Below are 72,089 nucleotides of genomic sequence, written 5' to 3' on the forward strand. Positions count from 1 at the left end.
TAATCTGATTGGACCGAGGTTTCAACTTATCACCACAAGAGCTTGTTGATTTTTATCAATCTTGCTTTTGGAGCAGTGATCTGCTAAGGCTTGGCTGGCCTTTGGCCATGTCTAGTGTTTTGGACCGAAGCTTTCTTTGAAAGCTTGGCTGGCTGTGAAGCCATGTCTAATTCCTGGACCGGAGTCTTAGACTAGCATTGCACTGATTCCTGGGATTCTCATTAAGAATTTTGATACCTTTTTCCACTTAATTTTCGAAAAACACAAAAAAATAAAAAAAAAAATCATAAAAACCAAAAATATTTGATGTTTCTTGCTTAAGTCTAGTGTCTCATCTTAAGTTTGGTGTCAATAGCATGCATTCATTCATGTGTCTTAAGGGTCTTCAAGTAATTCTTGATGATTTCTTACTCTGATCTTTGAATTCTTTTGGCTTGAGTGTTTATGTGTCTCATATAGTGTCAATAGTATACAAACTGCTAAGTTTGGTGTCTTGCATGCATTGTTATTTGATTCTTGTTGCATTTTGATTATTAAAAATCCAAAAATATTTTTAATTTGTGTCTTTTCAAGTCAATAATACAAAGAATTGAAGATTCAGAACATGCTGCAGAGGAATTATACAGAAAAAGCTGAGCATTCAAAAATGCCCAGTGAAGAAGACAGACTGGCGTTTAAACGCCAGCCAGGGCACCTGGTTGGGCGTTTAACGCCCAAAGAGGTAGCATTTTGGGCGTTAAACGCCAGAATGTATACCATTCTGGGCGTTTAACGCCAGGATGGTGCTAAGGGGAAGATTTTGTTTTCAAATCAATTTTTTTCAAGTTTTCAAAGCTTTTCAAAATCAAATCTTTTTCAAATCATATCTTTTCAATCAAATGTTTTCAAAATCAATTTCTTACCTTTTTCAAGGATACTTACTAACAATTAATGATTTGATTGAACATTTTTTGCCTTTTCTGTTGAGGAAGGTTTTATGTTTGAATCATATCTTTTCTTGTTAGGCAAGTCACTAATTTTCAAATCAAATCTTTTAAAATTGTTTTCAAAACATATCTTTTAAAATTGTTTTCAAATCATATCTTCTCAATCACATTTTTTTAAACCAATCATATCTTCTTAACCTCATCTTTTTCAAAATAGTTTTCAATCAAATCTTTTTGATTTCTAATTTCAAAATCTTTTTCAAAAATCACTTGATTTCTTTTCCACTTTCAATTTTCGAAAATTATCAATCAACTTTTAAAATGTTTTTAACATCTTTCTAATTAATTTTCGAAAATCCTCTTCCCTCTTTCCCACATCCTTCTATTTATGGAGTACTACTCCTCCTTAATGCACAATTCGAACCCTATCTCATCAAGTTCGAATTCTTCTACCTTCTTTCTTCTATTTTTCTTTTCCTCTGACACTTCAAGGAATCTCTATACTGTGACATAGAGGATTCCACATTTCCTTTTTCTCTTCTCTTTCATATGAGCAGGAGCAGAGACAAAGGCATTCTTGTTGAAGCTGACCCTGAACCTGAGAGAACCTTGAAGCGAAAGCTAAGAGAAGCCAAGGCACAACTCTCTTTAGAGGACCTGACCAAATTCTTCAAAGGAGAAGAACACACGGCAGCCGAAAACAACAATAATGCCAACAATGCAAGGAAGGTGCTGGGTGACTTCACTGCACCTACTCCTGATTTCTATGGGAGAAGCATCTCTATCCCTGCCATTGGAGCAAACAACTTTGAGCTTAAGCCTCAATTAGTTTCTCTAATGCAACAGAATTGCAAGTTCCATGGACTTCCAATGGAAGATCCTCATCAGTTCTTAGCTGAATTCTTGCAAATCTGTGACACAGTCAAGACTAATGGGGTTGACCCTGAGGTCTATAGACTGATGCTATTCCCTTTTGCTGTAAGAGACAGAGCTAGAATATGGTTTAATTCTCAACCTAAAGAAAGCCTGGACTCTTGGGAAAAGCTAGTCAATGCCTTCTTGGCAAAGTTCTTTCCACCACAAAGATGGAGTAAGCTTAGAGTGGAGGTCCAAACCTTCAGACAGAAGGATGGAGAATCCCTCTATGAAGCTTGGGAAAGATACAAACAATTAATCAGAAGATGTCCCTCAGACATGCTTTCTGAATGGAGCATCATAGGTATTTTCTATGATGGTCTCTCTGAACTATCCAAGATGTCTTTGGATAGCTCTGTTGGAGGATCTCTTCATCTGAAGAAGATGCCTACAGAGGCTCAGGAACTAATTGAAATGGTTGCAAATAACCAATTCATGTACACTTCTGAAAGGAATCCTGTGAACAATGGGACTAGTCAGAAGAAAGGAGTTCTTGAGATTGACACTCTGAATGCCATACTGGCTCGGAATAAGATATTGACTCAACAAGTCAATTTGATTTCTCAAAGTCTGTCTGGGATGCAAAATGCACCTGGCAGTACTAAGGAAGCTTCATCTGAGGAAGAAGCTTATGATCCTGAGAACCCTTCAATGGAAGAGGTGAATTACCTAGGAGAACCCTATGGAAACACCTATAATTCTTCATGGAGAAATCACCCAAATTTCTCATGGAAGAATCAAGAGAGACCTCAACAAGGTTTCAATAGCAATAATGGTGGAAGAAACAGGCTTGGCAATAACAAGCCTTTTCCATCATCTTCTCAGCAACAGACAGAGAGTTCTAAGCAGAATACCTCTGACTTAGCAACAATGGTCTCTGATCTAATCAAAACCACTCAAAGTTTCATGAATGAAACAAGGTCATCCATCAGAAATTTGGAAGGACAAGTGGGACAGCTGAGCAAGAAAATTATTGAACTCCCTCCTAGTACTCTCCAAGTAATACAGAAGAAAATCCAAAAGGAGAGTGCAAAGCCATAAACATGGCCGAACATGGAGAGGAAAGAGAGGAGGTGGACGCCACTGAGGAAGACCTCAATGGGCGTGCACCAATCTCCTCTGAGTTCCCCAATGAGGAACCATGGGAATCCGTGGCTCAAAATGAGACCATAGAGATTCCATTGGACTTGCTTCTGCCTTTCATGAGCTCTGATGAGTATTCTTCCTCTGAAGAGGATGAGTATGTCACTGAAGAGCAAGTTGCTAAATATCTTGGAGCAATCATGAAGCTAAATGACAAGCTATTTGGAAATGAGACTTGGGAAGATGAACCTCCCTTGCTCACCAAAGAACTGGATGACTTGTCTAGGCAGAAACTGCCTCAAAAGAGGCAGGATCCTGGGAAGTTTTCTATACCTTGCACCATAGGCACCATGACCTTCAAGAAGGCCTTGTGTGACTTAGGGTCAAGTGTAAACCTCATGCCCCTCTCTGTAATGGAGAAATTAGGGATCTCTGAGGTACAAGCTGCAAGAATCTCATTGGAGATGGCAGACAACTCAAGAAAACAAGCTCATGGACTTGTAAAGAATGTTTTGGTAAAAGTTGAAGACCATTACATCCCTACTGATTTCATAGTCCTAGAGACTGGGAAGTGCATGGATGAATCCATCATCCTTGGTAGACCCTTCCTAGCCACAGCAAAGGCTGTGATTGATGTTGATAGAGGAGAGTTGATCATTCAAGTGAATGAAGAATCCTTGGTGTTTAAGGCCCAAGGACATCCCTCTATCATCATGGAGAGGAAGCATGAAGAGCTTCTCTCAAAACAGAGCCAAGCAGAGCCCCCACAGTCAAACTCTAAGTTTGGTGTTGGGAGGCCACAACCAAACTCTAAGTTTGGTGTTGAACCCCCACATTCAAACTCTAAGTTTGGTGTTGGGAGGTTCCAACACGGTTCTGAGTATTTCTGAGGCTCCATGGGAGTCCTCTGTCAAGCTAATGACATTAAAGAAGCGCTTGTTGGGAGGCAACCCAATGTTTTATAGTTAACTATTTTTCTTTTGTTATTCTATCTTTTTTGTAGGTTGATGATCATAAGAAGTCACAAAAACAATGAAAAAAGCAAAAACAGAATGAAAAACAGGAAGAAAAATAGCACACCCTGGAGGAAGATGCTGCTGGCGTTTAAACGCCAGTAAGCCTAGCAGTTGGGCGTTTAACGCCCAGTCTGGCACCATTCTGGGCGTTTAACGCCAGAAAGGGGCACCAGACTGGCGTTAAACGCCAGAAAAGGGCTAGAACCTGGCGTTAAACGCCAGGAATGGGCACCAGCCCGGCGTTTAACGCCAGAAATGCCTCAAAACGTGATTTTGAGTGCCAATTGGTGCATGGATGACTTTTCCTTGACACCACAGGATCTGTGGACCCCACAGGACCCCACCACCATTCTCTCTCTTCTTCCCCCATTCACCAATCACCTCAACACCTCTTCCCCAAAAACCCTTCACCTATCAAATCCCATCTTTCTCTTCACCACTCACATCCATCCTTCATAAAACCCCACCAACCTCACCCTTCAAATTCAAACCACTTTCCCTCCCAAACCCACCCATAATGGCCGAACCATTACCCCCTCTCTCTCTCCTATATATACCCTTCTTCAACCCTTCATTTTCACACAACCTACACACCACTTTTCCCCCTCTTTGGCCGAACACACCACCATCTCCCTCTTCTTCATTTCTTCTTCTTCTACTCTCTTCTTTCTTCTTTTGCTCGAGGACGAGCAAACATTTTAAGTTTGGTGTGGTAAAAGCATTGCTTTTTCATAACCATTATGGCATCCAAGGCCGGAGAAACCTCTAGAAAGAGGAAAGGGAAGGCAAAAGCTTCCACCTCCGAGTCATGGGAGATGGATAGATTCCTCTCAAGGGTGCATCAAGTCCACTTCTATGAAGTTGTGGCCTTGAAGAAGGTGATCCCCGAGGTCCCCTTTTCACTCAAAAAGGGTGAATATCCGGAGATCCGACATGAGATCCGAAGAAGAGGTTGGGAAGTTCTTACCAACCCCATTCAACAAGTCGGAATCTTGATGGTTCAAGAGTTCTATGCCAATGCATGGATCACCAAGAACCATGACCAAAGTGTGAACCCGAATCCAAAGAATCATCTCACTATGGTTCGGGGGAAATACTTGGATTTTAGTCCGGAAAGTGTGAGGGTGGCGTTCAACTTGCCTATGATGCAAGGAGATGAGCATCCTTATACAAGAAGGGTCAACTTTGATCAAAGGTTGGACCAAGTCCTCACAATCATATGTGAAGAGGGCGCACAATGGAAGCAAGATTCAAGAGGAAAGCCGGTTCAATTGAGAAGGCATGACCTCAAGCCCGTGGCTAGAGGATGGTTAGAGTTCATACAACGCTCAATCATTCCCACTAGCAACCGGTCCGAAGTTACCATAGACCGGGCTATCATGATCCATAGCATCATGATTGGAGAAGAAGTGGAAGTTCATGAGGTTATAGCCCAAGAACTCTACAAGGTGGCGGATAAGTCCTCTACCTTAGCAAGGTTAGCCTTTCCTCACCTCATTTGTCACCTCTGTTATTCAGTTGGAGTTGACATAGAGGGAGACATCACCATTGATGAGGATAAGCCCATTACCAAGAAAAGGATGGAGCACACAAGAGACCCCTCTCATCATGAGATCCCTGAGATTCCTCAAGGGATGCACTTTCCTCCACAAAACTATTGGGAGCAACTGAACACCTCCCTAGGAGAATTGAGTTCCAACATGGGACAACTAAGGGTGGAGCATCAAGAACACTCCATCATCCTTCATGAAATTAGAGAAGACCAAAGAATCATGAGGGAGGAGCAACAAAGACAAGGAAGAGACATTGAGGAGCTCAAGCACTCCATAGGACCTTCAAGAGGAAGGAAGAGCCGCCATCACTAAGGTGGACCCGTTCCTTGATTTCCTTGTTTTTATTCTTCTGTTTTTCGAATTTTAAGTGCTTATGTTTGTCCATGTTTGTGTCTTATGATCATTAGTGTCTTAGTGTCTATGCCTTAAAGTTATGAATGTCCTATGAATCCATCACCTTTCTTGAATAAAAACGTGCTTAATTGAAAAGGAAAGAAGTGCATGAATTCTGAATTTTATAATAGTTTAATTATTTTGATGTGGTGGCATTACTTCTGTTCTCTGAATGTATGCTTAAACAGTGCATATGTCTTTTGAATTTGTGGTTCATGAATGTTGGCTCTTGAAAGAATGATGAAAAAGGAGACATGTTACTGAGGATCTGAAAAATCATTAAAAATGATTCTTGAAGCAAGAAAAAGCAGTGAATACAAAAAAAAAGGGGAGCAAACGAAAAAAAAAAAAAACCGAAAAAAAAAGAAAGAAAAAAAAAGAATAAGAGTTGTGATCCAAGGCAAATAAGAGTGTGCTTAAGAACCTTGGACACCTCTAATTGGGGACTTTAGCAAAGCTGAGTCACAATCTGAAAAGGTTCACCCAATTATGTGTCTGTGGCATGTATGTATCCGGTGGTAATACTGGAAGACAGAGTGCTTTGGGCCACGGCCAAGACTCAACAAAGTAGCTGTGTTCAAGAATCATCATACTTAACTGGGAGAATCATTAACACTATCTGGATTCTAAGTTCCTAAAGAAGTCAATCATTCTGAATTTCAAAGGATAGAGTGAGATGCCAAAACTATTCAGAGGCAAAAAGTAAAAGCCCCGCTCATCTAATTAATACTGATCTTCATAGATGTTTTTGGAGTTCATTGCATATTCTCTTCTTTTTATCTTATTTGATCTTCAGTTGCTTGGGGACAAGCAACAATTTAAGTTTGGTGTTGTGATGAGCGGATAATTTGTATACTTTTTGGCATTGTTTTTAGTATGTTTTTGGTATGATCTAGTTAGTTTTTAGTATATTTTTATTAGTTTTTAGTTAAAATTCACTTTTCTGGACTTTACTATGAGTTTGTGTGTTTTTCTGTGATTTCAGGTATTTTCTGGCTGAAATTGAGGGTCCTGAGCAAAAATCTGATCCAGAGACTGAAAAGGACTGCAGATGCTGTTGGATTCTGACCTCCCTGCACTCGAAGTGGATTTTCTGGAGCTACAAAAGCCCAATTGGCGCGCTCTTAACGGCGTTGGAAAGTAGACATCCTGGGCTTTCCAGCAATATATAATAGTCCATACTTTGCCCAAGATTTGATGGCCCAAACCGGCGTTCAAAGTCACCTCAAGAAATCCCAGCGTTAAACGCTGGAACTGGCACCCAAATGGGAGTTAAACGCCCAAACTGGCACCAAAGCTGGCGTTTAACTCCAAGAAGAGTCTCTGCACGAAAAATGCTTCATTGCTCAGCCCAAGCACACACCAAGTGGGCCCGGAAGTGGATTTTTATGTCATTTACTCATTTCTGTACACCTTAGGCTACTAGTTTCTATAAGTAGGACCTTTTACTATTGTATTAGGAGCTACGGATCTTTGGAACCTTTTTCTTGAGATCTTTTGATCACTTTGGGAGGCTGGCCATTCGGCCATGCCTAGACCTTGTTCTTATGTATTTTCAACGGTGGAGTTTCTACACACCATAGATTAAGGTGTGGAGCTCTGCTGTACCTCGAGTATTAATGCAATTACTATTGTTCTTCTATTCAATTCCGCTTGTTCTTTGTCCAAGATATCACTTGTTCTTCAACTTGATGAAGGTGATGATTGACGCCCATCACCATTCTCACTCATGAACAAGGTGACTGACAACCATTCTTGTTCTACAAGCATCTGAGGCTTAGTGAATATCTCTTGGATTCCTGATAACACGATGCATGGTTGATCGCCTGACAACCGAGTGCTCGCCTGACAAACGAGCCAGCCATTCCGTGAGATCAGAGTCTTCATGGTATAGGCAAGAACTGATGGCAGCATTCAAGAGAATCCGGAAGGTCTAACCTTGTCTGTGGTATTCTGAGTAGGATTCAATGACTGAATGACTGTGACGTGCTTCAAACTCCTGAAGGCGGGGCGTTAGTGACAGACGCCAAAAGAATCACTGGATTCTATTCCGGTCTGATTGAGAACCGACAGATGAATTCCGCTATGCTGTGACCAGAGCATATGCAATTGTTTTCAATGAGAGGATGGGAGGTAGCTGCTGACAACAGTGAAACCCTACACAAGCTTGCCATGGAAAGGAGTAAGAAGGATTGGATGAAGGCAGTAGGAAAGCAGAGAGACGGAAGGGAAGGCATCTTCATGCGCTTATCTGAAGTTCCTACCAATGAATTACATAAGTATCTCTATCTTTACCTTTGTGTTATTTTCGTTCATCACCATATCCATTTGAGTTTGCCTGACTAAGATTTACAAGATGACCATAGCTTGCTTCAATAGCAACAATCTCCGTGGGATCGACCCTTACTCACGTAAGGTATTACTTGGACGACCCAGTGCACTTGCTGGTTAGTTGTGCGAAGTTGTGTAATGCCATGGTATTGAGCTACCACGTTTCTGGAGCCATTGCCGAGGATTATGAGAGTTGTGAAAAAGTATTGTTCACAATTTCGCGCACCAGTACCCCAGCACCATCCTTAGATTATGCATGAAAGCCAAGGTTGTCTTTGAAGACAACAATCCAACTTGGGTAGGTCTTAGGAGATCACTTACACTCCAACGCATAACCCATGTGACTCCAGCTCAATAGCAGAAAAGACCCCATCTAAAGAAGAGGGCATCAAAAGAAGCACAAGAGGAAGAACCTATCCAAGAAGAAATCCAACCAACAGAACAGCATCAAGAAGGGTATTATGACCCAACCAACATCAATTTGGGTCACATTCGAGGAGCCATTGACGATTTATCAAGAATATACATGGAAGGACAAGAACAACAGTTGCAATTTCAATCTCAGAGAATGGATCGTCAAGAGGAAATGCTAACAAATTGGATGAATCAACAAAGAGAATAGCAGAAACAGCTAATGAAGCAGCAACAAGAGCACTACTCTCAGCTCACTCAAGCCATTAGTCAAGTGTCTGAAAGGCAAGAAAGCCAAGATAAACGCCTCCAGGAACTCAATCAATGCCAGATGACTCAGATGAAAGCATTCAATGAATTCAGTGTGCTCAATGAAGGAAGGCAACTGCATCGAGAAGAATTCAGCGTCAACACTCAGGCAAGGTTAAACTATATGACTGAGCATATGCATCACTTGCACCCCGACATCCCAAGTTATGAGAAAGTTCGCAAGAACTTAACAAAACAAGAAGAGGGGAAGGTGAAACAGCAAAAGGAAGCATTGAAGAAGAAAATGGAGGATGCCGGTTTCTGGAAAAAGCTGATGGGGAAGCGCAAGGGGAATGGAGACTCAAGTAATCAAGGAGAATCCCAAGGGAGCAGAAGAACATGAGCATACCAATAAGTGAAAGGTGGTGAAGTTCCTTCTTAGTTTACCTTTTTCAAAGCTTTAAATAAGAAAAATCATGTATGAAATAGAGCATGCTTCCATGGTAGTTTAGTACTTTCAATTATGCATTTAAGTTTTATTGCTTAGGCTACATGTGCTAGCTTAATGTCTTAAGTGTTCACTTTCACCTTTCTTACTTGTATGCTTGTCTCTTTAAGTTAATCAAAAAGAAAATGTTATGAAAAGAACAAGAGTGGAGTTATTTTATGAAGTGCATTCTGAATGTTTGTGGTAGGTTGATTAGTAAGCTAAGTTGGTTCACCAAAGAAGGAAAGAAAGCAACTATCTATCCTAAGTCCTTTGTTTGAGACACACCCTTTGAAACTAGCTAAACAATAAGATCCCAATAAGAAAAGAGAAAGAGCAATAAAATTGAAAAAGAAAGAAACACAATAAAAAACAATGCTAGGCATCAAGGGTTTCAAAATTGAGGCATGTGTCTGTGGTGTTTATGTACAAAGTATATACTTGGATGAAAGCTCTTAGGGGTGCATTATCACTTGGTAACTTGGATTAACTAATCCGGGATTATCAGCTGAAAGTCCACTATCAAGAGTAACCTTTGCTACAAAACACTTAGTAACCCAAAGAGGTGCTGGACACCAAGGTCTCAAGAAAGGAAAAATAACAAACCATATGCCTGTGGTGTGTATGTATGAGGAAAAGAGACTTGAGGGAGTAGGTCCTTAGGGTTGTCTTAACACCTAGCACCTTAAAACCAACTGGTTTGGGAGTATTGGCTGAAAGCTTATCATAAAGAGTCGCCCTCTTACAAAGCACTTAGCAAAAAGAAAAATAACTTTGAAAAAGAAGGAAGGATCAATAAGAAAGAAGTCTCAAAGGATGCAATCAAGAAAGTGACTAAGGATTTGATAAAGGCTTGAAACCTAAAGGGAAAGAACCTAAGTTGCTATGCATGAAACCCTATAAACCAGGAATGCTACTTCTATTTTATCTTCTTGTTATTTCATTTCATTCTTCTTATGCTTCAGTACTTGCTTAGGGACAAGCAAGCTTTAAGTTTGGTGTTGTGATGCAAGAGCATCTAGGCCAGTTTCACTGACCTTTTCTTTACTATTTTAGGGTAGTTTCATGCATTTTCTTAGTGAATAAGGCAGGTTTTGGATGAAATTACACTTACACCTTGATTTAAGCAACTTTTGTGAACTTTGCATAATTTCATGAGTATTTTGCTAGAATTCCATGATAAATTGATGATGCATAATCTCATGACTTTGGCTAGAGCTTTGATGCACTTTAATTGCTTGTTTTCAGGGCAAAGGAAGCAAGGAAGAACCACGTTAGTATTTACGTTAACCTAGTTAACGTGAACACTAACGTGGAATGGTAAAGCTTGCAACGTTAATGAGAAAAGTGATCACCAATAATGCCTGCGAAGCTATCCAAAGCTCACGTTACTTGCCGCGTTAACTAAGTTAACGTGGTAGTTAACGTAGAAGAAAAAGGAACTCCAACGTTAAGAGAAAACATGAACACCACTAACGTTGGAGAACTTGGCAATGATCCACATTAAGAGTCACGTTAACTTAGTTAATGTGAACTCTAACGTGGAAGAGAAAAACAAAAGCCAACGTTAGTGACACTCACTTTTGTCACTAACGTTGGACCAACTAGCATTGCCTACGTTAACTTTCACGTTAAGACTATTAACGTGAAAGTTAACGTGGAGTTGAGATCAAAGAGTCAACGTTAGTGACACTCACTTTTGTCACTAACGTTGGAAGATGGCATCACTACTACATTAAGAGCCATGTTAACTTAGTTAACGTGAGTTCCAACGTAGAGAATGTCGCATTTGGAGCGTTAGTGACAAAGGTAAGTGTCACTAATGCTCTCGAAGGTGGATCACACCTACGTTAAGAGTCACGTTAGCTATACTAACGTGGACTCTAACGTGGGAACAAAGGGGCACTAAGCAACGTTAATGGGAAAAGTGATTCCCATTAACGCTCGCGAAGGGGTACAAGCCAACGTTATTGGGAAAAGTGAGTCCCAATAACATTGGCCAAAATTTGAGAAAGCAACGTTAGTGGTCACGTTAAGACCACTAACGTTGGATTTAACGTGGATATATGAAGGTGGAACGTTAGTGGAAAAAGTGAATGCCACTAACGTTCTCGAACCCACAATGGCAATCAACGTTAAATATTACTAAATACCCAAAGCCTAATTCATATTTCTCTGCAAGTTGGGCCCACTAAAGATGAGAACTGCTTCAACTCAAGATCCAAAGCCCACATCTAAGACTTGAAGAACTCACTAGAAGATCAAGAAGAGTAGTATATATAGGAGTAGTTTTGAACTATAGAGAAGCTTGGCACTTTTGGGAACTACTCTCTATAGATTTACTTTTCTGTACTTTTAGCATGGATTCTTCTTTTCTGCCATTTTTCATTTCTAGAGCTATGAACAACTAAACCCATATCATTAGGTTAGGGAGCTCTATTGTAATTTGATGGATCAATTATAGTTTTCATTCTTCTTCTTCTTTCTTTTCTCTTGATCTTACTAGAAAGCTTTCGATCTTAATTCTATTGGTTAGTTGTCTTGGAAAAGAAACTCTCCATAATTGGATCTTCTTTGAGCCTTGGAAAAGGGATGAGGAGATCATTCTAGAAATGTTTTCTCATGTTGGACCAAATTGGGGTCTGGGCGGATATAGTGACATGTAATCCTCCCAACACTTTGATTTGGAAATACATGTGGTATAATCAGTGACCACACTTCATCTCTTCCCATGAGCAATTAAATCAAGGAATTGGGCAATTGTTCAAGCTTAGAGAGATTGGATTGCCAAGGAATTGGGATTCAATCACTTAAGATTGCCAAGGAGATCAACGAATGCAATGATTGAGGAAGAGATGAGAATGAACTTGATCCGGAGAATGCAACATCTCCTAAACCCAATGATTTCCCCATTTCTGATCTTACCCATTCTCTTTACTTTCTGCCATTTATTTTCATGCTCATTATCCCAAATCCCCATTTAAGATTCTGTACTTTAATTTCTGTTATTTACTTTCCAGTCATTTAAATTTCTGCATCTCAATCTAAATTCTATTTAGCTCGACTAGCACATTCTTCTAACTAAAGTTGCTTGACCAATCAATCCTTGTGGGATTCGACCTCACTCTATTGTGAGTTTTACTTGACGACAATTCGGTATACTTGCTGAAGGGAAATTTGTTGAGAGACAAGTTTTCATGCATCACTAATCATATAATAAATCAAGCTATAGCTTGGAAGGCCTAACTACAGCTACTAAATCATTATACTCACTTCACCTAATTATATAATCTTTCTAAACATTATTAAAGATATATGTCTATATTTATTATAAATTCGTACTATAGACCCTTCTATATGATGTTAACTTCTATCATATCTTCACAAGAAAGAATAACATTATAGCCTGCAAATTTTTTCAAATAACATGTTCTAAAATATTTTCATTTTTGTTTACTCAATTTAAAATTGTTTATGCCTCTTTTTAAAAATAACAGAGATGATTATCTTTAATTTAGTTTTTTTCCGCTATTTCTTGTTTAAAAATGTGCAAGTTCCTCCTTGCCCAACTTCTAATTCCATCTGAAAAATAAATATTATTGTTGCTGCCTTTACGTGGTTTCCAGCTTATTTATTTTTGTTATTGTTTTTGCTCTTTTGTAAAGCAGTGGTGAAGATTGAGGTAAAATAAGGCCGGAGGATAATAAATAGTAACCAATGTATTTTGCTTTCCTTTGTTATTTAACAGTTTTTTGTTTATTGGTAACTAATCAAATTTTAACTTGGTGAATTATCTTCCACATACATGCATGAATCAATGCTATTCATGCTTTTGTAAATAAAATCATACTTGAAAAATAGAGTACAATCTTTATATCAGGTCTCAGAATATTTTGTTTATTTAGATATTTTTTATTTTGCCTTTGATTTAGCTCGTTAGCTTTCTACACTATGTTATGAAAATATGCTATTGACTGTTAAAAACTACTCCTGGTAGTTTTTTAATTTGGGAGGGTTTTTCTTTTATTATTTTTCATGTGCAGAGTTAAATTGAATGAAAAACAAAAGATTATCACTAAATTTATAGAGAATACATGACATAGTCACAAGTATTATCAAAGTTGCAGTGACATCCATTTACACTATTAACCAATTATCTAAGGTATGCATTTTTTTTAATATAAAGGCCAAGTTTATATCAACAAATTACCTCTCTTTATACTACAGGAGGCACCACCTTTCCAGAACCGAGATTACACTTGGTAAGTTGCTTATAGAACCCTCTTTTTTATTTTATGCATTGTTTAAGTTATTTGGTTAAAGTAAAAATGCATGAGAAGAGAACATGCCTGTAATTTCTATGTTTAAACATATATCAATGTCTAAGTTGTGTGGATTGTGAACTCTGGGTGTGTGCGTGTGTGTGTGTGCTTGCTAATAATGTAAGCCTAAAAGTGTGTTGTGAAGCATTTCAATAACGTGAACTTGTCTTGTATTGCTTTTGAATTTGTGATGCTATCATAATTAAATGATTTTCTGTTGTGTATTATTGATGGATACATTATGGATTATGGATTAGTGCTTTCCAATTCTTCTTGTTACTACTCCGCCGGTTCCCTTTCTGATTTGGTGTATAAGGGTCTTTGAATAATATTTTATTTTTCTGTAAATTTTGTTTTCACTTTTTTCTAGTTTTTCAATTAGTCTATTCGTTGTTAATAGATTGTAATAATGTTGAGAAACTCATAGCATGAACCACTCAAGAGTTTAGGAAGAAAGGTGATTATTATCAAAATTTGCTTTAAGTATATACATGGATAGTGTTAATGTTTCTGAACCTATTCTGCAGCTAGCAAGACAACCATGGAGTTCTCAAAGGGAGGATGACTCTGGCAATCTTGATGACTCAAATGATTTTTAGACGAGTATGCGTAGGGTTATTTACTTTTCTTTGAATATTTTGTATTATTAGTGAATTGTAATTTAAAGAAATATAAGTTTGAGTTTAATTATTTATCTTGTTTTGAGTCTTTATGTTAGAGGATTATTTATTATTTTGATAAGTTTGTAAACTCATTATCTAATATTTAGTATAAATTTTATTTTTATATTTAAAAGTTTATTTGTGTTAATTGTCTACTATTTTTCAAATAAAAAAATAATTCAAAAAAACATAACTATTAAAATCGATGCTAACGTCGCTTTTTAAATTTAAAATAGACAAAAGAAAACAAAATATAGACAACGAATTTGTCAGTATTTTAATAATTAAATCGACGGCTTCTTTGTCGATTTTATTAAGCAGGTAAAATTTTTAAACTCATATTATATACGAAAAGATTGTCGATTTTATTATAATTTTGAAAAATTGACAAGCCTAAGAGCGACCACACCAGCCCTCAATTTTGCTATCGATTTTTAATATTATCGACAGCTTAGCTGTCGATTTGGCCGTCGATTTTAACAATATTTCTTATAGTGGTAGTAGATTGACCATATTCAATCATTCATGTTGTGTATACAATTACATAGTATTAGGAGATTATATTCAAACCATAAATAAATCAAATCAATATATAGGCTATAAAATAAACACGATTCGATAAGGTGAATAAATTTTTATTAGGCCATTAGCAAAAAATATAATATTCTAAAGACAACCAATACATTCAAGCACAAGTGTTAAAAAGGTAGAAATAGGATTACTACCAATAATGCAGATAATATATATCACAATGTTAAATACAAACATATATATTAATAAATTCCACAACATTAGTCTATCATAAGTAATTGTTAGATTTAACTCAAGACATTACAGATATTGATGATATACTTAGTCAAAAAGATTTTTATGTTGTTTGCCAAACTTTTTGAAGAGTGTGTAATATTTATCATTGGTTTATTATTTTGATTTTTAAGTTCAAATCATTATAGCACAAGGTCTAATACACATGAAAGCATACGAAATAGACTTTGGTTGTTCAGAACTTGAAGGTTCGTGGAGTTTAGGGTTATCATAAGGTTTATTTAAAAGGTTTTATTTAATTAGATTAGTCATTGATTTTGTTAATATTGTTTAAATCAGACTGAATTATATAACTAATCCCTAAAAAGCCTCAAATCATGCAGGTAAAAAGACATTCCAAAGGGTTAATAGACACGTTAATTCTGGTGAACAAACAAATACGGGTATATGTACATGGCAATTTATTTTCTTAAACGAACATTTGATCGAGGATTAAAAAGCAGATAACATAATGATATCTAACCTGTGTTTTTTTGGATTTTGCAGAGTATATGCACATGGGATATGCAATGTATAAATGTGAACATTGTACTGCTCTCTTTTGGTGCAATGAGAAGTTAAATAAGAATTAAAACACAACGGATCCTAAGTTCACTTCATGTTGTAAAGGAGGAAAGGTGTAACTTCCACACCTACCAGAAGCCCCTAAAGTGTTGTATGAGCTGTTGTTCAATAATACTCCGAAGAGCAAGTATTTTCAAAATAACATCAGATCATACAACATGTTCCAGTTCACATCGATGGGTGCAAAAATAAATCGTGGTTTAAATACTTCTAGAGGTCAACCTGCATTTACCCTTTTTGGGAAGAACTATCATTTAATGAGAAGTCTCATACCGCCAAAAGAAAATGTGACAAAATTTGCCCAAATGTATGTTTTTGATACACAAAATGAGATCAATAATCACTTGGTTGCTATCCAGTAAGTAGTAGGTGTATGCTTTTATGTTATACCATAAAAACCTTTCAGAATATAGAACAAGTTTTGTTAAGAGTATATTGCTATATTTAAATTATCACATATGCTGCTTTCATTGCTTTGTAGGGGTGAACATAAAAAATAAATACATGAAGATATTGTTAGAGACTTAAAGAAAATACTGGATGAGAACAATGTATTGGTGAAGGCATTTTTCATGGTTAGAGATTCGGTCACCAAAAATTAAAATACCACACTTAAACTCAGAATTAATGGGCAAAAGAGGAAAAGATCGTAGAAGATACAACTTGCCTTCAATGGATAAGGTTGGCACATTAGTTGTGGATGACTTTGATATAAATAAGACTGATAGGGATATTGTGGTCAAGACTTAAAGTGAAAGATTACAAAAGATCAACCATCTCAACCCAGCTTACTTGGGATTACAATATCCTTTGATATTTCTTTTTGGAGAGGATAGATATAAAAAAGATATACCTCTCAATAAACGTAATCGAAATGGAGGGAAATGGCGCCAAGAGGTGTCAATGAGAGAATTCTTTGCATTTAGGATACAAGAAAGGTTAGCTGATGGTTCTCCATTGTTATTTTCAAGGCGACACTTTTAGCAATTTTTGGTTTAAGGGTATTCGATAATTTGAATCGTCTCGGTTAAACTATATAAGGATTGACCAAAGGAATAAAGGAAGCAGTTTTGAGTAGGGAAACAACACTGTCATTGCACGGCAAACATTCTGTATTGCCTTTATCATTTACAAAAGGGCCAAGGTACATGATTCAAAACTATCAGGATGCAATGACAATTTGTAAGGCGGTGGGTTATCCAGACCTCTTTATTACATTCACATGCAATCCTAAATAGCCTTAGGTGGAAGACTTCCTTAAGAATAGAGAATTAAATGCAGAAGATAGCCCTGATATAGTTTGCAGAGCATTCAAGGATAAACTGGATATATTGATAAAAAGACATCTGAACAAACAAAATTGTTGGCAAAGTTTGTATAGGTATTGTTGATATCCAAAAGTACAAGGTATTTAATTATACAAGTTTTGAAACAAATAATTACATGTTTCATTTATAACACCCCGATTCACCACAGAGTTATTCTCAGAAATTCTGTGATGAAAATTTCAATAAATATTTGAGAATCATCTCATCATAAAATAATAAGGCAGATTTAGACTTGATAAGTGAAAAGAATAGATATATCGTGAGAGATAAAAGCGTGTCCTAAGCTAAAAACCGTATCGATAACGATGAATTTGACCGTCGAGTTAAATTCATCTATTGAATCTTTGCTACTAGATATTCTTAATTTTATCTTAGTAGAATATTCTAAATTTTATTCAGAGTCGAGATACTCTCTGCGTTTAATATCTCAGTTGCCGGTTGTTTAAACTGATACGGTTTGAAAACGGTAATCTTACGATTTGGTTATTGAACAGTTTCCTTTCCTTTATCTGGAAATTTAGACAACTCTTAAAGGAAGATATCTTCAATCTAAATCCATGAAGACACTAGAAAGATTATCTAGAAGAAAAATAAAGAACCAAAATACCTACCTTAATTAAAATCTAACCGAACTTAAACCGAACCGATTTTTCTTAACCAAACCACTCTCTAGATTAAGCCATATAATCACAATTAAACCACACTCTCTCTCTTCTCTTCTTGCTGGCTGAACCTCCTCCATATATTAGCCAAGGGTGCTGAATCATTAGTGAACAATTAATGAAGGAAGCATGTAATCAAACATGTGTTCACTTCCTTACATTGGTGTCACCAAACCATCCCTTAATCCACTACCCATTGCCCTTTAAATAGCCTTGTTAGAGTTTAGTTTTTGAGCCTTAACAAGAGAGAAAAGAAAGAGAGAAATGAATTGAGAAAAGAAAAGGGAATGAGTGTGGGTGAGTGGTGCGCGAAATTGTGATCACTACAACTTCGCACAACTAACCAGCAAGTGCACTGGGTCGTCCAAGTAATACCTTACGTGAGTAAGGGTCGATCCCACGGAGATTGTTGGTATGAAGCAAGCTATGGTCACCTTGTAAATCTCAGTCAGGCAGACTCAATTAGATATGGTGATGAACGCATAAACATAAAGATAAAGATAGAGATACTTATGTATATCATTGGTGTAAGAGCTTCAGACAAGCGTATGAAGATGCCTTCCCTTCCGTCTCTCTGCTTTCCTACTGTCTTCATCCAATCCTTCTTACTCCTTTCCATGGCAAGCTCGTGTAGGGTTTCACCGTTGTCAATGGCTACCTCCCATCCTCGCAGTGAAAGCTAATGCACGCACTCTGTCACGATACTGCCAATCACCGGTTTGGTTCCCTCCCCTACCGGAATAGAATCCCTCTTTTGCGTCTGTCACTAACGCCCAGTAGGTTACAGGTTTGAAGCACGTCACAGTCATTCAATCATTGAATCCTACTCAGAATACCACAGACAAGGTTTAGACCTTCCGGATTCTCTTGAATGCCGCCATCAGGTCCTGCCTATACCACGAAGATTCCGATTAAAGAATCCAAGAGATATTCACTAAGCCTCAGATGCTTGTAGAACAAGAGTGGTTGTCAGTCACCTTGTTCATGGGTGAGAATGATGATGGGCGTCAATCATCACCTTCATCAAGTTGAAGAACAAGTGATATCTTGGACAAAGAACAAGCTGAGTTGAATGGAAGAACAATAGTAATTGCATTAATACTCGAGGTACAGCAGAGCTCCACACCTTAATCTATGGTGTGTAGAAACTCCACCGTTGAAAATACATAAGAACAAAAGTGATCATTGGTTTCGGCCCCCAGAGAGGGAACCAGAAGAACCAAGATCTGATCTAAGAACTAGATGTCCAAAGATGAAAATACAATAGTAAAAGGTCCTATATATAGAGAACTAGTAGCCTAGGGTGTACAGAGATGAGTAAATGACATAAAAATCCACTTCCGGGCCCACTTGGTGTGTGCTTGGGCTGAGCAATGAAGAAATTTCGTGTAGAGACTCTTCTTGGAGTTAAACGCCAGCTTTTATGCCAGTTTGGGCGTTTAACTCCCATTTAGGTGCCAGTTCCGGCGTTTAACGCTGGAATTTCTGTAGGTGACTTTGAACGCCGGTTTGGGCCATCAAATCTTGAGAAAATATGGACTATCATATATTGCTGGAAAGCCCAGGATGTCTACTTTCCATCGCCGTTGAGAGCGCGCCAATTGGGCTTCTGTAGCTCCAGAAAATCCACTTCGAGTGCAGGGAGGTCAGAATCCAACAGCATCTGCAGTCCTTTTCAGTCTCTGGATCAGATTTTTGCTCAGGTCCCTCAATTTCAGCCAGAAAATACCTGAAATCACAGAAAAACACACAAACTCATAGTAAAGTCCAGAAAAGTGAATTTTAACTAAAAACTAATAAAAATATAATAAAAACTCAACTAAAACTACTAAAAACATACTAAAAACAATGCCAAAAGCGTACAATTTATCCGCTCATCACAACACCAAACTTAAATTGTTGCTTGTCCTCAAGCAACTGAAAATCAAATAAGATAAAAAGAAGAGAATATACTATAGACTCCAAATTATCAATGAAACATAGCTCCAAATTAGATGAGCGGGACTAGTAGCTTTTTGCCTCCGAACAGTTTTGGCATCTCACTTTATCCTTTGAAATTCAGAATGATTGGCTTCTTTAGGAACTCAGAATCCAGATAGTGTTATTGATTCTCCTAGTTAAGTATGATGATTCTTGAACACAGCTACTTATTGAGTCTTGGCCGTGGCCCAAAGCACTCTGTCTTCCAGTATTACCACCGGATACATACATGCCACAGACACATAATTGGGTGAACCTTTTCAGATTGTGACTCAGCTTTGCTAAAGTCCCCAATTAGAGGTGTCCAGGGTTCTTAAGCACACTCTTATTGCCTTGGATCACAACTTTATTTCTTTCTTTTTCTTTCTTTTTCTCTTTCTCCCTTTTTTTTCGTTTTTCTCCTTCTTTTTCTCTTTTTTTTTTTTGTATTCACTACTTTTTCTTGCTTCAAGAATCATTTTTATGATTTTTCAGATCCTCAATAACATGTCTCCTTTTTCATCATTCTTTCAAGAGCCAACAATTTTAACATTCATGAACAACAAATTCAAAAGACATATGCACTGTTCAAGCATACATTCAGAGAACAAAAGTGTTGCCACCACATCAAACTAATTAAGCTAGTTTTAAAGATGAATTTGAAATCCTGTACTTCTTGTTCTTTTGTAATAAAAACAGTTTTCTTTTAAGAAAGGTGATGGATTCATATTCATAGCTTTAAGGCATAGACACTAAGACACTAATGATCATAAGACACAAACATGGATAAACATAAAGCACTAAAATTCAAAAAACAGAAAAATAAAGAACAAGGATATTAAAGAACGGGTCCACCTTAGTGATGGCGGCTCTTTCTTTCTCTTGAAGATCCTATGGAGTGCTTGAGCTCCTCAATGTCTCTTCCTTGTCTTTGTTGCTCCTCTCTCATGATCCTTTGATCTTCTCCAATTTCATGGAGGAGGATGGCATGTTCTTGGTGCTCCACCCTTAGTTGTCCCATGTTGGAACTTAATTTTCCTAGGGAGGTGTTAATTTGCTCCCAGTAGTCTTGTGGAGGAAAGTGCATCCCTTGAGGTATCTCAGGGATTTCTTGATGAGAGGGGTCTCTTGTTTGCTCCATCTTCTTCTTAGTGATGGGCTTGAGGTTATGCCTTCTCAGTTGAACCGGCTTTGGATGCCATAAATGGTTATGGAAAAACAAAAAGCAATGCTTTTACCACACCAAACTTAAAAGGTTTGCTCGTCCTCGAGCAAAAGAAGAAAGAAGAGAGTAGAAGAAGAAGAAATGGAGGAGAGGGAGATGGCCTTGTGGTTAGGCCAAAAGGGGAAGAAGTAGTGGTTTGAATTCGGATGGTGAGGTAAGTGGGGTTTTATGGAGGTGAATGGTGAAGAGAGAGATGGGATTTGATAGGTGAGGGGTTTGTGGGGATCCTGTGGGGTCCACAGATCCTTAGGTGTCAAGGAAAAGTCATCCCTGCACCAAATGGCATCAAAATCCACGTTTTGAGCCATTTCTGGCGTTAAACGCCGGGCTGGTGCCCATTCCTGGCGTTTAACGCCAGGTTGTTGCCCTTTACTGGCGTTTAACGCCAGTCTGGTGCCCCTTTCTGGCGTTAAACGCCCAGAATGGTGCCAGACTGGGCGTTAAACGCCCAACAGCTAGCATTACTGGCGTTTGAACGCCAGCTTCTTCTCCTCCAGGGTGTGCTGTTTTTCTTCCTGTTTTTCATTCTGTTTTTGCTTTTTTCATTGTTTTTGTGACTTCTTATGATCATCAACCTACAAAAAAGATAAAATAACAAAAGAAAATAGTTAACTATAAAACATTGGGTTGCCTCCCAACAAGCGCTTCTTTAATGTCATTAGCTTGACAGAGAACTCTCATGGAGCCTCAGAAATACTCAGAACCGTGTTGGAACCCCCCAACACCAAACTTAGAGTTTGAATGTGGGGGTTCAACACCAAACTTAGAGTTTGGTTGTGGCCTCCCAACACCAAACTTAGAGTTTGACTGTGGGGGCTCTGCTTGGCTCTGTTTTGAGAGAAGCTCTTCACGCTTCCTCTCTATGATGATAGAGGGATGTCCTTGGGCCTTAAACACCAAGGATTTTTCATTCACTTGAATGATCAACTCTCCTCTATCAACATCAATCACAGCCTTTGCTGTGGCTAGGAAGGGTCTGCCAAGGATGATGGATTCATCCATGCACTTCCCAGTCTCTAGGACAATGAAATCAGTAGGAATGTAATGGTCTTCAATCTTCACCAAAACATTCTCTACAAGTCCATGAGCTTGTTTTCTTGAATTGTCTGCCATCTCTAATGAGATTCTTGCAGCTTGTACCTCAAAGATCCCTAATTTCTCCATTACAGAGAGGGGCATGAGGTTTACACTTGACCCTAAGTCACACAAGGCCTTCTTGAAGGTCATGGTGCCTATGGTGCAAGGTATAGAAAACTTCCCAGGATCCTGCCTCTTTTGAGGCAGTTTCTGCCTAGACAAGTCATCCAGTTCTTTGGTGAGCAAAGGTGGTTCATCCTCCCAAGTCTCATTTCCAAATAACTTGTCATTTAGCTTCATGATTGCTCCAAGGTATTTAGCAACTTGCTCTTCAGTGACATATTCATCCTCTTCAGAGGAAGAATACTCATCAGAGCTCATGAATGGCAGAAGTAATTCCAATGGAATCTCTATGGTCTCATTTTGAGCCTCAGATTCCCATGGTTCCTCATTTGGGGAACTCAGAGGAGATTGGTGCACGCCCATTGAGGTCTTCCTCAGTGGCGTCCACCTCCTCTCTTTCCTCTCCATATTCGGCCATGGTTATGGCTTTGCACTCTCCTTTTGGATTTTCTTCTGTATTGCTTGGGAGAGTACTAGGAGGGAGTTCAGTAACTTTCTTGCTCAGCTATCCCACTTGTCCTTCCAAATTTCTGATGGAGGACCTTGTTTCATTCATGAAACTTTGAGTGGTTTTGATTAGATCAGAGACCATTGTTGCTAAGTCAGAGGTATTCTGCTTAGGACTCTCTGTCTGTTGCTGAGAAGATGATGGAAAAGGCTTACTATTGCTAAACCTGTTTTTTCCACTATTATTATTATTAAAACCTTGTTGAGGTCTCTCTTGATTCTTCCATGAGAAATTTGGGTGATTTCTCCATGAAGAATTATAGGTGTTTCCATAGGGTTCTCCTAGGTAATTCACCTCTTCCATTGAAGGGTTCTCAGGATCATAAGCTTCTTCCTCAGATGAAGCATCCTTAGTACTGTTTGGTGCATTTTGCATTCCAGACAGACTTTGAGAAATCAAATTGACTTGTTGAGTCAATATCTTGTTCTGAGCCAATATGGCATTCAGAGTGTCAATCTCAAGAACTCCTTTCTTCTGACTAGTCCCATTGTTCACAGGATTCCTTTCAGAAGTGTACATGAATTGGTTATTTGCAACCATTTCAATCAATTCTTGAGCTTCTGCAGGCGTCTTCTTCAGATGAAGAGATCCTCCAGCAGAGCTATCCAAAGACATCTTGGATAGTTCAGAGAGACCATCATAGAAAATACCTATGATGCTCCATTCAGAAAGCATGTCTGAAGGACATCTTCTGATTAATTGTTTGTATCTTTCCCAAGCTTCATAGAGGGATTCTCCATCCTTCTGTCTGAAGGTTTGGACTTCCACTCTAAGCTTACTCTATCTTTGTGGTGGAAAGAACTTTGCCAAGAAGGCATTGACTAGCTTTTCCCAAGAGTCCAGGCTTTCTTTAGGTTGAGAATCCAACCATATTCTAGCTCTGTCTCTTACAGCAAAAGGGAATAGCATCAGTCTGTAGACCTCAGGGTCTACCCCATTAGTCTTGACTGTGTCACAGATTTGCAAGAATTCAGCTAAGAACTGATGAGGATCTTCCATTGGAAGTCCATAGAACTTGCAATTCTGTTGCATTAGAGAAACTAATTGAGGCTTAAGCTCAAAGTTGTTTGCTCCAATGGCAGGGATAGAGATGCTTCTCCCATAGAAATTAGGAGTAGGTGTAGTGAAGTCACCCAGCACCTTCCTTGCATTGTTGGCATTGTTGTTGTTTTCGGCTGCCATGTGTTCTTCTTCTTTGAAGAATTCGGTCAGGTCCTTTAAAGAGAGTTGTGCCTTGGCTGCTCTTAGCTTTCTCTTCAAGGTCCTTTCAGGTTCAGGGTCAGCTTTAACAAGAATGCCTTTGTCTCTGCTCCTGCTCATAAGAAAGAGAAGGGAACAAGAAAATGTGGAATCCTCTATGTCACAGTATAGAGATTCCTTGAAGTGTCAGAGGAAAAGAAAAATAGAAGAAGGAGGTAGAAGAATTCGAACTTGATTAGATCGAGTTCGAATTGTGCATTAAGAAGGAGTAGTACTCCATTAATAGAAGGATGTGAGAAGGAGGGAAGAGGATTTTCGAAAATTCAATTAAGAAGATTTTGAAAACATTTTGAAAAACACTTAATTGATTTTCGAAAATAAAAGTAAGAAAGAAATCAAGTGATTTTTGAAAAAGGAATTGAAATTAGAAGTCAAAAAGATTTGATTAAAAACTATTTTGAAAAAGATGTGGTTAAGAAAATATGATTGGTTTTAAAAAGATGTGATTGAGAAGATATGATTTAAAAACAATTTTAAAAAGATTTGATTTGAAAACAATTTTAAAAAGATATGATTTAAAAATTAATGACTTGCCTAACAAGAAAAGATATGAATCAAACATAAAACCTTCCTTAACAGAAAAGGCAAAAAATGTTCAATCAAATCTTTAATTGTTAGTAAGTATCTTTGAAAAAGGAAAGAAATTGATTTTGAAAACATTTGATTGAAAAGATATGATTTGAAAAAGATTTGATTTTGAAAAACTTTGAAAACTTGAAAAAATTTGATTTTGAAAACAAAATCTTCCCCCTAGCACCATCCTGGCGTTAAACGCCCAGAATGGTATACATTCTGGCGTTTAACGCCCAAAATGCTACCTCTTTGGGCGTTAAACGCCCAACCAGGTACCCTGGCTGGCGTTTAAACGCCAGTCTGCCTTCTTCACTGGGCATTTTTGAATGCTCAGCTTTTTCTGTATAATTCCTCTGCAGCATGTTCTGAATCTTCAATTCTTTGTATCATTGACTTGAAAAGACACAAATTAAAATATTTTTGGATTTTTTTTTAATAATAAGGAATAATCAAAATGCAACTAAAATCAAATAACAATGCATGCAAGACACCAAACTTAGCAGTTTGTATATATGAGAAACAACAAAACACTCAAGTCAATAGAATTCAAAGATCAAAACAAGGAAATCATCAAGAACAACTTGAAGATTAATGAAGACACATGCATGAATGCAATAAGAACAGAAACATGCAATTGACACTAAACTTAAGATGAGACTCTGGACTCAAACAAGACATATTTTTGGATTTTATGATTTTGTAATTTTTTTTGTGCTTTTTCGAAAATTAAGTGAAAAGGAAAATAAAGGTATCAAAATTCTTAATGAGAATTCCAGGAATCATGCAATGTTAGTCTAAAGCTTTAGTCTAAAGGAATTAGACATGGCCGGCTAAGCTTCAGCAGGACATTGCATTCAAGAGCTAAATTGATGAGGATCAATCAGCTTTGGTGATGATAAGAACATCACCTTGAAACACTAGAATTCACTCTTAAGAACTCTGAAGAAAAATAAATACCTAATCTAAGCAACAAGATGAACCGTCAGTTGTCCATACACAGAACAATCCCCGGCAACGGCGCCAAAAACTTGGTGCGCGAAATTGTGATCACTACAACTTCGCACAACTAACCAGCAAGTGCACTGGGTCGTCCAAGTAATACCTTACGTGAGTAAGGGTCGATCCCACGGAGATTGTTGGTATGAAGCAAGCTATGGTCACCTTGTAAATCTCAGTCAGGCAGACTCAATTAGATATGGTGATGAACGCATAAACATAAAGATAAAGATAGAGATACTTATGTATATCATTGGTGTAAGAGCTTCAGACAAGCGTATGAAGATGCCTTCCCTTCCGTCTCTCTGCTTTCCTACTGTCTTCATCCAATCCTTCTTACTCCTTTCCATGGCAAGCTCGTGTAGGGTTTCACCGTTGTCAATGGCTACCTCCCATCCTCGCAGTGAAAGCTAATGCACGCACTCTGTCACAGTACTGCCAATCACCGGTTTGGTTCCCTCCCCTACCGGAATAGAATCCCTCTTTTGCGTCTGTCACTAACGCCTAGTAGGTTACAGGTTTGAAGCACGTCACAGTCATTCAATCATTGAATCCTACTCAGAATACCACAGACAAGGTTTAGACCTTCCAGATTCTCTTGAATGCCGCCATCAGGTCCTGCCTATACCACGAAGATTCCGATTAAAGAATCCAAGAGATATTCACTAAGCCTCAGATGCTTGTAGAACAAGAGTGGTTGTCAGTCACCTTGTTCATGGGTGAGAATGATGATGGGCGTCAATCATCACCTTCATCAAGTTGAAGAACAAGTGATATCTTGGACAAAGAACAAGCGGAGTTGAATGGAAGAACAATAGTAATTGCATTAATACTCGAGGTACAGCAGAGCTCCACACCTTAATCTATGGTGTGTAGAAACTCCACCGTTGAAAATACATAAGAACAAAAGTGATCATTGGTTTCGGCCCCCAGAGAGGGAACCAGAAGAACCAAGATCTGATCTAAGAACTAGATGTCCAAAGATGAAAATACAATAGTAAAAGGTCCTATATATAGAGAACTAGTAGCCTAGGGTGTACAGAGATGAGTAAATGACATAAAAATCCACTTCCGGGCCCACTTGGTGTGTGCTTGGGCTGAGCAATGAAGAAATTTCGTGTAGAGACTCTTCTTGGAGTTAAACGCCAGCTTTTATGCCAGTTTGGGCGTTTAACTCCCATTTAGGTGCCAGTTCCGGCGTTTAACGCTGGAATTTCTGTAGGTGACTTTAAACGCCGGTTTGGGCCATCAAATCTTGGGCAAAGTATGGACTATCATATATTTCTGGAAAGCCCAGGATGTCTACTTTCCAACGCCGTTGAGAGCGCGCCAATTGGGCTTCTGTAGCTCCAGAAAATCCACTTCGAGTGCAGGGAGGTCAGAATCCAACAGCATCTGCAGTCCTTTTCAGTCTCTGGATCAGATTTTTGCTCAGGTCCCTCAATTTCAGCCAGAAAATACCTGAAATCACAGAAAAACACACAAACTCATAGTAAAGTCCAGAAAAGTGAATTTTAACTAAAAACTAATAAAAATATAATAAAAACTCAACTAAAACTACTAAAAACATACTAAAAACAATGCCAAAAAGCGTACAATTTATCCGCTCATCAGTGAGTTCCTTTCATCCTTCTTGTGATCATCAATAAAGAACGTGAGTGAGAGAGGAAGCTAACTGAAGCTTGAAGGGGGAGGAACCAAAAGCCTCACCATTTTCACCAAGCTCTTTTATTTAAAATTTAGCAATGAAATTCACACCAACCATCCTCCAAGAACTCCTTTTAAGCTGGCCAATGTTAATTGATGAAGTAAAGCTAGAACCGATTACTTGACCAAGGGTGAACTCCATCGAGGTAGGGGTTAGGCTAGTGTAATTCTATGTTTGTGTTTATGTGAATGATGATTATTGATGATGTTATGAGTGATTGCTGCTAGTTATGATGTTAAATTATGCATGATAAAGATAAGAAGATGATTAATAAGTGATGAGAAGCTTAGAAAATCGAAAAGGTTAGTTGGAACCTAAACCAAATTCTGCCAATATGGTTATTGAAATTAGGCAGCAACTTGCGCGAAATTCTAGACAAAATATAGCCACTCAAAAATCGTGTAATAATTCTCTGTTAATCCTTGATGAGGTTAGATCATCCTCTCAAAATTTCAGAATTTTCTTATGAGTATGTTGGAAGATAAAAAAGTTTGAAAGTATATGGTTTCTATTGAAAAATCTGTTTTTGAATTAATCCAGTAGCAACTTCCAACCTACACAACTTTTGATTCTAATGGGTTTTGGGTTGAAACCAAAAAGAGTTGAAATATTGGCATGTGAAAAATATTGTGTCCAAATTTTAGGGTAATCCCATTTTTAAAGAATTAAATACGCAATTTAAAAAATGGAAGGTTCACTGTTTTATTGACATGAAATTCTGAAACTCGTTGATAATTCCACTGATTTGTTTGAGTTACAGATATTGATACTAAACTCCAAATTAAGTGAAATCAGCTTTGATAGAACTCTCATGATGTATATTTTGTTTCCTCAAAATTTTAGGATTTTAGAGGCTATGGATTAAAAGTTATAGGCTTTAACATTTTACTGCTCACTGATGGCTAAATAGGATTTACAAACTTAGAGCAGTGATTTCCTAAATAGATATCTCCTGATGTAGAAAAGCTTTTGTGATGAAACTAAAACCAAATGAAACTCTATGGTGTCTATCTCATTTAGTTTAAATTTCAGAGCCATGGCTATTCTAGAATTAGTTGTGCACTTTGGAAGTTAACCGGTTCCCTGGTTAACCAAATAGAAACCTCTCAAATTAGAATGGGCATAACTTTTGTTCTGAAAATGATAATGCTCTAAAACTTGAACCAAATGAAGCTTGGGTTCAATACAAATGAATGGACGTAAAGTTTATGTGAATCTGAATCCGTTTGCTATATTAATTATTAAATAGAAGACTGGTCGCCAAGGAAGCATTAGGCTAAACAAGTCAGGAAAATGAATAAGAACACAAGTTGTCCCTATGAATGTTTAAAGTTAAAAGGTGATGTGGAGGTATGCTTAGTAACATGGTGATGCAGAGGTATGCTTAGTAACAAGGTGATGCGGAGGTATGCTTAGTAATATGGTGATGCGAAAGTATGCGTATTTATAAGGTGATGCGGATGCATGATGAAAAGAAAGAAAATGAGAAACCATGAATGGACATGAGAACTATTTGTTTGAATGGGTCTTTGAGCCAAAGTGCTAATGCAGAAGTGCCCACCTGACTAATAGCCTGATATTGCTAATGCGGGAATGTCCATCTAACTGATAGCATAATGTATGTTTAATGGTCCTTGTGCCAAATTGCTAATGCGGAAGTGCCCGCCTGATTGATAGTCTGATGTTGCTAATTCGAGAATGTTCGCCTAATTGATAGCCTGTCTCTTACTATGATGCCAAGATATCCTAATTGACATGGGTTCGCCCATGATGATAATTGTTCCTAATTGACACGGTAAAGAAACCATATTTGGGGTTCGCCCCGAGTAACGTTAGGTTGCGGGTAGACAAACGACGCATGAGCTCATGGCCTGCACTAGTTACAAGCATGCATCATAAATTGTTTGTGCATTTGATTGTGATTGTTTACTGTTCATTTTTTCTGCTATGTGCTATCTGCTTCTTGTTACTTTTCTATTCTCTATTTCTTGTTTGTATTTTTAAAATTATATGATTTAACTTTCTCCCAAGCTTAGAACAAGATAATAAAGTTAGGAATAATAATCATAGAGAATAGCATGAAAATGGCATTGATCCCAAAAAAAGATGCTAAGAAAGAGTTATGTCAAAGCCCACGATACGGAAGTAGCCGAGAGACTTAGTAAGCAAGTTATTACAATAGAGCCAAAACTCTAGGTTTCACGAGAGAGATGCGCTTTCACGATGTAACCTTAGTGGGAACCATATAGGTTCTCACCCCTTCCTTTTCCCTTCCCCCACTGATGGAAGATCTAGACTTGATCATCGCCATTGGAGTTATATTCAGAGAGTTACCAGAGGAGCACGTGTTGTCGGTCCCTACAGGAGATGCTCGAAACTAGTATTGAGCTGATGGTTGCAGACTTGTGCCTCGATGGTAGAAAGAATATACGATAGATGGTATTGTTCCTTAGACTTTGCTTTTCCTCAATTTTGTAGCATTTTTTAGGGATAGGACTTGATATTTTCTTTTCTTTGTTAGCCCGGGTACTAGTTTAGGGGTTTTCTATATGAACCAGGTATTTTGGAAAGTTATCAGTTGTATATAAGTCTATATGTATATATATAGCTAAGCGTATCAAATTTGTATGAACTAACTTAAGACGTATATATGTATGAAAGTTTTTCTGTAATCTTGTTGCCATTGATTTTACTATTAGTTTGATATTTATTTTATATTGTATATCTCTGATAATGTTATTGTTAATTGCTAACGGGTTTATTAAGAAATGCATGCCATAAAAATAAGCTAACATACGCGATTCTGTTAGTACGAAAGGCTCATATGTAGTAAATATTATCGAGTCTAGAGTTTCATGTGGCTATTGGGAAGTAACACCTGACGACTGGTAGTGATCCGGACCTGCCAGAAATTGGGTCGTTACATCATTGTTCCAGCCCTGAGATGTAATTGTGTGTATTTGATGGATAAATTATTATTCACGCAGTTGTATACACCATTGAGTTTCAAAAAATAGGACTACCACATGTACATATACTATTGTTCTTACACAGGGATGACAAATATCCAACTGCTGAGGACATTGAAAAAATTATCTTAGCTGAGATATCGGAAAAAGGAGCTAGATCTTGAATACTATCAAGCTGTGGAGAAGCACATATGATACACGGTCTATGTGGGATGGTTAGGAAAGATTCACCATGTATAGAGAATGATAAGTGCATACATTGCTTCACCAAGAGATTCATTGAGTGCTCAATTATCAATGATGATGGTTATCCAATCTATAGACGTAGGGAAGATGGATGGACTATGAACAAGTCTGGAGTTGATCTTGACAATCGATATGTGGTTGAACATAACAGGCTACTGTTCATGAGATATGGGGCTCACATAAATGTTGAGTGGTGTAACTAATCAAAATCAATTAAGTATTTGTTTAAGTATGTTGATTTGATTGTGTAACAGTTTCATTTTACAAGAGTGCCACAGAGAATGATGACCTGGATTAACACGATGAGGTCAACATGTATTATGATTGTATGTATATATCTCCCTATGAGGCCGCCTCGAGGATCTTTAGTTGTAACATACAATATAGAGATCCATCGGTTATAAGACTAGGGTTCACTTACCCAATGAACAAAATGTGGTATTTAAAGACCATGAAAACCTTGATGATGTGCTGAGAGAAACACTTGTGAAAGAATCCATGTTCCTAGGATGGTTTCAAGCAAACAAGGATTATACGAAAGCAAGAATACTGACGTATGCAAAGCTCCCGACTAAGTTTGTATAGAAGGCGAAAGAAAGAGTGTGGTTGTCTCGAAAAACACATTTTGTGATTGGAAGAATTTTTTATATGCCTCTAGGATCTGGTGAAAGATATTACTTAAGGCTTCTCCTCAATTTCTTCAAAGGACCAACTTCTTTTGAGGATATCAGAACTATAGATGGTGTGGTGTATGCTACTTTCAAAGAGTGTTATGCACGTGGCTTTTTAGAAGATGACAAGGAATATATTGAGACAATAGAGGAAGCCAACCATTGGGGTTTAGGAACATATTTGAGAAAACTATTTACAACACTTTTGTTTTCAAATTCGATGGATACACTAGAACATATTTGGCAAAAGACATGGACTCTATTATGTGATGATATACTTCATAGGCAGCGAGGACTTTTGGTCAATTATATTCAGGTAACATTAAAATTTATTTTACTTCACTTATGCATATTATACTCACTATGAGATAATTTTTTTAATATGTGAATATTTTGGTTAGCTTGACGAAAATGTTAACTAAAGTTGTATGTGTAGTATTTTCTGCATGAGACAAGTCATTTCGTTACATTATCATTATTAGAAAAATTTATATAGTTTTAATGCATCAACGAAATTTTTTTTAAATATTACAATTGTCAGTATTGCCACTATATTAGTTAATTCAAATATCTCAATTAAAATGGTGCTTCATATTATTAGATATACAGCTAGGCATGATTTAAGATTTAATTTTTTCAAAAAACTCACATTTTTGACAAATATATGTAGATTTTATGTCTTCTCTTAAGTGATTAAAACATATGCCATAATACATCATAATATACTAAAACACATGAATTTATGTCAATATCCTATGTAGGCAGTGGCGGAACTAGAATTTTAATATTAGGGATGGCAAGTTCTTAAAACTCATGCTAAATCTATAATTTTTTATTTTTTTTATAATAAACTTATTCTAAAAGCACTTTCTAAAATTATAATAATAACTGTAGATACCATATTATATTTTTAATGCATTGAAGAGATAAAAAATATACATTTTCACTAACTTTTAATAAAATATATTATTTAGGCCAATTCTAACTTAAAAAGATTATTGTGTACATAAAATGAAGAGAAGTACTTAATCTTATTTTAAAAGTTAACAAAAATAAAATAATATTATATAATTATTGTGTACATAAATTAGTATAATTTATATAATTATTATATAAATTTATAGAAAAAATATGTTTTACAAATTAAAAAACCTAAAAATAAATAATTAATAATTTAATATATTTATATAATTAAAAAAAATCTAGGGGGGATCGTGTCCCACGCTGGCCCCCTTGGTTCCGCCACTATATGTAGGGAAAGTGTTTGATTTTAGTATAACAATTGTGATGAGAATTGTTCATTGCTCCTACTAAGTTAACCCTCAACGAATGAAGGAAAGTCAAGTGGACTAATTAATTTGATTCCTCAAGTCCTAGTCAACTTCTAAGGAAAGACTAACTTTAGTAGAATCCAAATCAATCAGTAACTTTCAATTATCAATCAACAAAGGAGTTTGATAACTCAAGTACTCAACCAAGCCAAGAACATAGAATCCTACTCTAACATCCTACTAAGCATTTTGTCAAGTACTTGGAGGGCATAACATAAAAACATAGAAAATTAATAAGGGAATATTAAATCTAAAACCAATAATTGCAAAATCAATGATAACAAATAATAGAAGGAGCAATAAACATGAAATACTTCAAATTGCATAAAAAGGAAAATCAATCTAACATGAAGAGTTCATAAACTAAATTGTAGAATAAATAAATCAACAAGAGAAGATAAATAAATGAAACCACTAGAATAAATAGGAGTAGAAGAAAACTAAATTAAAGCATGATAGAAATCTGAATTTAAGAAAAGCTAATCCTAAAATCCTAAAACCTAAGAGAGAGGAGAGAGCCTCTCTCTCTCTAGAAACTACATCTAAAACCTATAATTATGAATAATGGGAATTGTCTCCTGATTCCTCCACTCTGTAGCCTCTAATCTGTGTTTTCTGGGCTGAAAACTGGGTCAAAAACAACCCAGAAATCGCTCCCAGCGATTTCTGATACGTCCAGCATGTGGCTCTGTCACGCGTACGCATCACCCAGCATCCAGGCAACTATGGCAAATTATATATCGTTGCGAAGCCTCGAATGTTAGCTTTCTGATGCAACTTGAACCGCCTCATTTGGACCTCTGTAACTCAAGTTATGATCGATTGAGTGTGAAGAGGTCAAGGCTAACAGCTTTGCAGTTCCTTCAGCTTCTTGTATTCCTTCCACTTTTGCATGGTTCCTTTCCATCCTCTAAGACATTCCTACCCTATAAAACCTGAAAACACTTAATACACATATCAAGGCATCGAATGATAATAAGAGAGGATTAAAATGAGCTAAATTAAGAGCAAAGAAATATGTTTACAATCATAGCACAAAATCAGGAAGAAAAATGTAAAACACGCGATTTATATGAATAAGTGTGAGATTAGTGGATAAAATTCACTCAATTCAGCACAAGATGTATCACGAAATAGTGTTGCATCAACCATTCATAGTATTACAAGCCAAATATGGTATAAAAGAAAGTAGATACATTTAACCTTGCAGTCAACCTCAACTTAACTAACCCTCCTTACAAATTAGGCAATTTGGTGGATGAGTAGAAGCACTTACAGAGGTTATTTTAGAACAACTTTTTTAACAGATATGCATTTATCATGTCTTCAACTGAAATCAAAGTATTTAACCATGATAACACATATGGTTGACGGGATGAAAGAGGATAAGCTGCAGCCAACATTGCACCCGAGGGAATAATAGGCACATTCATAGCATGTCCAGGATTTGCTTGTTTGATAAGTTACCAAATTCAGTACTGTAACAGTAATTACGCAGTGCTGTATAACAAACAAATATCTTAGTTGGAGGGCTCACGCAAATTATATAAAAGTAACACATAAAAGTCATACAATGATCCTTTGGAATTTTTGACATAGCAATTTTATTTGCCCAGTTATTAATTATGTTTTGAGATATTACAAGATTATATTAGTATAACTTCATAAGGTGAAACTGGTTAATAATTTTACTTACCCAGTAGTTTCGGAAGAATAGCTCCCACTAGCAGAACCATATCAACTTTAATCATAAGAGCTTTTGCCCATAATGCCACACAAATTCCAACTTCCTAAACATAATGAATACATATATTTGCTTTAATAAGCCAAAACATGATAAAAAAAAATGTTAACCGTTCAGAACATAAGCTAATTCATTGTCCAGCATATCTTTATATACTTGATTCCACTTTTCTCGATATATTATCTAAATTCATTAATTTGGCTAAAAGAGGAAAAAAATCATACTAAATGTATAAAGGTGAATACATTACTTCACTATTTGATTCACATATTCTGACTCATTTTTATTCATATGATTTCCAAAACTTATTTTACCTGACAAGTTGTTCTTTCAGCTACACTTACAGCAATAATGTTCAAAGGATGAAAATTTCTCAACATCAGAAGACTTAATTAGCACTGCAATACTCACCTGATCACACAACATATACATTTCCATTTAAACAAGCGCTGATTAAGAGAATAAAGAGGAAAGCACATTGCAAATTACAATTAAAAACTTAGCCAATATCTGAGATTGTTGATATGTGAAATACTTACTATGATAATTGATGAGTACTTTAGCCCCCTTATTCATTATTGAATTGCATACCAAATAGTAGCTGCAGCACACCAAGTATTGATAAACCCCATTTGTAGGGTTTATCTTGTATTGATTTTAGGGGATTTTATAACCTTTTACCCACATTTATTCAATAAAATAGCATGTTTTTATAACTTCTCCCATAATTGTGCTTAAGAGTGAAAACATGCTTTTTAGGTCTTAAAATAGCTAAATCTAATTCTCCTTGATTCCATTAAATGCCTTGATATGTTTGTTACAATGAAGAGATGTATCAAGGATGGGACAACCAAAGGTGGGAGGAGCCATATGCATATGATCAATTTTCATGGCAACAACCTCCACCAATGCACTATGAAGAAGAGCCATTCTATGATGCATATCAATCCAATGGCAATGGTCAATCACCTTGTGACTTTCAAGAACCACCACCATATGCCTATGAACCATATCCTCAACATAACTCTCAACCATACTCACAAGCCTCTTTTCACCAACCACCTTCATATGACCCTAATCCATATCCATCCTACCAACAACCATATGAGCCATATGAACCACATCTAGAGCCACCACCATTCCAACATCAATATTTTCAAGATCCACCTCCTCCACATTATTACCAAGATGAACCACCTCCAACATATGAAAATTTTCAACCACAAGATGAATACTACTTTCCACCACAACCTCCCATGGAAGAATACTCATATCCATTGATCCAAGAGCCACATGATCCTAATCATATTATCCAAGAGGAACGAGAGTCAAGGGATCATCTCAAGGAAGCATTGGATCAATTTCAAGCAACCATGGAGTGTGTTGTGCAACAAGTGGAAAGAATGGAAAACATTGAACCACCACAACTCTACCAAGAAGAACCACCTTCCTACTATGAACCCTTCCCCCAAAATGATGAATCCTTCCACCCACCCCAATCTCTAATGGATGAAACCCTTGGTGTTCTTGTTCAAGGGCAAGAAGAGATGAAAAGGGATGTGCAAAATTTCATGGCCGCCTTGGATGCGGTAACAAATCAATTAGCCTCCCAATGCTTGAACACTCAAGGAACTCCCACGGCTACATGTGGAGAATCAAATGAAGAACATAGCATGAAAGAGAGATTGGAAACTCCGGTGGGAAATAAGGGAAGTTGCTTTGTATTGGAACAATTGGAGGAAGCTTTAAATGTTGAAGACAAGGAAGAAGTGGTAGAAGACTTAGGAGATGCGGAGCCTCCATGGGAACATAGAGTTGAAGAGAACCCCTCCAAGATGATTGAAATTGATGCTAGGGAGGAAAGTGCACACCTTCCAAGGCATATTCCATATGAAGACTTGGATGGGATAGAGAAAGAATTGAGTTCCCTTGGTGATGAAGATCAAGCATCAAGTCTTAGTGGTAAAGAATCCTTTGAGCATGAAGAACCTTCTCCGGTTGGATTTGAAAGCGTTGAGGAGGTAAATTTTTCTCACCCTCCCTATTATGATTTGAGTAAAGGAAAAGGTTTAGATAAAATTGTTGAACAAAGGATTGAGATTGAGAGATCTTGTGAAGAGGTGGAAGTCCCTAGAAATAGAAGAACGAGGGTTGGTTATGCTTTGTCAGGATCGTTGGAAGCACCTTTACCTAGGTTGTCATCTACTCTTTCACTTAAGTGGGTAAAATTCATTTCTATTAGCTTTATTGTACCACTTGAGTATGGCTTGCTTGAAACGGATGGTCAACTTAGGATGCTTTGTGGAATGAAGCGTAAGTGAAAGATGTTTCGTGGTTGGCGTTGCAAATCAAGGCTCATTTTGGTTGATACTTCAAGAGTTGAATACAAAGGTGGGAATAGTGCTCAAATAGATGGGTCTAGGAGGTTTGTTGGGCACTTCATAGAGAATTCATCTTGTTCACCACCCGGATGGACCAATAATGATGATCAACTTGAAGACGGGTGTGAAAATAAAGTGTGGGACCCCGGATCACAAGAAGAGGATCAACTTTGGGAGCCCCAAGCTTGTGAAGAACTCCATCAACACTTGGCTCAATCCATAAGAAATCTTGGGGCACAATGGAGAACCAAGCATTGGTGGGAGTTCCAAGATGAATACAAGCACAAGCCACCTTGATGAGGAGCTCCCCATAAGTCCAACTTAAGGACAATAAATAAAAGTGCTAGGTGGGAGACACCCCACCATGGTAACATCTTTTCATTTTCTCTTTTGTAAAAAAAAAAAGTGTAGAATTTAGTGATTTCATATTTTGTTTAGTTTGTTGAGTTTATTTGGTAGTTTATTAGGATGAATAAGGTCTTATGATATTTTGGTAGCTGTTTGGAGGTTTGGAATGCTTGGCTTGGTGCAAAAACATAGCAAAAAAATTTTCTTTGACAAAATAGAACACCATCCACGCGTGCGCACACATGACGCGTACGCGCACCTGAGCCTTTTTCAACCATCCACGCGGAAGCGTACTGTACGCGTACGCGTGGATGCAAAATTTCACCTCCAGCCAAAAACCCGAGAGTTAGGCCTGCATTGTGCGAACATTGGGCCTCAGGCACAAGTCTATGCACGCGTGCGCGCACTTGGCGCGTATGCACACATGATCTTAAATTGGCAATGCACGCGCACGCACACTGTGCGCGCGCACGTCGATTGCACAATTTGCACCCCCGGTACTTGTACCCGAGAGTTGTGCCAGACTTGGGCCGACACTATGCCTTCGGCCTAACTCGACGCACGCGTACGCGCACCTGGCGCATACGCGTCCTTCAACCAATTTTCCCATTGACGCGTAAACGTGCATGACGCGCACGCGTCGGTAAAAAAAAAAAGAGTTTTTTTTCTCATCTTCCATTTTCTTTTGTTCACTGCATTCGCATACTTTTACTCTTTCCATTTTCATTTTGTTTCTATAGCATGTTTTCAGTTTTTTTTCTAAGTGTCATTTCAATAATGGTGTTGGATTCTTACACTCAATTGTTGAGAAATTCTTGCATTATTTTGGTGCTTCTTGACTTGTTTGATATTGTTGGGTGATGACACTTTTAAATCAATGCTTCATCTTGTATGACTCTTATGTCTTTGAGCATTGATATGACCTCATATTGTCTTTCATGACCCACTTCTTCTTATGTGAACTTGATGTGCCATATGCTCTTCATGCTTCAATTTTACTCTTGCATCAAGTATTAGTTAATATGCCATTAGCTTATATTGTTTTCTCACCTACATGCGTAGCTAACATGTAGTGAGAACCTTACTCTTATTTGGCATTAGCCCAAGCCTACGTTATACTTGTTTTGATATCTTTGTTGTAGGCCTAATTGTCGTTCTTCTTTCCTCCCCTTTTAGGTTGGCCACCAAGAAGGGAGAAATGAATACCTTTAAATGGGGCAACAAACACGTCATCCGCACAACCTTTTGAAGGAGCTCATCAATTATAGCAACCCATCCACCTTGCTCTTCTTTGCATGCACCGAGGACGGTGCAATCTTCAAGTGTGGGGAGGTCGTCCGACCGATCTCCATGAGTAACAATTTCCTTTTCAACACCAAATTTTTATTTTCTTTGTTAGATTAGCTATTGCATTGCATGATAGGTTGCATGTTAGTTAGAATTTGTACATATTTTTACCACTTCTTTTTTTATTAGGACTACTTGGTTAGGATGATGATTTCTTTCCCAAGAAACCGTTTTAGGGTAACCTACCAATTTGAAAAAGAAAATTTGTTGAACTTGCTTGAAAGAATGTATTTTGGAACATGGTTTTTGAGCCAAGAACACAAGCTTGCGAGATTCGAGCCTAATGGTGTGGTTACATCTTACAACCACTTATTTTCCTTCTTGTGTGCATTATTCTCTTCCTATGATTGTAATCTTTGATTTGTTTGATTCTTTATGTCCATTATTTTGTGTATTCATGCATTTATATGATTGAGGCCATCATTTCATTAGTTCACTTACCCAAATGGCCTTACCTTTTATCTTCCTTTGTTAGCCAACTTTGAGCCTACGCTTAACCCACTTATTCTTATTTTAGCACATTACAAGCCTTAAAGCGGAAAATAATGAATGTCCTTTATTGGGATCTTTGATTGGCTTAGGCTAGTGAGTGTGAGTGTCATCCAAGAGTGGGAAGACTTTGGGAGATTGGTTGGGATAAAAGGGTGTTTGTGTTTGTATTTTTATATTGGGGAATTGGGTACATACTCATGTATTGATTAAATATATAGACCTTATGCATTGATGTTCTTGTGTATAGTTTGAAAGAAAAAGAAAAATGAAAAAAAAAAGAAATAAAAGTGAAAAAGAAAAAAAAAAAGAAAAGAAAAGAAAAAAAATATAGAAAAAAAGAAAGGAAAAAAAAAGAAAAAAAAAGAAAAGTAATAAAGGGGACAAAATGCCCCAAAGTGAAGCTCAATAAGAATCAATGCACAAGTGTTGTGAAATGGAAAGAAAATGCATGAGTATGTGAAAAAGTGAGGAATGGGTAGTTAGATTAGTACTTAATTGTATAGGTCATTATATAGGTTAGGTGGGAAAGTTTAAGTTAATCAAAGATTCAAATCCTAAGTCCACTAGCCATATATGATCCTACCTTGACCCTAGCCCCATTACAACCTAAAGAAAAGACCTCATGATACATGTATGCATGCATTGAATAATTGTTGATTGTTAGAAGAAAAACAAATCTTGGAAAGCATGATTAGGGGAAAATTGAGAGAATCGACCCCAAACACCGAGCGACTAGAGTGCAAACACTCCCGGTGAGGGTTTGATGCTCAATTCCGTGATTCCCGGCTTTCATAAGCTTTCTTCTTGCAAGTCTATTTGAACTTCAATTTTTATATTTGAATTGGTAGGATTCATGAATCGTTATATGATCTTGGCCCTACTTGTGCACGTATGACTTGGAGGATTGATTTATTTTTAACCAAGTAGGTAAAACCATTTTGCATTTAGTTGCATATAGTTTAGGTTGCATATATTTTATTTACATGGAATAAATGTTGATACCCTTTGTTTCTCTCTTGGCTTAAGCATGAGGACATGCTTGGTTTAAGTGTGGGGAGGTTGATAAACCCCATTTGTAGGGTTTATCTTGTATTGATTTTAGGGGATTTTATAACCTTTTACCCACATTTATTCAATAAAATAGCATGGTTTTATAACTTCTCCCATAATTGTGCTTAAGAGTGAAAACATGCTTTTTAGGTCTTAAAATAGCTAAATCTAATTCTCCTTGATTCCATTAGATACCTTGATATGTTTGTTAAGTGATTTAAGGTTTAGGAGGCAAAGATTGGATCAAGGGAATGAAGAAAGAAGCATGAAAAGTTGGAGAACTCATGAAAAAATGAAAGAACCGGAAAGCTGTCAAGCCGACCTCTTCACACTTAAATGGCCATAACTTGAGCTACAGAGGTCCAAATGATGCGGTTCCAGTTGGGTTAGAAAGCTAACATCTAGGGCTTCGAAACGATATAAGATTTGTCATAGTTGCTACACGTATGGTGGCGCGCACGCGCAAAGTACGCGTACGCGCCGTTGCTGCCACCTGGTTCACTTAAAGCAAAACGTGGCCAGCGAATTCTAAAGCCTTGTGGGCCCAATCCAACTCATTTCTGGTGCTATTTAACCCAAGGAGTGAAGAGGGAAACATATGTTAGTTACCATTAGTCATAGTTTAGTTTTAGAAGTAGTTTCTAGAGAGAGAAGCTCTCACTTCTCTCTAGGATTAGGATTAGGATTAGGATTAGGTTTAGTTCTTAGATCTAGATTTTAATTCATCTTCTTCTACTTCTATCTTCTCAATTCCTTGTTGTTACATTCATTCTTCTTCTATTCTTTTGTTGTAATTTCCTTTATGTTGTTCTTGTGTTTTGTTGTAGATCTACTTTTGTTCCTCCTATTCTCTTTCAATTCAATTAGAGGTAATTCATAATAATTGTGTTCATTTGATTTGTTGTTGTTTAATTCCTTGCAATTGAATAGTGTAGATTTACTTTTCTTGTAATTTTACTATGCTTTCCTTTTATGCCTTCCAAGTGTTTGATGAAATGCTTGGTTGGGTTTTAGAGTAGAATTTTATACTCTTGGCTTGGAAAGGTAACTTAGGACCTCTTGAGTTACTAATGTCCAAGTGATTGATGATTGGGAGCCATTGACTCTAGTTCTCACTAATTGAATTAGTGGAGAGTTAGGACTTATGGACTAGGATTGATATAGCTCATTTGACTTTCCTTTACTACTAGTTAGAGGATGATTTAATGAGATTAATCCTTGCCGATTCTCATATTGTGGTTAGTGATTAGGATAGAGATCCTTGACCACCAACCCTTGCCAAGACCTTTTTAGGCTTTAGTTTACTTTCTTGCCATTTATCTTTCATGCTTCTTATTAAAACCCCAAAATAACTCACAACCAATAACAAGACACTTTATTGTAATTCCTAGGGAGAACGACCCGAGGTTTGAATACTTCGGTTATTAATTTTAGGGGTTTGTTACTTGTGACAAACAATCTTTTGTATGAAAGGATTATTGTTGGTTTAGAAACTATACTTGCAACGAGAATTTATTTGTGAAATTCTAAACCGTCAAAAATCCAATCATCAAGTATATCAAGCGGGTTTAACATTTTTTTGGCAAAAATAGTGGTTGGCGGTGATAATTTGAACTACTAATCCCTTTTTTGGAAAATAAAACATACTCTTTCGGATTGGTTGGTATGCATTAAATGACTCTCTCTCTCTCTCTCTCTCTCTCTCTCTCTCTCTCATTGGTTGGTGCATATTAAATGTCTCTCTCTTAAATTTAATACTAATTACTAATTTAGTGTAAAACCTGATCAAACCATAATTAGTTAAATAATAAATTAAATAGGAGGGAATATGGTTAGAAAATTTAGCAATCGGAATTTGATAATTTAAATATGATATTTGGACTCAGTGAATTTTTCTAAGTCGGAAAACATAGTTTTCTGAACAAAAATGCACACTGGAAATTTGACCGGCAGTACTGGCTGCGATCTGTCCGGTTCTGTGGCTGAAAAAATTAATTAGAAGTGAACAAGGTTAAGAAATAAGAATTTAAAATTTGGAAAGATAGAAATATTTAAAATACGATTTAAAACTCTAATCTTAAAGGTTTTGGCCCAAGATTAGGCCAACGAAATAAACCAAGTGAACTGGGCTAAAGTGGGCCCAAGACCCAACATATATAAACATTAGTTATGAGCATTTCAGCTCATTAACCCTAAAGAAAGGGTGTGGGGTGCAGCTATGGAGAAGAGAGGAAGAAGAGAGAAAATCCTAACTCCATCAAACTTCAAATAACCATAACTTTTGATCTGAAACTTCGATCAACGAGCCGTTTACAGCCACGCATTGCTCTTCTCATCCTCTACAATTCTATCTAAGTTTTGTGGTGAGCAATCTACTGTCCTCTGCCCAGTTTGCATTTTCCCCCTCAAATTCGAGTTTGGTTATGGGTGTTGAGTAATTTTATGATTTAGGTTATTTAGGAGTGCTCTAGTATGAGCCATGGGTGATATTCATCATAAACTTCAGTGGGTTAAGGTAAAAAACTCTCCAATTCTTGTGAATTATCATTTTCATGAACCCTAGGTTAATGTATATATGTGAAATTAGTTATGTTAGTGTATTTGGTGATTTTGGTGGCAATGGGAAGTTTCAATTTGCTTATGGAACTTTAGTATGGAGGTTTAAGCTTGTGGGTCTTGGAGAAGAGAATTCATGTTGGGTATGAACCACTGTCATTAAGGTACGGTTTAAGTTTCATTTAAGTACCGTATGGTGTAATGAGAACTCCTTGGCTAAATACCCCTAGGATTAAGTTTGGATTGTGTAAATAGTTGGTGCTAATAGGTATAGTGGATATGTAATGTGAATTAATGATTGGGTTGAGAATTGTGTGAATTTGTATGTTTGGTGTGTTGAGAATTTGACGAATTAGATGATCAGTATTAGTTTGTGGAATATGCATTTAAAATTGTGAATTTGGGCCTGAGGCCAAAAAGAGGTATGGAAGGTAAGTGATGTGTGTATTGTCATATGAGATTGAATGGATATTGAATATTGAGTGTGTGAATAAATGGGAGGAATGTGGAATAATAAAAAATTAGAAATTTAGTAGTGGAAGGTGACAAAATTAAATTGAATTGCGTAGATGAGGTAGGTTTGGTTTGCTTGAGTGTGATTGTGTGAATGTAGTTGGGTTGTGGTCATTTGGATGGGTGGAAATGAATTTGGCTTGTGAACATTGGAAAAATTAGTGATTTCTGTTTTTGGGTAAAAACTTATTTTTGACCAACTTCGGCGGTCCATAATTCGGTCCTCGAAGTTAGGAATTCTTCAAAATTAGATTTTTATGAAAGTTTATTCAACGATCTTTCCAACGGTTCAGAAATGGTTGAAAAAGGAATTTTGTAGAAGAATTTATGTGTGGCGGAAGTTTGAGGTTTAAAAATGAAATTCTGCAGCTATTTCAGACTTAGTAAAATTTTTAAGAAAACGTTCTTCGACGCGCACGCATGGCCGACACGCACGCGTCACTTACGATTTTTACTCTGCCACGCGTGCACTTGGCTGACGCGTACGCATTGCTGTATTGATGCAAGTGCCCAGTAGAAAATCCAGAGAGTTGCGCTGGTATTGTGCTGGTTTTGTGTGAAGAGCACAAAACGCACCCACGCATACGCGTGACTGACACACACATGTCGCGCTACCTTTTTGCTTCCTATGCGTGCGCATGGACGACGCTCACACGTCACTTCCTTTTTCCGCCTTCCACACGTGCGCGTGGGCGACGCGCACGCGTGACCCCGTTTTCAGCAAAAGTTGATTTTGGAGTTTTTAAAGCCGAATTTCAGACTTCTAAACCTCCATTTTTTCATCATCTAGGTCCTAAATTTTTATACTATACCTAGTAATGAAAAGAAACTAGGACATGTGGTGACTTGTGGATGAAGTAAAATGAGAATCAATGATGAATGATGAGTAATGATGATTGTATGAGTTGTTGAGGATGATGGTGAAAGTGTTGTGTATAGTATGGGCCAAATGGCTATGATAAGAATTGAATTATGGCTTAGTATGTATATGTATATGATTAATGATTAAATGTTGTAAATGAATAATGATGGAAAATGTTGAATGAGATAGAGGTGCCAGGTAAGAGTTGGTGGAAATGACCACTCGCTCCGGGTATATGACTAAGGAGTGTAAAGATGTGGAGAATGTATGGAAAATAAATTAATGAATTAATGATTATGAAGGAATTAGAAAAATGATGAAAATGAAATTGAATTTGATTATGATATGCCTCCGGGTAAGACACAGTGGTGTCATCCACTTGCTCCGGGTAAGAGGCAAGGACACCGGGTAAGATGCAGTAGTGTTATCCACTTGCACCTGGTATGACTTGTGAATGAATTGATGTGTGAAATGAATTGTAATGATAATGAAAATGTGTTTCTGAATGTGACCTTGGACAAGATGAAGTGGTATTATCCACTTGCTCCGAAAAAGGGTCAATAAGCCGGGTAAGATACAGTGGTGTTATCTACTTACTCCGGAAGAATTCGAGGCTTCGGGTAAGATGCAAGGGCTGTCTTCTGTCGCCACTTGCTCCGGGTCGAGAACTATAACACCGCCTGGGTAAGAGGCAGTGGTGAGGTTGTCCCCTGCTTCGGGTACGCGGGTAAGATGCAAGAATTGCAGCGTTGTCCCACTAGCTCCGTGTTTGGTGTTCCGTCCATGGTTAGCTACCAAAACTTCTCGGGTTGGCTTTATAACCGACAGATGAGACTTATCAGCCATAGGGTATGCATACATCATTTGCATATGTTTGACTTGCTTGGGTTTTCCTATTTGTTTTGGATTGTTAAATTGTACAAACATGCTATGTTACCTGATTATGTGCTACTTGTTCTACTTGTACCTTATTGTGTGTTACTTGTTTGTATTGCTTGTGTTTGTACAACTGAGAAGTCCCTCATGCTGGTGTCGGTGGACACTGAGGGCTATTCTTGTTGAGATGGAGTAATGATATGATTAATTTAAAATGATGATTTTGAATATAATAATTTGAGCTCCCTGGGTAGATGTAGTGAAGTGATTTCACTTGCTCCAGGTGAGAATAAGAAGTATTGATATAGAATTATTGAGACAGAATAGCTGGGGATGGTTTTGTTTATAATTCTGATTGTGAATTGTTGGATAGTAAGAAAGTTGGGAAGCATGAGGAAGATGAATTAGATTTAGCATTCCCTTATGACAGCTGCCTATTTATGGATTAGCGAAAACATAGGATGAATATTTGGTGAAAGGAAGTTTAGGATGCTTAGTGAGTTTTTATTATAATGCATTGTATTTATTTGGAACTTCTACCATTCTGGGAACCCATAGGTCGGGGGTTCTCATTCCGTATATATCTCTTGTTTTTCAGATGCAGGTCCAGGTGCTCAGTAGTGAGCGGTGATTTGTCTGAGAGACAGCGAAGACCTTTAAGATCTCTTATTTTCATTTTGCTTAGATTTTCTCCGCTTTTGTTTTTTAAAAACTCATGCTATGTATTTAATCCTTTGAAAAACTTGCCTATAGAGCCCCTTGTGCATCTTTTGGGAGAGATAGGAAACTTTTGTTGTCAAGTTGCTTTTACTCTGTATCCTAGTTAACCTAAAATTCGCGGGTCGCGACTAGTGGCTACTTACATATACCATATACGTATATTATGTTTTGGATCTCATTCTTATCTTTATATCTCTATCGATAGACGCTTTATCTTTTGTTGATACGTGAGTGTTACGATTCGCGATTTTATTTTTACTCTTTTCAGGCTTCTCGATTAATACTCCTTTTAATTGTACTTATAATTATGTATTAAAAATCCACCTTGAGAGTCGTACCACCTTATTATCATTGACTTATGACTCGAGCATAAGGATTTGAATATTAGGGTGTTACATTATGGTATCAGAGGAGTTCGTCCTCGTGAGCCTGAGAGATGGAACTGCTTATGCTTCAATGCATACTCTGAGTCTGTACCTGTGCTAGTTATAGTATCTAATCGATACGTCTAGCATGAAGTCCATGAGTGTACCTTTGGTAATTTGAAGTACTTAACTTGAGATATTGAGTCTGATCACCTCGATATCGCTTCGCTAGTGTGGACACGACCCGAATGGTGTCTCATGGACATGAATGAAGTAATCGGGGAGGAATTCCCAAAAGCGAACTGGTGAGAGCACGCTAAGATAGGAATTTTGACGGTGGTATGAGTGATATGTGTTGGTTTTGGAATTGCTGAGTGACATACTTAGAGGCGAATAGTTGATGGTATAATTTATTTAATTAGGTTCAAATTTATAGGATCTTGAGGATTTAGAGTATAGGAGGCTTGTGAAGAGGTTTTGCTATAGTTTGGATTCGAAGTGGAATGAAAGTTTGTGAAATTGAACACTTGTGTAGGAATTGAGAAATGACTAATTATCAGGAAACTTATGTTATAGGTCTTGAATGATTAGGATGTGAATTGGAATGACATTGGGTGGATGGTGAATTGTTAAGTGTTGAGGTAGGTAGAGTATGAATTGCACTTGGACTTGGCTGAGTTTGATATTGGTTGACAGGTGCATGTAGTTATGATAAATGGGATTCATCGGATGCTTAGTATGTAAGGCTATGACGTTACGCTTAAGGAGGAATAAGTGGAGTGAGAGATTTTGAGATTTGTTGATTGAGGACCTAGATAGCGTGTTCATGAAAATTAATGAACTTGAGGAAATTTTGAGTTAAACATAGAGATACGCTAGGGATCTAAGTTACCATTGGATTCTTAGCGGATGAAAATCAGAGTGACACAGCGGAAGCTTGCTGGAGCGTTAACATAGTATGGAAATAATAAGGAACAGTAGGGTATGATTAGAAATACTTTATGCTTTAAGTACTTAAAAGATTAGTGAACTAATGCAGATAATGATTATAGAAAATTGGGATAAATTGTGGCAATGAGATTTGATGGTTCCGAAATGGATGAGGAAATGATCGTTGATGCGTAATTGGATTTAGATGATGAGTGAGTGCAAGTCGTCGTGTTTGAGAGATGAGTACTATAATAATTGGTCATGGTGATCTTGGATTTAGAATAAGATTTATAATGATTGGTTTTGAAAGACGAATTTGAAAACCATTAAATTGAAATACTGATGTTGTACTGATATTGGTTTGAGGAGTCTTGAGGGAACGGTAAGGAGAAAACAGACAGCGGCTGCTTCAAATATTTCGAGCTGTCAGAGATATGGAAGTTATCACCCAAATAGACCGTGCCGATTGGGGTTATGTGTATGTTACAAGTGCGGGTTACCAGGGCATGTATCACGAAATTTTCAACAAGGAGGGAGTTAGGATGTGTGTCGATTGCGACAGTAAGATTGAGGTAATTGCAATAATCAGGCTTAAAGGATAGTGCATGATTTTATAATACTACCTTTACAATAAAACTACGAATGTCGAGCTTATTATTAGACTTAGAACCAAACTAGATGGTCCGAGTAGGGGTTTGCTTTAAATAAAAATGCTTTGGGTTTTGAATACCTGATAAGTTTAGCAGATTAATACAAATGGATAAATGTCTGCGATGTAAACGATTTTCTATTGAGATTGATATGTTGTGTTCGTTATTTAATTGGTTGATTTCTGGATTTTTGGTGAAATGGATTGAATCCGTGACTTTTAGTTTCCTTTGATTTAAATAGATAAGGAATGGTTCTAAATGATGGATTTGGAAACGTTGATTTGAAATGTTGGTTTTGATTGAGTTGAGGTTTAAAGGAGGGGACCCGTGACGGGTGGCAAACTCCAGTTTTAAGGGAAGTGCTGTCGGAATTTTTCCAAGAATTTGAAAGAGTGTTGGTTATGGTTTTGAAAATGATTTTTGATTTGAGTAACTTTAACAAAAGAGATGTGTTTTGAATGCTTTTATAGACTATTAAAGAAAATTGGATTCTTATGATTTTGTTAACTTGTTATCTCAAACTCATTTGATTTCTAGAAACGAAGGGATTTTTGATTAATTAGTCAAAGAATTTTAAACGGCAATTTATATATAACTCCGAGGGTTTGGGAATAAGATAGTAAGTCCGGAGGTTATGCTTGGTGTTGAGCTGTGATTAGTGGTAATTGGCTTGACAGAGAGAGAGGATAAGGATGGAGTATGATTAAAGCATGATGACGATTTTTGGTTGATTATAGTGATGTGGGATGATGACTATGATTAATGATGATGGTGATATTATTGATGACATGATTTGAGATTTAATAAGATGTTAGTTGATGAGATGATGAAAGTAATGAATGAGGCTGTTGATCGGCGTTGGATGAATGATCGAGATCCTTGGAGATAAAGGAATCAGAGCGCGACAATGGAAGCGCGCAGAGTAAAAAGACCTTGGGACTACTATGCGTTGGATATAAAGGTAGACTATGCTTACGTACTCGTGGTGGCGGATGGAATTTTCGAGGGCGAAAATTTCTGTTAGGGGGTAGAATGTAAAACCCAGTCAAACCGTAATTAATTAAATAATAAATTAAATAGGAGAGAATATGGTTAGAAAATTTAACAATTGGAATTTAATAATTTAAATATGATATTTGGACTCAGTGAATTTTTCTGAGTCGGAAAACATAATTTTCGGAAAAAAAGCGCATTGGAAATTTGACCGGTAGTACCGACTACGATCTGTCTGGTACTGTAGCTGAGAAAATTAATTATAAGTGAACAAGGTTAAGAAATAAGAATTTATAATTTGGAAAGATAGAAATATTTAAAATACGATTTAAAACTCTAATCTTAAAGGTTTTGGCCCAAAATTAGGCCAACGGATTAAATCATGTGAACCGGGCCAAAATGGGCCCAAGACCCAACATATATAAACATTAGTTATAAGCATTTCAGCTCATTAACCCTAAAGAAAGAGTGTGGGGTGCAGCTATGGAGAAGAGAGGAAGAAGAGAAAAAAAATCCTAACACCATCAAACTTCAAATCATCATAACTTTTGATCCGAAACTCCGATTGACAAGCTGTTTGTGGCCACACGTCGCTCCTTTTGTCCTCTACAATTCTATTGAAGTTTTGTGGTGAGTAATCCACTGACCTCTGCTCAGTTTTCGTTTTCTTCCTCAAATTCGAGTTTGGTTATGGGTGTTGAGTAATTTTATGATTTTGGTTGTTTAGGAGTGCTCTAGTATGAGCCATGGGTGATATTCATCACAAACTTTAGTGGGTTAAGGTAAGAAACCATCCAACCCTTGTGATTTATCATTTTCATGAACCCTAGATTAATGTATATATGTGAAATTGGTTATGTTAGTGTATTTGGTGATTTTGTGCACAATGAAAAGTTTCAATTTGCTTGTGAAATTTTGGTGTGGAGGTTTAAGCTTGTGGGCCTTGGAGAAGAGAATTCAAGTTGGGTGTGAACCGCCGTCATTAAGGTACGGTTTAAGTTCCATTTAAGTACCATGTGGTGTGATGAGAATTCTTAGGCTAGATGCCCCTAGAATTAAGTTTGGATTGTGTAAATGGTTGGTGCTAATAGATATAGTTGATATGTAATGTAAATCAATGATTGGGTTGAGAATTGTGTGAATTTGTATGTTTGGTGTGTTGAGAATTTGACAAATTGGATGATGAATATTGGATTGTGCAATATGCATTTAAAATTGTGAATTTGGGCCGGAGGCCGAAAAGAGGTAAGGAAGGTAAGTGATGTGTGTATTGTCATATGAGATTGAATGGATATTGAATATTGAGTGTGTGAATAAATGGGAGGAATGTGGAATAATAAGAAATTAGGAATTTAGGAGTGGAAGGTGACAAAATTAAATTGAATTGCGTAGATGAGGTAGGTTTGATTTTCTTGAGTTTGATTGTGTGAATGTGGTTGGGTTGTGATAATCTGGATGGGTGGAAATGAATTTGGCTTGTGAACATTGGAAAAATTTGTGATTTTTGTTTTTGGGTAAAAACTGATTTTTGACCAACTTCGGCAGTCCATAATTCGATCCTCGGAGTTAGGAATTCTTCAAAATTGATTTTTTATGAAAGTTTATTCAACGATCTTTCCAACGGTTCAGAAATGGTTGAAAAAAGAATTTTGTAGAAGAATTTATGTGTGGCGGAAGTTTGAGGTTTAAAATTTTTAAGAAAACGTACTCCGACGCACACGCATGGCCGACGCGCACGCGTCACTCACAATTTTTATTCTCCCACGCGTGCGCCTGGCCGACGCGTACGTGTCGGTGTATTGATGCAAGTGCCCAGTAGAAAATCCAAAGAGTTGCGCTGGTACTGTGCTGGTTTTGTGCGAGGAGCACAAAACGCACCCACGCGTACGCGTGACTGACGTGAACGCGTCGCGCTACCTTTCTGCTTCCCATGCGTGTGCATGGACGACGCTCACGTGTCACTTTTTTCTGCCTTCCACGCGTGCGCGTGGGTGACACGCACGCGTGACCCTGTTTTTAGCAAAAGTTGAATTTTGTGTTTTTAAAGCCGAATATCAGACTTTTAAGCCTCCATTTTTTCATCCTCTAAGTCCTAAATTTTTATAGTATGCCTGGTAATGAAAAGAAGGTGGGACATGTGGTGACTTGGGGATGAAATAAAATGAGAATTAATGATGAATGATGAGTAATGATGATTGTATGAGTTGCTGAGGATGATGGTGAAAGTGCTGTGTATAGTATGGGTCGGATGACTGTGATAAGAATTGAATTATGGCTTAGTATGTATATGTATATGATTAATGGTTAAATGTGGTAAATGAATAATGATGGAAAATTTTGAATGAGATATTGGTGCCGTGTAAGAGGCGATGGAAATGACCACTCGCTCCAGGTATATGATTAAGGAGTGTAGAGATGTGGAGAATGTATCGAAAATGTATTAATGAGTTAATGATTATGAAGGAATTGGAATAATGATGAAAATGAACTTGAATTTGATTGTGATATGCCTCCGGGTAAGACGTAATGGTGTCATCCACTTGCTCCGGGTAAGAGGCAAGGACACCGGGTAAGATGCAGTGGTGTTAACCACTTGCTCCAGGTATGAATTTTGAATGAATTGATGTATGAAATGAATTGTAATGATAATGAAAATGTATTTCTGAATGTGACCCTGGGTAAGATGCAGTGGTATTATCCACTTGCTCGGGTAAGGGTTAATAAGTCGGGTAAAATGTAGTGGTGTTATCCACTTGCTCCGGAAGAGTTCGAGGCTTCGGGTAAGATGCAAGTGCTGTGTTTTGTCGCTGCTTCCTCCAGGTCGAGAACTATAACACCGCTGGGTAAGAGGCAGTGGTGAGGCTGTCCCCTGCTCCAGGTATGCAGGTAAGATGCAAGGGTTGCGGCGTTGTCCCACTTGCTCTGTATTTGGTGTTCCGTCCACGGTTAGCTAGCAGGACTTTTCGGGTTAGCTTTATAACCGACAGATGAGATTCATCAGCCATAGGGTATACATACATCATTTGCATATGTTTGACTTGCTTGGATTTGCCTATTTATTTTGGATTGTTAAATTGTACAAACATGCTATGTTACCTAATTATGTGCTACTTGTTCTTCTTGTACCTTATTATGTGTTACTTGTTTGTATTGCTTGTGTTTACAACTGAGAGGTCCCTCATGCTGGTGTCGGTGGACACTGAGGGCTGTTCTTGTTGAGATGGAGTAATGATATGATTAATTTAAAGTGATGATTTTGAATATGATAATTTGAGCTCCCTGGGTAGACGCAGTGAAGTGATTTCACTTGCTCCAGGTGAGGATGTGAAGTATTGATATAGAATTGCTGAGACAGAATAGTTGGAGATGGTTTTGTTTATAATTCTGGTATTGACTTAAATTGGTTTACAATTAATTTAAGATTTTATAATGTAATCTTCACTTTATTTTTTTTCCTTCTGTGATGACTTAATCCAACAATATGACTTAATCCAACAATCATATATCCGATGATGGAATAAAGAAACATTTGGCATGTCAGTTGCTTGCACTGAATCATTCTATCAGTTTGAAATAACAAAAATTATTATAAAAGGAAGAGTAATAACCAAATTTTATGTTTGAATCATCAAATGATATACACTAGTTAATAATATTATATGAGAGTAGCAACTGGTTCTTCAGTCGACAAATGATGCGTTGTGTTCGACAAGTGTGTATTGCCTTTTTAGTGACATGTGGAAGACACCAAAAAACCTATAATCCTGTGAATTGGACCTGAAATGAATATAATAAAATAATAGTTATAGCGCGATAATCATGCATTTGATGTCTTTGAAATTCAAACCTCACAATAAAATGGGCATGCATCTAATGTTCACACCTTCATCTTTTGATACATCACTTTTTTTTTAGATTGAACTAGTGTCAAACCATAGCTGATTGTAGTAATTTTTCCTTAACTAAAATAAGAAAGTAAGAATGGCTGAATCATTTGATATGTTGATGGATGTCAGTGCGAAAAAGCTTGAATAGAACTTCATGGTCTATGTTGTATGTTTGTCAAAAGCTCCTAGCCAGTACAATTCTAAGGAGATCAATAACATAGAAAATAGTTCTTTAAGATAGTCGATAAGTAATATTAATTGAATTTAAACTACATGTTCTTATACATTTATACATGTATTCCAAACTGAGTTGTATTTTACAAATTTCATAGTTGCAGACAAGAGGGATAAAACCAGGACGACTATGAACTAGTGGACCTTAAACTTCTCTCACAAAACTGTGGTGGTCTTGGTGGAGATTCTAACTTTCCCACTTCAAGCATTTCGCTTAACGCAGATTCTAGAGCTGTTGAATGCTGACAGGATCGACGACTCTCAATTAGTAGGTGAAGCGAATACATTTTCACTTCCTTTGTGTATGACTCATAACTACCTAATAATAAGTTTCTTATTGCAGATATTATGGGTGAAGTGGTTGGAAAGGAGGATCCCATGGAACTCATCACAAGCAACGGGAAGGAAACGAAGCATTTAGCTATTTTGGTTGAAGACCTTGAGTAAGTTATGTTTACAAATTCTACTGACATAATGTAGGTTGTGTTATAATGATATTAATATGTAAACCTATTTTCTCCCACTGATTTGCAGTAATTATAGTATTGGATGTTTGTTGTTTGGGGACATGGTTGATCAAATACTACCATATCTAGATGATGGAAGGGTTGAGCCATTGATGATGGTCTTGCAGTTCTTCAGACCGAATAGGTGGAATGGTATGACTCCTAACCTTTATTTTGTAACAATATGATGAAAATTTAAATAATAAGTGATATTAGAAATTTTCTCACTATTAACTTTATAAATGCAGAAAAAACCTCAATGCAGAGTCATTTCGACATTTCAAAGCTACGCATCAATCCTAATCTCGAGGAAGTTCGCGACTTTCGCAACAGGTTTGTTCCACATTTGAATTTCTAGAGATTCATATGTATGTTAACGGTAAGAATTAGTCAATAATTAATATGTATGTTGTAACGCGCAGGAGGTTGCCGTTAAACCCTCAAATTTGGTCAGAATTAGTCAAGTTAACACAAACAGCTTACGTTCTGGGGCTGACAAACTTAAGCGAGGTGATGTCACAGTGAACACAATAGAGAAAGCACTAAACTCAACACAGGTAATTCCAACGCCTATTTAAATACACGTTACATCATATGGTATAAGATATTCGCATAATATCTCATGTATTTGTAGGAAGGCCTTTGTGGATTGCTAGAACAATTGTGGCAATCAATTCTATCAAAGATGATTGCTTTTACAAATCATGTAGGAAGTATTTGAAGAAGGTTGAAACACTAATTAGAAATAGATATGAGTGTGGAAAGTATGGCCACACTTACAAAAGTGCATCCCTAAAGTTAGTGTTCAGATTTTTAATATTTTTTTGGAAGGACTATGTTATTGCAAATTTGAAGGACTATGTTATTGTAAACTTGAACAATCTCACTCAGAAAATTTATAAATAACGGACCAAGATTTTATTTAAGAGCAGAGAAAGGAATGTTACCATATAACAATGGTTTTGACTTTGAGAACCATATTAAACCGACCAATTTAACTGAATTAATCAGAAATTGATTATTAGGCTAGTTTGACTTAGGTGAAAAATCATATGGCAAAAAATCAGTCAAAAAATAAAAAAAATAATTAACCAAACAAACAAATTAGATATTTTAATAGTTAATCAATTTAAAATAGGGAGTCACTCAGATAAAAATGCTTAAAATATCTTTTTTTTAAGACGTTTTTAATAATTAAAATTCAACCTATATAATCGATCAAACCGTGCTATTTTTGTCAAAATTAGACAAGATAGATTGGTTTAACTAAAAAATCGATAAACCAACTCTTGAATCAATCTAAATTAATATTCTTTTTTTTTTCATAGGAAATGACTACAATACTATTATTATGAAAAATGACTAAAATACTCCTATTATATATTAATTCTAAAAATCCTAAATCCTAATTCTATAACAGCATAGAGAGAAGAGAAGGGTTAGAATTTAAAGTTTTCAATATATATATATTAAGTCATTTTCTATAATACGGGTATTGTAGTTATTTTTATAAAAAATATTAATTTAGATCAATTTAAAATTTGGTTTACCAATTTTTTAGTCAAATCAATTTGTCTAGTTTAATTTTAACAAAAATAATATAATTTAATTAATTATATGTATTAAATTTTAATTGTTAAAAAATATCTTTAAAAAAATATTTTAATTGACTTTATGTAAATTGCTCCCTTTAAATAATATATAAATATATTATTTTATTATATACAGTTCAATCCCGTTAAACTTTGATTAGAACTTTAAATATTTGAACCTCTAATTCTATCGGTTTAATGGGCGGTTCAGTTTTTCATAATCTTGCATACACCATTAAAATCTACAGATGGGATGGGTTATTGCTGCATTAACATAGTATTAGTATCAGCTAAACAATGGCATTGTACTAACTATAAACGACGGGGTGCTTTCTCATTTTGGGATGGCAAGTCCTCAGCCTTTCTCTTCCGCATCTCGCCAACTAATTTCTTGACATGTGCAATGTATCCGTCAACGTCAAATTTTCTTTTGCAGCCTGCATAGTTCATATATCGAATTTTTCCGAAAACAGGCCGCTCTCTCCAACCCTGTAATCCATAAACACATGATTGCCAAAAATGAAGCTTCTAATACAAAACTAAATAGTTCAACTTGCACCCAGTTTTATAGTTTCCTCTGGTTCTCTTTCTAAAGAAAATTGGGAAGCCCAAATAGATCAAAGAATGCAACCACAGCAGCTAAAAAACCAGGGGCACTTGATTCTTCGCTGATATTTCAATTAAATAGAAGTGAATAAGAACATTGTAGTAGGCAAACCTGATCATGAACCCCGCATATTGACCACATGCAACCAACATAACCACTAGGATCCCTCCCATCCAGTTCATACTGCAGTCATGAGAAAATTGCTGTCATTTATAAAAAATGGCAATAAAGTCTGTCCCATTTAAATAATGTTGGCTAAGGAACTACTACGTTACCTTGTTGTTTAAATATATGGATATTTCAAGGGCTTCTTCAGGTCCACTTGTCCATTCGAGTATCTTCTTTGCCCAATACATGCTGTATAGAAAATCTTATAATTGAGGACATACATGTTTATAAGGTGAAACATAAAAGAGAAAGAAAGGAGGGAGTTATTCACCGCATAAAACCATGCATCTTTCCATCGTGAACCATCTCCAACTGAGAAGCATTCCAAAGCTGATATGTGCAACAATTAGGATTAATGCTTAGTTAAACAAGGCATTAAAAATCCCATGACTTTGAAAGAGGCGATGCATTACGATATTTAATTGGGAAAATTATTGTTGTTCATGAAAGACTGGCTTACAGGATCAGCAGTTTGGGCCTTCTCCAATTGCTCCTTCCTTAAAATACAGAAGTTAGATGAGGATGCAAGTAAACAAAAACCGTGTAAAGTGAGAAACAAGACAATTGTGACTCACGAATATGTATGTTCTCGCTTATCAGCGGCATGATCCAATAGGGTCTTACGAGCCCACTCCCAGGCTCCTTGCAATGAATCATAATGCAGTTGATAGAAGCAAAAGTTATCAGCAAGTTCTCGCCGAACAATCAACTCCTCCAAGAAAGCATCAATTGCCTTTACACAAGTGGTCAATATTAGGTTATACAAAACTAAACACATTATATAAGATAAGAAGAAACCTGAGGACATGAAGAGCGCAGCTTCCGAGCTTCCAAAGCACATCGCTGAGCAGATATCTGTCCAAAATGCAAATAGGGAGATAAACCAGAAAGGGCAGTGGGTTTGCAAGGGTTGTTTCGATCTGCCGAATAATTTCTTAACCTTTTAGTCAAGAATCCATTTTTACTTCCCATCAATACTTCCATTGCAGCATCTTCCCCGGGCTCACACCAATTGACCTCAGGAACCTCTGTTCCTTTCCTACTTCCATCAAACAAGCATGTCAACATATTCACGTGACTTAATTATTAGAATCCAGAAGCCAACAAAGTAGTACCGAACACTAACCTTAAGATATCAGCAATGAGATCATCCCAGTCAACGGAGTGATTCTTGGTGATGGTCCATTTCCTAGTTTGAGGCTCAATGGTAGGAAAATCAATCAGATACTCAGAAAGCTTTTTGTTTATCTTTCCCCTAATTGTCTTAGCACTATACTCCAATTTCTCAGATGCCACCCATAGGGGCACAATGTTGTGAGCATCCACTTCATGTACGGTAAGCGATTCATTCACCTTCTTACAAATCTCTTCTTTGCACCTCCTCACTTCCCGCAAGGGTGAAAAGTCTGTCACCAACATAGAAGCTCCACATTCACTAAGAAACTTTGGCACTGTTTCCTCTGCTTCTCCCTAAAGTTACAGAAGCATCATCTTTGAACAGTGAATAAGCTCAAATTGATCATACATTCAGTAATGATTCAGATTTCGAAAAATTCAAAGGAAAATTCAACAGACATGTAATTAGTTTCGGATTGAAGAGATGGGAAGTTCAGTTACCCTAAGCAAGAAGAAGGGGATTTGAAGGGTTTGGTGCAGTTGATCGGAGACACGGCGCAAGCCCCTGAGCATAAACCCTAAATGGCGGGACTTGGCGCCTAGAAACTGATCGAAGAGATTAAAAACAACGGCAACAGGGACGTTGGACTTGTTGGCCTGATGAACAGCGTGGATGAGAGCCCAATTATCTTTGACCCGTTGATCTCTGAACATCCAGTACACAACAGGACCCATACCTGCTCCCAAACCAGCTTTGGATCCTTCTTTGAGGGTTCGAATTCGACCCGGTTGCAATGACATTAGAGATGCTGCAGAAGCCATTGCTGTGAACGATGAAGAAAACTAGCTAAGCATCAATGAAACTTGTTGCTAAACCAAAGCATAAATGTTGCTTGAAACTTGTTGCATTGTAGGAGGATTACTAATTTCATAAACTGCATCAGAATTATGTCTTCCTCTTTCTATTTGTCTTCAATTAAACTTAAATGGTAAGCAAAACAATAGAAAAACAAAAGCTTCAATCACACGAAGAGCCATACATTAAGGCTCCAAAAGAAAATGGCTCAAAAATTAAAAATTTCAGAAACGGAACAAAATAAGTTCTCACCCTAAAATGCTAACACGTCAATTTCACAATAATCGGGAAAACAGGGTTTTAAACTTTCAAGTATCCAGAAGAAAAAAAAAGAAAACATACCTGCAGATTATGGTGACTGCGACGGGCTCAGCGTAAGCAGCGACGGCGACAAAGCAAAGATCCAGCGACGCCGACGGGAGGCATAGGAAGCAGCGACGGCGACCGGAGCAAAGATCCAGCGAGAGCGACGAGCAGAGAGCCGGCGATGGCGACGAGTAGACGTTGCAGCGTCGGCTCGATTGGAGGGAGGGAACTACAGATAGAGACTCGAGGGAGGGAAGGACAACGTTCTCAAAACAACCGACATCTAACGGTTTAACCGGTTCCAAGGAGACTCAAACCGATTCTAAAAACCAAACCGATTATCTTTAACTATTGATGATTTGATTCAATAATTTAATGGTTCAATATTTAATTATAATTCAACCAAAATAATTAAATTTTAATAAAATAACACATTAAAATACAATGTAACCAAATTATATTCTAATGTTAAACTCAAAAATACACAAATTAAAATACAATATAACCAAATTAAAATTCTTATAATCTCATCTAAGTATAATACAAAAGTTAAATAACAAAAAATATTTAAATTCTAAATTTAAATTCTACATTAAAATCTTTTATAATATAAAAAACTATAAGATAACTATCAGAATTTATTATTTTTGGCCATCACTTTTAACTATCAATTCAGTTTCTTTCAAAAGTTATGATAGTACTTATTAGTTATTAGGTTTCTCACCTCAAAATCCCACCCTACTTTATATTTCTCCTTCATTGGCGGTATCTCTTTCATTTTTGAATTCTTTATTTTATTTTTTATCTTTGATCATTGTGCTTCATATACTCATTGTTGTTTTGTTGTTTTTATTCTCTCTGACAACATAAAGAGCAAATGTGGTTACAATAAAAGATTAGAATATATATAAAAAAAAATCACATAAGAGAAATAAGCAACAACGATAAGTCAAGAGGCGGCGGCGGAGATAAGGAGATGGGCTTCAATTAGGATTGAAAGTTTTAGATTTTTTTTCTCTTGAATGACAATGTCCTTTTTCTTTTAAAATTTTAAGAAGTTGGATTCCGTTTCGATAGCTTATCAATCAACTAGCAATTTTTTTGCCCAAATCCAATTCTTATTTCCTTGTGGTTTTGCACCCTAATCGAACTAGACTAGACACTGGTTTCTTGTTTTTTAGTTGGATCAATTGGTCCGACTCAATTTTTAAAACATTGATTCAAACCAATAAGAATAAAGTAGAATTAATACTCATATTGGTCCTCTAGTTCATTCGTGCTTCAATATGCTCTTTGAAGTTTAAATTTATTCATCTTGAATCTCTAATTTGACCTCTGTGACTTATGTTAGTCACTGGCTTTTTGTTGTCATAGAACCGTTAATGGTGTGCTGAGGCAAAGTAATGACTGTTATGTTAGACTTTGTGAAAATAATGCTATTTTGATTTTGGCGTTCAAATAGCTAAAAAAAATGATGTTGTATGAAAAAATACATAATGATATCGAATTTTTTAACACTAGTTGCGCCATCTTCTTCCACTAACGAAGACTCTTATTTTTTCTCCTCTCTTCCATAACATTAATTTGAGAAATGTGATTATTAGATTTTAATTGAAAAAAATTATCTCTGTTGCCTTCATTCTTAATCGGCATCATACTAGGAATCTCCTTAACACCATTCGCTGAGATAGAGGTAAGAAAAACAGAAAAAAAGAACGAAATCGATACATTTTTTCCTTCATTTCTATTTTTTTCCATTTTCTAGCAAAATCTATTTCTCTTTCATAATAGGCTATTATTTTTTGGGGTTTTTTTATTTTTGTTAGGGTTTAATTCCACCGAATTTTTTGGTGTTCAGGTTTGATTTTTTAGATTGATTAGGTTTGATAAGAAATTGATTGGACTTAGAAGTTTTATCACAATAGATAAGGATTATTTAGTTAAGGGCACACCCAAAAGAATACAGCGGAAACACAAAAGATAGATAAAATGGGGTTTTTCCTACTAGACCTTCAAAAAACCTGTTCTTAGCAATCTAGGTCACCAGAACGGGCTCCTTACTAGACCTTCAAAGAACCTGTCCTTGACAACCTAGATTAGAGGGATGAAAACTGAAAGCAACCACCACGCAGATCACCTTAGTATTGGATCCTTCAATCTTCATGCAACAAGCAAAGCAAATCACTCACCTCACTTAACCACACAACAAAAACATTCTAAAGGCAACGAAAAATTTATTCATAAAAAATTGTGTAAATGGTCTCACCAGAGGTGTTTAAATAAGCCCCTAACAAACTAAAAAAGATAAGATAAGATTTTAAAATTTAAATCAGATTTGATCTTTAATGGATTAGATCAAATTTGATTTAAATTTTAAATTTCAAAAAAAAAACTACTAAGCAAATTAGAACTAAACAAATCTTCTAACAAACTTTAACCGCAAAACAAACTAAAACAAAGGCCTATGTTTTCAAAATTTAATGATAAATTATGCTTCCCATTGAATTTGGAAAGTATTATTCGGTTTCTTACTGTCCTAAATGGGCCTTACCCATTCTTCCTTTGTTAGAACTTGATGTAACTCCTTATGCATAAGTGCTAGCAAGTTTCCAAAGCTCTCCTTGAGTTTTTTTGCACGTGCTCTAGTGATCGGGCCCTCTGAAAGTGTGAAATTTCCATTATGCCCTTTTGCCTTAGAATGCCCCAGTTGTCTTTCTGAGCATGTATCATTCCCTCCTTTCTCAAAATGATTCGTCCTTGAATCTATGTCCATATCAAAAGGAGAGAGATAAAAAATATTGAAGGTAGCAGAGACATTATATTCACCTGGTAGGTCAATCTGGTAGGCATTATCGTTGATCTTCTCAAGCACTTGGAGCGGACCATCCCCTCTAGCATCAAGTTTAAACTTCCTTTGAGTAGAAAATTTCTCCTTCCTCAAATGTACCCAAACCCAATCTTCGGGTACGAAGACTACATGCTTTCGGCTCTTGTTGATCCTTTCTCCCGTGGCTTTGTTCTTCCGCTCAATTAGGTCACGAGCCTTTGCATGTATTACTTTAACCTTCTCAGCCTTGCTTGCTCTATCTAAGCTAACAAGATCACTCAAAGGTAAAGGTATTAAATCCAAGACAGTTAGAGGATTAAAACTATAGATAAGTTCAAAAGGTGAAAAACTAGTGGAGGAATGGATTGTCCTATTATAAGTAAACTCAATAAAAAGTAAACAATCTTCCCAAGTTTTCAAATTCTTACCAACAACAGCACGTAATAAGGTTCTGAATGTCCTATTTACCACTTCTGTTTGACCATCAGTTTGAGAGTGACAATTAATTGAGTATAACAATTTTGTTCTCAACTTACTCCGCAAAATTTTTCAAAAGTGACTTAAGAATTTGACATCACGATCAGAAACAATAGTTTGGGGAACAACATGTAAGCACACAACTTCTCTAAAGAATAGGTCTGCAATATTTGTGGCATCATCAATTTTATAGCAAGAAATGAAATGAGCCATTTTACTAAATCTATCTACCACAACAAAAATGCTATCTTAACCTTTCCTAGTGATGAGCGGATAATTTATACCCTTTTTGGCATTATTTTTAGGTAGTTTTTAGTAGGATCTAGCTACTTTTAGGGATGTTTTCATTAGCTTTTATGCTAAATTCAAATTTCTGGACTTTACTATGAGTTTGTATGTTTTTCTGTGATTTCAGGTAATTTCTGACTGAAATTGAGGGACCTGAGCAAAACTCTGATAAAAGGCTGACAAAGGACTGCTGATGCTGTTGGATTCTGACCTCCTTGCACTCAAAATAGATTTTCTAGATCTATAGAACTCCAAATGGCGCGCTCTCAACGACGTTGGAAAGTAGACATCTGATGAGCGGATAATTTGTATGCTTTTTGGCATTGTTTTTAGTATATTTTTAGTATGATCTAGTTAGTTTTTAGTATATTTTTATTAGTTTTTAGTTAAAATTCACTTTTCTGGACTTTACTATGAGTTTGTGTGTTTTTCTGTGATTTCAGGTATTTTCTGGCTGAAATTGAGGGACCGGAGCAAAAATCTGATCCAGAGACTCAAAAGGACTGCAGATGCTGTTGGATTCTGACCTCCCTGCACTCGAAGTGGATTTTCTGGAGCTACAAAAGCCCAATTGGCACGCTCTCAACGGCGTTGGAAAGTAGACATCCTGGGCTTTCCAGCAATATATAATAGTTCATACTTTGCCCAAGATTTGATGGCCCAAACTGGCGTTCAAAGTCACCTAAAGAAATTCCAGCGTTAAACGCCGGAACTGGCACCTAATTGGGAGTTAAACGCCCAAACTGGCACTAAAGCTGGCGTTTAACTCCAAGGAGAGTCTCTACACGAAAAAGCTTCATTGCTCAGCCCAAGCACACACCAAGTGGGCCCGGAAGTGGATTTTTATGTCATTTACTCATCTATGTACTAGTTTTCTATAAGTAGGACCTTTTACTATTGTATTTAGAGAGACTTTTGGGTAGCTATCTTTGTTTTATGCTATCTTAGACCTTTGGGAGGCTGGCCATTCGGCCATGCCTAGACCTTGTTCTTATGTATTTTCAACGGTGGAGTTTCTACACACCATAGATTAAGGTGTGGAGCTCTGCTGTACCTCGAGTATTAATGCAATTACTATTGTTCTTCCATTCAATTCCGCTTGTTCTTTGTCCAAGATATCACTTGTTCTTCAACATGATGAAGGTGATGATTGACGCCCATCACCATTCTCACTCATGAACAAGGTGACTGACAACCATTCTTGTTCTACAAGCATCTGAGGCTTAGTGAATATCTCTTGGATTCCTGATTGCACGATGCATGGTTGATCGCCTGACAACCGAGTGCTCGCCTGACAAACGAGCCAACCATTCCGTGAGATCAGAGTCTTCGTGGTATAGGCAGGACTTGATGGCAGCATTCAAGAGAATCCGGAAGGTCTCACCTTGTCTGTGGTATTCTGAGTAGGATTCAATGATTGAATGACTGTGACGTGCTTCAAACCTGTAACCTACTGGGCGTTAGTGATAGACGCAAAAGAGGGATTCTATTCCGGTAGGGGAGGGAACCAAACCGGTGATTGGCAGTACTGTGACAGAGTGCGTGCATTAGCTTTCACTGCGCGGATGGGAGGTAGCTGCTGACAACAGTGAAACCCTACACGAGCTTGCCATGGAAAGGAGTAAGAAGGATTGGATGAAGGCAGTAGGAAAGCAGAGAGACGGAAGGGAAGGCATCTTCATACACTTGTCTGAAGCTCTTACACCAATGATATGCATAAGTATCACTATCTTTATCTTTTATATTATTTTCGTTCATCATCATATATATTTGAGTTTGCCTGACTAAGATTTACAAGATGACCATAGCTTGCTTCAATGCTAACAATCTCCGTGGGATCGACCCTTACTCACGTAAGGTATTACTTGGACGACCCAGTGCACTTGCTGGTTAGTTGTGCGAAGTTGTGTAATGCCATGGAATTGAACCACCAAGTTTTTGGAGTTCATGACCAGGGATTATGAGAGTTGTGAAAAGTATTGTTCACAATTTCGCGCACCAAGTTTTTGGCGCCGTTGCCGGGGATTGTTCAAGTTTTGAGCAAGCTTTTGGTAACAATGCCTGGGATTGTTCTAGTTTGGACAACTGACGGTTCATCTTGTTGCTTAGATTAGGTATTTATTTTTTTCGAAATTCTTAAAGATGAATTCTAGAGTTTCATGATGATTTGTTGAAATCTGGCTGGCTGAGAAGCCATGTCTAATCTGATTGGACCGAGGTTTCAACTTATCACCACAAGAGCTTGTTGATTTTCATCAATTTTGCTTTTGGAGCAGTGATCTGCTAAGGCTTGGCTGACCTTTGGTCATGTCTAGTGTTTTGGACCGAAGCTTTCCTTGAAAGCTTGGCTGGCTGTGAAGCCATGTCTAATTCCTGGACCGGAGTCTTAGACTAGCATTACACTGATTCCTGGAATTCTCATTAAGAATTTTGATACCTTTTTCCACTTAATTTTCGAAAAAAAAAACACAAAAAAATTACAAAATCATAAAAACCAAAAAAATATTTGCTGTTTCTTGCTTGAGTCTAGTGTCTCATCTTAAGTTTGGTGTCAATTACATGCATTCATTCATGTGTCTTAAGGATCTTCAAGTAATTCTTGATGATTTCTTACTCTGATCTTTGAATTCTTTTGGCTTGAGTATTTATGTGTCTCATATAGTGTCAGTAGTACACAAACTGCTAAGTTTGGTGTCTTGCATGCATTGTTATTTGATTCTTATTGCATTTTGATTATTAAAAATCCAAAAATATTTTTAATTTGTGTCTTTTCAAGTCAATAATACAAAGAATTGAAGATTCAGAACATACTGCAGAGGAATTATACAGAAAAAGCTGAGCATTCAAAAATGCCCAGTGAAGAAGGCAGACTGGCGTTTAAACGCCAGCCAGGGTACCTGGTTGGGCGTTTAACGCCCAAAGAGGTAGCATTTTGGGCGTTAAACGCCAGAATGTATACCATTCTGGGCGTTTAACGCCAGGATGGTGCTAGGGGGAAGATTTTGTTTTCAAATCAATCTTTTTTCAAGTTTTCAGAGTTTTTCAAAACCAAATCTTTTTCAAATCATATCTTTTCAATCAAATGTTTTCAAAATCATTTTCTTTCCTTTTTCAAAGATACTTACTAACAATTAATGATTTGATTGAACATTTTTTGCCTTTTCTATTAAGGAAGGTTTTATGTTTGAATCATATCTTTTCTTGTTAGGCAAGTCATCAATTTTTAAAATCATATCTTTTCAAATTGTTTTCAAATCATATCTTTTAAAATTGTTTTCAAATCATATCTTCTCAATCACATCTTTTTAAAACCATAACTTTTCAATCAAATCTTTTTAACCTCATCTTTTTCAAAATAGTTTTCAATCAAATCTTTTTAAACTCCTAATTTCAAAATCTTTTTCAAAAATCACTTGATTTCTTTTTCACTTTGAATTTTCGAAAATTATCAATCAAACTTTCAAAATGTTTTCAAAATCTTTTAATTGAATTTTCGAAAATTCTCTTCCCTCCTTCCCACATCCTTCTATTTATGGAGTACTACTCCTTCTTAATGCACAATTCGAACTCTAACTAATAAAGTTCGAATTCTTCTTCTCCTTCTTCTTACTATTTCTCTTTTCCTCTGACACTTCAAGGAATCTCTATACTGTGACATAGAGGATTCCACATTTTCTTTTTCTCTCCTCTTTCATATGAGCAGGAGCAGAGACAAAGGCATTCTTGTTGAAGCTGATCCTGAACCTGAAAGGACCTTGAAGAGAAAGCTAAGAGAAGCTAAAGCACAACTCTCTCTAGAGGACCTGACCGAATTCTTCAAGGAAGAAGAACACATGGCAGCCGAAAACAACAACAATGCCAACAATGCAAGGAAGGTGCTGGGTGACTTCACTGCACCTACTCCTGATTTCTATGGGAGAAGCATCTCTATCCCTGCCATTGGAGCAAACAACTTTGAGCTTAAGCCTCAATTAGTTTCTCTAATGCAACAGAATTGCAAGTTCCATGGACTTCCAATGGAAGATCCTCATCAGTTCTTAGCTGAATTCTTGCAAATCTGTGACACAGTCAAGACTAATGGGGTTAACCCTGAGGTCTACAGACTGATGCTATTCCCTTTTGCTGTAAGAGACAGAGCTAGAATATGGTTGGATTCTCAACCTAAAGAAAGCCTGGACTCTTGGGAAAAGCTAGTCAATGCCTTCTTGGCAAAGTTCTTTCCACCACAAAGATGGAGTAAGCTTAGAGTGGAAGTCCAAATCTTCAGACAGAAGGATGGAGAATCCCTCTATGAAGCTTGGGAAAGATACAAACAATTAATCAGAAGATGTCCTTCAGACATGCTTTCTGAATGGAGCATCATAGGTATTTTCTATGATGGTCTCTCTGAACTATCCAAGATGTCTTTGGATAGCTCTGCTGGAGGATCTCTTCATCTGAAGAAGACGCCTGCAGAAGCTCAAGAATTGATTGAAATGGTTGCAAATAACCAATTCATGTACACTTCTGAAAGGAATCCTGTGAACAATGGGACTAGTCAGAAGAAAGGAGTTCTTGAGATTGACACTCTGAATGCCATATTGGCTCAAAACAAGATATTGACTCAACAAGTCAATTTGATTTCTCAAAGTCTGTCTGGAATGCAAAATGCACCAAACAGTACTAAGGACGCTTCATCTGAGGAAGAAGCTTATGATCCTGAGAACCCTTCAATGGAAGAGGTGAATTACCTAGGAGAACCCTATGGAAACACCTATAATTCTTCATGGAGAAATCACCCAAATTTCTCATGGAAGAATCAAGAGAGACCTCAACAAGGTTTCAATAACAATAATGGTGGAAGAAACAGGTTTAGCAATAGCAAGCCTTTTCCATCATCTTCTCAGCAACAGACAGAGAGTTCTAAGCAGAATACTTCTGACTTAGCAACAATGGTCTCTGATCTAAGAAAGACCACTCAAAGTTTCATGAATGAAACAAGGTCCTCCATCAGAAATTTGGAAGGACAAGTGGGACAGCTGAGCAAGAAAATTACTGAACTCCCTCCTAGTACTCTTCCAAGTAATACAGAAGAAAATCCAAAAGGAGAGTGCAAAGCCATAAACATGGCCGAATATGGAGAGGAAAGAGAGGAGGAGGACGCCACTGAGGAAGACCTCTGTGGGCGTGTACCAATCTCCTCTGAGTTCCTCAATGAGGAACCATGGGAATCTGAGGCTCAAAATGAGACCATAGAGATTCCATTGGACTTACTTCTGCCATTCATGAGCTCTGATGAGTATTCTTCCTCTGAAGAGGATGAGTATGTCACTGAAGAGCAAGTTGCTAAATACCTTGGAGCTATCATGAGGCTAAATGACAAGTTATTTGGAAATGAGACTTGGGAGGATGAACCTCCCTTGCTCACCAAAGAACTGGATGACTTGTCTAGGCAGAAACTGCCTCTAAAGAGGCAAGATCCTGGGAAGTTTTCTATACCTTGTACCATAGGCACCATGACCTTCAAGAAGGCCTTGTGTGACTTAGGGTCAAGTGTAAACCTCATGCCCCTCTTTGTAATGGAGAAATTAGGGATCTTTGAGGTACAAGCTGCAAGAATCTCATTAGAGATGGCAGACAATTCAAGAAAACAAGCTCATGGACTTGTAGAGAATGTTTTGGTGAAGATTGAAGACCATTACATCCCTACTGATTTCATAGTCCTAGAGACTGGGAAATACATGGATGAAACCATCATCCTTGGCAGACCTTTCCTAGCCACAGCAAAAGCTGTGATTGATGTTGATAGAGGTGAAATGATCATTCAAGTGAATGAAGAATCCTTTGTGTTTAAGGCTCAAGGATATCCCTCTGTCACCATGGAGAGGAAGCATGAAGAGCTTCTCTCAAATCAGAGCCAAGCAGAGCCCCCACAGTCAAACTCTAAGTTTGGTGTTGGGAGGCCACAACCAAACTCTAAGTTTGGTGTTGAACCCCCACATTCAAACTCTAAGTTTGGTGTTGGGAGGTTCCAACACGGTTCTGAGTATTTCTGAGGCTCCATGAGAGTCCTCTGTCAAGCTAATGACATTGAAGAAGCGCTTGTTGGGAGGCAACCCAATGTTTTATAGTTAACTATTTTCTTTTGTTATTTTATTTTTTTTTGTAGGTTGATGATCATAAGAAGTCACAAAAACAATGAAAAAAGCAAAAACAGAATGAAAAACAGGAAGAAAAACAGCACACCCTGGAGGAGAAGAAGCTGGCGTCCAAACGCCAGTAATGCTAGCTGTTGGGCGTTTAACGCCCAGTCTGGCACCATTCTGGGCGTTTAACGCTAGAAAGGGGCACCAGACTGGCGTTAAACGCCAGTAAAGGGCAACAACCTGGCGTTAAACGCCAGGAATGGGCACCAGCCCGGCGTTTAACGCCAGAAATACCTCAAAACGTGATTTTGAGCAACATTTGGTGCAGGGATGACTTTTCCTTGACACCACAGGATCTGTGGACCCCACAGGACCCCACCATCACTCTCTCTCTTCTTCCCCCATTCACCAATCACCTCAATACCTCTTCCCCAAAAACCCTTCACCCATCAAATCCCATCTTTCTCTTCACCACTCACATCCATCCTTCATAAATCCCCACCAACCTCACCCTTCAAATTCAAACCACTTTCCCTCCCAAACCCACCCATCATGGCCGAACCATTACCCCCCTCTCCTATATATACCCTTCTTCAACCCTTCATTTTCACACAACCTAAACACCCCTTCTTTCCCTTCTTGGCCGAACACACCACCTTCCCCCTCTTCCTCATTTCTTCTTCTTCTACTCTCTTCTTTCTTCTTTTGCTCGAGGACGAGCAAACATTTTAAGTTTGGTGTGGTAAAAGCGTTGCTTTTTCGTTTTTCCATAACCATTTATGGCATCCAAGGCCGGAGAAACCTCTAGAAACAGGAAAGGGAAGGCAAAAGCTTCCACCTCCGAGTCATGGGAGATGGATAGATTCCTCTCAAGGGTGCATCAAGTCCACTTCTATGAAGTTGTGGCCTTGAAGAAGGTGATCCCCGAAGTCCCCTTTTCACTCACAAAGGGTGAATATCCGGAGATCCGCCATGAGATCCGAAGAAGAGGTTGGGAAGTACTTACCAACCCCATTCAACAAGTCGGAATCTTGATGGTTCAAGAGTTTTATGCCAATGCATGGATCACCAAGAACCATGACCAAAGTGTGAACCCGAATCCAAAGAATTATCTCACTATGGTTCGGGAGAAATACTTGGATTTTAGTCCGGAGAGTGTGAGGGTGGCGTTCAACTTGCCTATGATGCAAGGAGATGAGCATCCTTACACTAGAAGGGTCAACTTTGATCAAAGGTTGGACCAAGTCCTCACAACCATATGTGAAGAGGGCGCACAATGGAAGCAAGATTCAAGAGGAAAGCCGGTTCAATTGAGAAGGCATGACCTCAAGCCCGTGGCTAGAGGATGGTTAGAGTTCATACAACGCTCAATCATTCCCACTAGCAACCGGTCCGAAGTTACCATAGACCGGGCCATCATGATCCATAGCATCATGATTGGAGAAGAAATAGAAGTTCATGAGGTTATAGCCCAAGAACTCTACAAGGTGGCGGACAAGACCTCCACTTTGGCAAGGTTAGCCTTTCCTCATCTCATCTGTCACCTCTGTTATTCAGTTGGAGTTGACATAGAGGGAGATACCCCCATTGATGAGGACAAGCCCATCACCAAGAAAAGGATGGAGTACACAAGAGACCCCTCTCACCATGAGATCCCTGAGATTCCTCAAGGGATGCACTTTCCTCCACAAAATTATTGGGAGCAATTAAAACACCTCCCTAGGAGAATTGAGTTCCAACATGGGACAACTAAGGGAGGAGCAACAAAGACAAGGAAGAGACATTGAGGAGCTCAAGCACTCCATAGGATCTTCAAGAGCAAGAAAGAGCCGCCATCACTAAGGTGGACCCGTTCCTTGATTTCCTTGTTCTTTATTCTTCTGTTTTTCGATTTTTATGCTTTATGTTTGTCCATGTTTGTGTCTTGTGATCATTAGTATCTTAGTGTCTATGCCTTAAAGTTATGAATGTCCTATGAATCCATCACCTTTCTTGAATAAAAACGTGCTTAATTGATAAAGGAAAGAATTGCATGAATTCTGAATTTTATAATAGTTTAATTATTTTGATGTGGTGGCAACACTTTTGTTCTCTGAATGTATGCTTGAACAGTGCATATGTCTTTTGAACTTGTGGTTCATGAATGTTGGCTCTTGAAAGAATGATGAAAAAGGAGACATGTTACTGAGAATCTGAAAAATCATTAAAAATGATTCTTGAAGCAAGAAAAAGAAGAAAAAAAAAAGAGAAAAAGCAAACGAAAAAAAAAGAGAAGAAAAACCGAAAAAAAAGAGAGAAAGAAAAAGAAAGAATAAGAGTTGTGATCCAAGGCAAATAAGAGTGTGCTTAAGAATCCTGGACACCTCTAATTGGGGACTTTAGCAAAGCTGAGTCACAATCTGAAAAGGTTCACCCAATTATGTGTCTGTGGCATGTATGTATCCGGTGGTAATACTGGAAGACAGAGTGCTTTGGGCCACGGCCAAGACTCAAGAAATAGCTATGTTCAAGAATCATCATACTTTACTAGGAGAATCATTAACACTATCTGAATTCTGAGTTCCTAAAGAAGCCAATCATTCTGAATTACAAGGGAAAGAGTGAGATGCCAAAACTATTCAGAGGCAAAAAGATAAAAGCCCCGCTCATCTAATTAATACTGATCTTCATAGATGTTTTTGGAGTTCATTGCATATTCTCTTCTTTTTATCTTATTTGATCTTCAGTTGCTTGGGGACAAGCAACAATTTAAGTTTGGTGTTGTGATGAGCGGATAATTTGTATGCTTTTTGGCATTGTTTTTAGTATATTTTTAGTATGATCTAGTTAGTTTTTAGTATATTTTTATTAGTTTTTAGTTAAAATTCACTTTTCTGGACTTTACTATGAGTTTTTGTGTTTTTCTGTGATTTCAGGTATTTTCTGGCTGAAATTGAGGGACCGGAGCAAAAATCTGATCCAGAGACTCAAAAGGACTGCAGATGCTGTTGGATTCTGACCTTCCTGCACTCGAAGTGGATTTTCTGGAGCTACAGAAGCCCAATTGGCGCGCTCTCAACGGCGTTGGAAAGTACACATCCTGGGCTTTCCAGCAATATATAATAGTCCATACTTTGCCCAAGATTTGATGGCCCAAACTGGCGTTCAAAGTCACCTCAAGAAATTCCAGCGTTAAACGCCGGAACTGGCACCTAATTGGGAGTTAAACGCCCAAACTGGCACTAAAGCTGGCGTTTAACTCCAAGGAGAGTCTCTACACGAAAAAGCTTCATTGCTCAGCCCAAGCACACACCAAGTGGGCCCGGAAGTGGATTTTTATGTCATTTACTCATCTATGTACTAGTTTTCTATAAGTAGGACCTTTTACTATTGTATTTAGAGAGACTTTTGGGTAGCTATCTTTGTTTTATGCTATCTTAGACCTTTGGGAGGCTGGCCATTCGGCCATGCCTAGACCTTGTTCTTATGTATTTTCAACGGTGGAGTTTCTACACACCATAGATTAAGGTGTGGAGCTCTGCTGTACCTCGAGTATTAATGCAATTACTATTGTTCTTCCATTCAATTCCGCTTGTTCTTTGTCCAAGATATCACTTGTTCTTCAACATGATGAAGGTGATGATTGACACCCATCACCATTCTCACTCATGAACAAGGTGACTGACAACCATTCTTGTTCTACAAGCATCTGAGGCTTAGTGAATATCTCTTGGATTCCTGATTGCACGATGCATGGTTGATCGCCTGACAACCGAGTGCTCGCCTGACAAACGAGCCAACCATTCCGTGAGATCAGAGTCTTCGTGGTATAGGCAGGACTTGATGGCAGCATTCAAGAGAATCCGGAAGGTCTCACCTTGTCTGTGGTATTCTGAGTAGGATTCAATGATTGAATGACTGTGACGTGCTTCAAACCTGTAACCTACTGGGCGTTAGTGACAGACGCAAAAGAGGGATTCTATTCCGGTAGGGGAGGGAACCAAACCGGTGATTGGCAGTACTGTGACAGAGTGCGTGCATTAGCTTTCACTGCTCGGATGGGAGGTAGCTGCTGACAACAGTGAAACCCTACACGAGCTTGCCATGGAAAGGAGTAAGAAGGATTGGATGAAGGCAGTAGGAAAGCAGAGAGACGGAAGGGAAGGCATCTTCATACACTTGTCTGAAGCTCTTACACCAATGATATGCATAAGTATCACTATCTTTATCTTTTATATTATTTTCGTTCATCATCATATATATTTGAGTTTGCCTGACTAAGATTTACAAGATGACCATAGCTTGCTTCAATGCTAACAATCTCCGTGGGATCGACCCTTACTCACGTAAGGTATTACTTGGACGACCCAGTGTACTTGCTGGTTAGTTGTGCGAAGTTGTGTAATGCCATGGAATTGAACCACCAAGTTTTTGGAGTTCAAGACCAGGGATTATGAGAGTTGTGAAAAGTATTGTTCACAATTTTGCGCACCAACATCCAGAACTTTCCAGCAATATATAATAGTCCATACTTTATTCGAGGTTAGATGACGTAAACTGGCGCTCAACGCCAGTTTCATGCTGCATTCTGGAGTCAAACGCCAGAAACACGTCACGAACCAGAGTTGAACACCAAAAACATGTTACAACTTGGCGTTCAACTCCAAAAGAAGCCTCTGCACGTGTAAAGCTCAAGCTCAGCCCAAGCACACACCAAGTGGGCCCTGAAAGTGGATTTCTGCATCAATTACTTACTTCTGTAAACCCTAGTAGCTAGTCTAGTATAAATAGGACATTTTACTATTGTATTAGACATATTTGGTGTCGATTTTATTCCATTATTCATCTTAGGAGACTATTGATCATTCATGGGGGCTGGCCATTCGACCATGCCTGGACCACCATCACATATGTATTTTCA

General features: G+C 37.5%; 1 protein-coding gene and 3 non-coding genes across 5 annotated transcripts; 1 reads left to right on the forward strand and 3 right to left on the reverse strand.

Annotated features, from left to right (window-relative positions):
• Positions 1–2,018: 2,018 nt before the first annotated feature.
• LOC130971528 (small nucleolar RNA R71) lies at positions 2,019–2,126 on the reverse strand. Its single transcript, XR_009082742.1, has one exon. It is a non-coding gene; the product is annotated as a small nucleolar RNA R71 (small nucleolar RNA).
• A 21,162-nt stretch (positions 2,127–23,288) lies between these two features.
• On the forward strand, positions 23,289–23,396 carry LOC130971816 (small nucleolar RNA R71). Its single transcript, XR_009083024.1, has one exon. It is a non-coding gene; the product is annotated as a small nucleolar RNA R71 (small nucleolar RNA).
• A 31,120-nt stretch (positions 23,397–54,516) lies between these two features.
• Positions 54,517–57,764, reverse strand: LOC130966064 (deoxyribodipyrimidine photo-lyase). 2 transcript variants are annotated; one of them, XM_057890824.1, is made up of 10 exons: positions 57,509–57,764; positions 56,812–57,134; positions 56,321–56,664; positions 55,993–56,236; positions 55,770–55,927; positions 55,655–55,691; positions 55,466–55,524; positions 55,302–55,383; positions 55,138–55,209; positions 54,517–54,908 (listed from the first exon to the last, which is right to left on the reverse strand). In XM_057890824.1, exons 2-10 carry the CDS (start codon positions 57,130–57,132, stop codon positions 54,732–54,734), a joined length of 1,494 nt encoding a protein of 497 aa, XP_057746807.1. In that variant the 5' UTR covers positions 57,133–57,134; positions 57,509–57,764; the 3' UTR covers positions 54,517–54,731. The 2 variants fall into 2 exon arrangements, with proteins under 2 accessions (XP_057746807.1, XP_057746808.1); XM_057890825.1 differs by having other exon boundaries at positions 54,520–54,908; positions 55,993–56,233.
• A 7,538-nt stretch (positions 57,765–65,302) lies between these two features.
• On the reverse strand, positions 65,303–65,410 carry LOC130971407 (small nucleolar RNA R71). The gene has a single exon (XR_009082628.1). It is a non-coding gene; the product is annotated as a small nucleolar RNA R71 (small nucleolar RNA).
• Between the last annotated feature and the right edge of the window lie 6,679 nt (positions 65,411–72,089).

This window comes from Arachis stenosperma, chromosome 3 (assembly GCF_014773155.1).
Source record: "Arachis stenosperma cultivar V10309 chromosome 3, arast.V10309.gnm1.PFL2, whole genome shotgun sequence".
In the NCBI taxonomy this organism is placed as follows: Eukaryota; Viridiplantae; Streptophyta; class Magnoliopsida; order Fabales; family Fabaceae; genus Arachis; species Arachis stenosperma.

Bases quoted from the DNA above. Each gene is read 5' to 3' on its own strand.
- LOC130966064 (XM_057890824.1), bottom strand. From the start codon at position 57,132: ATGGCTTCTGCAGCATCTCTAATGTCATTGCAACCGGGTCGAATTCGA. The intron at 55,210-55,301 runs GTAACGTAGTAG...TCATGACTGCAG, and splicing joins CCATATATTTAAACAACAAG to TATGAACTGGATGGGAGGGA. The intron at 54,909-55,137 runs GTTTGCCTACTA...TATGGATTACAG, and splicing joins TATGCGGGGTTCATGATCAG to GGTTGGAGAGAGCGGCCTGT.